The sequence below is a fragment of the Amphibalanus amphitrite genome, unplaced genomic scaffold, assembly GCF_019059575.1.
Source record: "Amphibalanus amphitrite isolate SeventyFive unplaced genomic scaffold, NRLGWU_Aamphi_draft 000232F_arrow, whole genome shotgun sequence".
NCBI lineage: Eukaryota > Metazoa > Arthropoda > Thecostraca > Balanomorpha > Balanidae > Amphibalanus > Amphibalanus amphitrite.
Window position 1 is genome coordinate 121,077 of NW_024881727.1, and position 65,206 is coordinate 186,282.

Genomic DNA, 65,206 nt, shown 5'->3' on the forward strand with positions numbered 1-65,206 from the left:
GGCCCTTGGGACCAAAATTTTTGCCATTTTTATTTCTTCAAAATAAACTTCGGGCCATTTAAAAAATCGACATGCAAAAAATTAGAAAGGTGTTCTTTCTATAAGTTCCTCATTTAAATGTATACAAAATGGGTTTCCGGGGGGTCGGTACGACCCCAGCTCGCCGTTTCGCCTCTAATGGAGCTAGAACTTTGCGGAAAAAAACGAGCATGTGCGCCGTTACAAGATGCATCGAATGATACCACATTTTAAGGTCTCGGGTTCATTGGTGACCCCTGAGGTCATTTCAAGTGACCCAAATTACGGGTCCGGTTTTTGATAAATAACTTCGCAACTAATGGTCGCAGAGCCGCGATTTTAGCATCTTTGTATTTGCCTAGCTCCGGCGCGTCGAATGGTATACTGTTTGTTCTGGTGAGGTCAGCTTAAGTCGCTGACCTCGGGTCAGCACAATGCCGTGTATCCGGCTGCGCTCCCCGACCGGGCGGCCCAGCCGGCAGCCAGCCCCCGGCCCCCGGGCATCACGTGACCGCCCCGAGTCCGGGGCAAAGCCAACCACCGCGGCGCTGGACAAAAAGCGCCGCCACAGAGATGGTTAACAGTCGGGTCAGGCCACGAAGCTGGGTGAATGAGATCATATTGCACATCATTCGATTCGCAAGGTCTTCCCGAGTCCATTGGTAGCTTTCCCGTCACTCTAGCTCAATTTGATCGAGAGTTATTGACGAAAAACTCTTATGACCCTAGTGACGTACGAATGACGTCACTCAAGGTCAACAATGCAAACGTGAGGCAAAAATGACTTCAATTGAACTTTCAGTAATCAGTGATGTCACTAGGCAGCTTTACCACGCCATTTGTAGGCTCTCTTCCGAAATCACAATTCGAGACCATTACGGTGACGTAAAATAAGTACATTTATAGAAAGAACACCTTCCTAATTTTTTGCATACTACTTAATAATGATCCAAAAATGTTTTTAAGCAAATAAAAATTCAAAAAAATTTGGTCCCAAAGGCATAAAAATGCAAATGAAAGGGAACTCGAGGTGTTATATATCAAAAATAGTTTATATTTCAAAATTTAAAAAATGCATATTATTCTTTGTTTCAATGCAAGTTCAATGCCGTATAGCATATGGCATTTGGATTATCCGTCTTAGAGTTACAGCCCGCCAAACTTGGCGCTGCAACGCAAGATCCAAAACATGTTTTACACTATAACTCAAAAACTACTCATCTGATAAGCCTGAAATTGTTACAGGAGGATTCAGAGCCCCTGATTACCCCTTAGACCAATTATCGTTAAAATCCGAGAGATGAGGGTGTCAAATTGGAAAAAAGTGGCACGATCTATCGTGGAATGCCCCAGGAATTACTCACAAGACTAGGTACTAGAAATGGGTGATTTGGGGATAGGGGCACGGCCCTATGCCACCCCCCCCCCCCTCCCTCCCCCAGATCCACTAGTGCACGTAATAATACAACAGGATTGCAAACAAGGATTGCGGATTTGATCACAATCCAAGTGAAAAAAGGGGATTGCGGGTAGGAATGCAATCCACTTCGGTACTAGGAATGTGGATTGTGAATGCAGTCCTTTCAAAAAGGATTTTACCGATGCCTGCTCGAGACACATTCCAACTGCATAGGTACCGCAGTAACCCATTAGGGGCGAAAGGAAACACATGACTTGTGTACGACCAGCGTTCTGTCAGCGTACGACGCATAAAGCAAACTGCTCAAAGAACTGTGATCCCGAACAACACAACAAAGAGCTCCGAAACGAATGGTTTACAAAAGTCTACGACTGACGACATCGAAACAGTACGTTCATCGGGACTAGTCACATGACTCGCTCAACCCAGCTGGGTTATGGGTACTAATTGCGCTTCAAATTGACCTCTGGCAGCCATTTACTTACGCTAGTTTGATGCATAAAACTGTACATTGAAACTCAAGCGGCAGCACATAGGTCTCCATCAAGGTGGTTATATACAACAGAGCACCTCGCTAAAACGAGCGCGAGCCGCACTGTCACAATGACAGTTAACACTGAGCCGCGAGTCGTGACAGTCGCACTGCGTCATATGCACGCAGATGTCGCACTCACGGCACCGTTGCTGACACTGCGTTGCGGGTGGACACGCGCGGTGCAGTAGCTCCACGGTGTGCGGCTCACCGGAGGGATTACTAGTCTCCGACCGGACAGTCCAGGCGGGAAATGCGGTGTCTTCAATCATGACCGCCGTCCCCGTCTCCGCGGAGTGCCGCACGGCGGCGACGCGGCGGCGTCGGATCTTGAGCTGGTGGACACTGGACTCCTGCCAGAGCTACCAGCTTCAGCCCTTCAGCATCCTGTCATCAGCAAACTCCAGCAGAGCTCCAATGCAACTGGGAAAATAAAATTTATGCTGTTAAAGGGACCCTCCCACCTTCAAAAAAGTTAATGAATTGGCATGAAAGTGATGTCGCTCGGTTCAGAAAGAGCAAAAACGAATATCTACCAAATTTCATCGAAAAATATTCACCGGTTTTCAAGATATTAGACTTTTACTTTTGTTTACTTTTTGGGATCTCCGCTGTTCCTAACAACTTTATTTGAAAGTGCGGCATTTGTTGCGCGCAAAGCAGCATATACCACCGCGTGCTACAAAACGTTTTAGTCAAACATTTAACGGACGTTTGAAAGCCTGATGACGTCATCAGATTCCCGTAATGGTTAAGAGATAGGGACCACGCTGGTCCCACCCTGCAAGTAAAGGGAAGAAATTTCTTGAACACCATAAAGCTGCGGGGGTTGCGACCAGGATAAATGGTGGTTTCTGAGCCTGGCCGCAAACTTGGCTATCTCAACTCAAAACTAATGTTAAGGTGGGAGGGTCCCTTTAAGCTAAATCATGCAAAACATTTCCTTGCACAGGATTCTTTTGCGCAGTTCAGCAAAATCTTCTGTGATATCCATGGCAGTGACAAGAGGACTTGATGCCATTGTAAAAAATATAGGTTCATTGGTTCTCATTTACCCACATCGAGCCTCTATAGGTACCATTCATTTGTATATCATGAAGTATGTTAACTACACAATATTTATGCAATAGACTAACATGAAATATGTAGGAATGGCAAGAGAGATGGGTAAATAAGCCAAATAGGTTGCAGGATTTATTGGCACCAAATAGGTCAGAAAGTAGGAGTTCAAACAATCTTACAAACTACACCAGAGAAAGTCTTTGAATTAGGTACAAAATTATGCCACAGAAATAAAAACAATGCAGTTTTGTAGAGCATTTCCCAAAAGATAATTGTGATTCAGCCTTGCTCCCATTCTGAGATTGAATAAATCCAAATTATGAGGTGAAAGTCACTAGAAAGCAGTTTTTTTTAGAAAACAGCTTCAATCCATGTTTGCCTGATTTCAAACTCAAGGCAACATCTCGGATCATAGGGCCTGTTCCAGCGCCTCCAGAAACCTCCAGAAAGCTCCAGAAAGCTCTAGAAACCTCCAGAGAGCGTTCCAGCGCCTCCAGAAAGCTCCAGAAAGCTCTCGCCAAAGCTCCAGAAACCTCCAGTAGCCTCCAGAGAGTTGGGAGGTCCAAATTTCTCTGGAGGCTCTGGTCTACAATTATGGCACACATGTGACAATCACGAATGTAAACAAAGGACTTTTGACTGATTATTTTACAACTTGAATGTAAAGAAAATTACATTGCTATAATTTTGTTAATCTTTCTTCATAAAATTGAAAAAAAAATTGCGTTTCAAGAGAGAACAATCGTCATTCTTTTGGTATATGTGATGCCAATCTCCAGAAATCTCCAGATTGCGTTCCAGCGCCTCCAGTAAAACCTCTGGTAGAGCCTCCAGTCAAGAATTTCTACTGGAGGCGCTGGAACAGGCCCATAGCTTTGACAGCATGAAATTTCATTATTGAGGTTACAATTTCCATAATCTTGTCACAAACAGTGCACTTAAATATGGATAACTAAAACCAAATCAGCCAACCTTGTATCTTTATCTGGTGAAAATCAAGAAACCAATAGAGCAAACAATTTCTGAGCAAAACATTTAGGTATTTGACAAGCTCAAACACCAGCCACTGTGACTGGAGCGGTATGATGGGGTCTCGTAACTTAAACGTTCAGTCTGTAACACCATGCCTGACTTGACTTAACTGCTTTGAGGCATCACAAAGACCTTTGCAGCAGCTCCTCCTATTCTTTTTTAACATAAAATTAACCTATTATCATTACCATGCTATGATGATGAGGTGGCTGGTTATGGTTTCGGGCGCATGAAAAGTAGCAGCCCTTTTCATTCTATTTCCTTGTTTTCACATGCTGCACAAAATGTTTTCTCTTCCACGTCACTTCTGTCATTATAAAAAATAATAGGTATCATAATTGCTTCACTTCTTCTTTATATTCCAAGTATTGCTGCTGCAATTCATCACATCTCCCGTTAGTAAACCCAAGATAGTAAACCATTGCCCTATGGCTGCTAAAGTAAATAAGTGGAATGCGCCAGAAATTGTCGAAATCGCGCCAAAATAGCAAACTAAGATGAGAAAAAATAACCGCACCCATCTGCTCGTGCTTTTGTTACTGGAGCGCCTCACTGGAGCGAATTTCTCTAGAGTTCTCGTAGATAATTTCTCTAGTTTCTGAAGAATTTTCGGGACCCATGCTCGTTTCATACTGGATGCGAATATATGCAAGGCACACATCCTCAACGCAAGACACATTTTTCGGGACGAGAAATAGAATATCTTTGCCTAGCGTGATCGTTGGGCTGTAAAAGCTCCTGATTTATGCTCGTCTCAGCCCAAGCTACGGAACTGCTATTCCAGTTCAAAACCCATGTTAAAATGTGAACTATTTCCTTTAACATTTTGGAAACTGCCAACGGCTATCTTGGGAACCGATAGAGCTACAGCGCCGCGAAAAAGCGCATTCGATAGCCCTTTTACAGACCTTTCTGAGTGATGTTCTCAGATTTGACCTCAGGTCAACGGTTTAGCCTCCAGAGGGCAAAAACTCCAAAAATAGCCGTTTTTACGAAAAGCGCTTTTTCGGCAATAACTTCTGATTCAAAAGAGCCATGACATTACTTTTGCCAGCGTCGTGTTCCTCTCGTCGAGACGCGTCGAATGAACTATAATTTGACCTTGAAAGGTCAACTTGACAATTTGACCTCAGTTCAAGGTCATGACCTGACCGGAAAAGGTCATGTTGCGTATTAGTCGATCTGCAACGTCGAGCCGAACACATCTAAGGCGTTTTCAGCGCTCTAGCACGCCTCTATCAGAAGTTATTAGCGAAAAACTGTTAGATTCTGTTCGTGACCTGAGATGACCTCGGGAACATAACGAGGGGTCACAGTTGCCATTTTCCGGTTCAGTGTGTCAATTTTACCTACATCTCGATGTTTGAGGGTGTCTAGAATGACGTTCGTGCAAAACAGACGCTTTTCAATTTTCTCCCATTGACTTAAAATGGAGAGGCCGCAAAATTGACCTGACCTTAGGTCACCGATATCAAAATTCCGAGATATACATTTTGTAGATATCGTTGCTCTAATCAATCGCTGAAAGTTTCAAGGCAATCGATCAAACGGTGTAGCTATGACGAGCATTCTTATTTTTTCTGAGGTGAGGTCACTTGGCGTGACCTGGACCTGGTGACCTGACCTAAGGCGACCTGGGTCTGAAATTTTCACAACATGTGTGGAAAAGATGCACAAACAGGTGTGCCAAAAAAGGCGGCGCGGAGCGCCGCCGTTTTGAGATATCTGCGTTTGTGAGATATCTGCGAGATATCTCACATATCACATATCTATATCTATCGTTTGTGAGATTCTGCGAAAAACCGCAGGGGGGGTGTTCAAACACCCCCCGGCCCGGCGCGGGTTAATTTACATGCTTTAAACTTTATCTTAGCGATGGTTTGACATCATAAAACGAGCCTGGTTCAAATTTATCACGAATTTTCTGTATGTACCGTATTTTACTCGAAGAGGGCAAAAACGCTTTATCACCGCTCAATGCTCATTGCCAAAGAAGACTGAGGAAGATTTTGAAAATCACGTGGGATGTATAGCGGAATGGCTGATACCAGTTAACGCCGTCAAATGTGTAAAAATACCCAACACTTCTTCAAAACCGCGATGGCCCATCCATACCTCCAGAGGGCCCATACCTCCCGGGTCTCCCCTACTCCATGTTGAGAAAGTTCAAGCTGGGGTGTTGAACTCGGGTCAAGATCAGGTCAGAGCATGGCTCAGATCGATGGCACATTGCACACAAGTATATTAGGCAGGTCTTTTCATGGTTTCATAGGTGGGTTTCTCGACTCGTGAGCTCGCTTTCATCGGGAGACGGAAGCTGTCGTCGAAAAAGTCCTATAAAGTTATAACCTCAACAAAACTCTTAACCCTCGCCCTGGCAGGGCATTTTTCATAACACGGCCTGGCAGGGGGGGGGGGGTCGATGCGACCCCCCCCTCGCGATTGGCTCCTATAGCACCTAGAAACACCAAATTTGGTAGGTAGGTGGGCCCCCTGGAGTTCTCGCCCCTGTGCAAATTTGGTTGCTCTAGGTCAATATTTAGGGGGGTTTTGGGGGGTATAAATGTAAAAATTTCGCTAAAAACAGGTCAAAAGTTTTTCGCTTATAACTTTTTATCTAATTAAGATAGAGCAAAAAGAAAAACACCAGTGAACTCAGCACGTCAAGGCGCGTCGAATGATATACTTTTTAGCTTCTTGCTTAAGTGTACCTAAAGTTTTTCTTAAATTTTAAGTAAACTTAAATTAATAAGTTAAGTTCAAGTTAACCAAATTGCATCATATCGCATATCATTCGATTCGGCTGATCACCAGGAACACAATGATACTATTTTTTAAGCTCTAGCGTCATTATGTGCCAAGTTATTGGCAAAAACGTCATTTGACCTCAGTTGACCTCATTTGACCTGACCCATGGATAAGTACACCAAACAAAGAAGCACCAAGTGACCTGCTATTAAGTACTGTGGTTTCAAAGCACAAAAGTGATAGAACGAAGCGGATATCTCCAGTATTTTCCGAATTTAGTATTTTCCCATAGGCTTAGCATTACGACGTAATGACCTCTAACTGACCTCAGGTCAGTGACCTCAAAAAACCCGAACTATATGTTATACAACTCGGTGAACTTAGCACATCCTGAAAGTTTGAAGGAAATCAGTCCAAAACTGTGAGTTGGGCAGGTGCAAAAAGAAAATTGAAATTTGACCATGACCTTGTACCGGTTTTTCTGACCTGGTGACCTGACCCAAGGTCACCCGGACCTGAAATTTTCAGGTCATATGTAAAAAGGTTGTCCCATAGGCTGTGCCAAATTTGGCGGCGCTGCGCGCCGCTGTTTTTACGCTATCTTCGAAAAACCTTAGGGGGGGGGGTCGCATCGACCCCCCCTGCCAGGGCGAGGGTTAATTAGTGACGCGATACATGCCGTCACGCAGGCTCTACAGTGCAAATACCAAGTACCTTGCAAGAAGGCTCTGAAATAATAGTTGACAGATGCTTGTCATCACTTGCAGATCCAAGGGGGACCAACTGGACTTAAGTCAGGACTAGGCGCGGCCAAAACGTCATTTGCCCCCCCCCCCCTTCCATATAGAATTTGTCCTTTTAAAATCTCCTCTGGACCGCAATTCAGAAAAGATTACAGACATGCATGGAAGATAAGTAAATAAAACCTCATTCCCAATCCCAATTAATCCAAGTAGGCATATCAAGGGGATGGGGGCGATTTTAACAATGACAACCTTCGGAAACCTGAAAAGAGTAATTTGCTCATGATTTTTTTTTTTCGTTCTTTCGAATGCTGAATGTCGAATGTCTTTGGAATGTTATGATCGGGCAATTGCCCCGGCATGATTTAACTTGCATCGGGGGTTTTGTTAACGAGAAGGGGGGAGGTAATCAGTACCTTCATCCCAGAAACAATTATAGAGCACCCAAAAAGTGGTCGGTTTTGGCCCCTCCCTTTGAAAATGGCTCGACCCGCCAGTGCCTAGCATGCTTGTGTGTATAATTATAGGACATCCGACATTGCATGACATCCAATTATGCACCTCTACTGCTAAGTAAATTGCCTTCATTTCATAAAATACTGAGGTCATTGTTCCTTTCCCATTGCCCACAAAGGTCAAGTGTGGGAAGTACCTAACAATCGCATAACGGCCAAGCTATTCATTCATTTTGCCGCATATTCGGAAATACTCGTTCACAACTCACAAGTATTATATAATCGCTCCAGTTGGAACACTTTCACTTACTGACCTAGCGCTAGAAAGTGCAGGCTGAGATCACACTCTTCCAGGACATAAACATCTTTCCGAAGATCTGGAGCCGCTCGCTCCCTGCAATTTCGTGAACAGAAGTCGAGAAAATCATGCTAGCTCATCCACACGAAAACACACCTTTTCTGGCCTATGACTCACGGAAACAGGACCATTTTTTTTTTAAACAATCACCAGCGCCGTGACCTGTCCAGTAGCGATGCAGCCGCAATTTCATGGTCGCCAGCGGTGACGGAGCGGGGCGGCGGCCCGACGTTTCCCGTCTGCCGCGCGCGGTAGAGACAGCACGCAGCAGCGCTCGCTGCGGGCCGGGCCGGCTGGTGGGGTGCCGTGCGGGCCACGCGGTCAGTTTGGCGCGCGGCGTGGAGGCGGCAGCAGCTCGCGTGCACGTTGCACACAGGTGCACGGAGCCGGTGCGGGCACTGCGGCCGCCCAGGACAGTGCTCGGGAGGGCTGGTGGTGACGCGGTGGGGGTCGATTGCTGGACGATCTATGGAGCTCTACTGGCCTGGAGGTGTGGTGCTGGTGAGTGAGAGATAGACGGTCCGTGCTTTAAAGATCATCGAGAGTGGGAGGGGCGAGGGGTTGCTGCAAATTGTTATCGTGGTGTCTTATTGCATTTTTGAAAAGGTAATAGCTGTAGACGAAATGCATCAGTGCCAAGTAGACATATCTTCTCTCACTAGGATCGGTGCACTTCAATAATTTCATTAAACGGCTCTTTTAAAAGCTTTAATTAAGCTACCTTTTTAAGTTGCAGTGCCTTCCTTAGCATGATATTTATTATTGATGTCTAAGTCTATGTTTTCCTACCTATCTGTGATGGTAAAAGTTCCGTTCCACGTGTAAGTCCTGTCCAGCTCGTGTCCTGTGTTGGTACCCTGCTGTCCCCGCAGCTTTTAAGTGACTGTCCACTGTCTTCTGTTGTTGTTACCTATTGTTGTTGTTGTTGTTGTTATTGTTATTGTTGTTGTTGTTGTTGTTGTTGTTGTTGTTATTGTTTTGTTGTTGTTATTGTTGTTGTTTTTGTCGTCGGATTAGGGCGCGTAGCCGATCGTCCACTGTCAAGTGCGTGTCGAATGTATCATATATACCTACACTATTCAGTAGGTACTGTCCAAGCGTCCAATGCCTTGACTGTGACTTGTGAGTGTCGTCTCACGGATAAACACTTCGCGCCGACCTAAACGCTTTCCCCCCATCAGCCGGGGTTCAATAATTAACAAATAAATATCATATATTCACTATTCAGTACCTACTGTCCAAGCGTCCAATGCCTTGACTGTGACTTGTGAGTGTCGTCTCACGGATAAACACTTCTGCTGCCGACCTAAACGCTTTCCCCCCATCAGCCGGGGTTAAATAGTTGACAAATAATTCACGGGTTCAAGCCATGCGAGCCATGAGTCAGCATTTTTATCGGAGATCACGTGACCGATAAACGGTACCAAGAGCACGAAAGGAACGAAACCTTCCTATCAACTTTCCAAGGTCACCGTTACTTCTCAAGGGCAGTAGGTACTTTAGAATCGGTCGATAGAAATTGCAATGTATGCAACATTACCAGTGGCGGATCCAGGGGAGGGCAAATAGGGCATTTGCCCCTCCCAAACGGCAAAATTTTAACATTACGCCTATATACAGTGCATGGAAAGAAACGCTAAATTGTTACGGTTTGCCCCTCCCAAAACTGTGAGCTGGATCCGCCAGTGAACATTACTTGCCATGCCCGGTAATCACTTGGTTCGTTGACGTCTGGTTTCCGACCTGTTTTAATCTAATTAACAATAACAACAGAAGAAGGAACAAATGACTTACGTTTATTTGTTACCTATTGCTGTGCTGAAAAGGGATCGCACGTCATCGCATGAGTGACATATCAATATCACATCGAATTCGAATTTTGAGGTCATTGGGACCACTCACAAACCGGAAGATGAACCGGTCAAGATGACATTATGGTTTGTGGGCAGGCGCTTGCGACCCCAGCCTAGAAACGTTTTTTTTTTTTTTCGCACAGAAAAGCTGACAGGTGGCCCGAATCCCCCTCCCCCCCCCGGCCACCCCACCATCAATAAAAAGATCAACGCACACCCTACTGCGGGGTGGTTTTTAAACATCATCCCATTCTCTTGCGTCGCTATGCGAATAAAGCCCCGCGATTTTTGACACACAGGTATCATCTTGCAGCTTGTCTGCAAAAGTCTGTTAAATTTCAGACCCAGGTCTTTTAAGGTCCGGACACCCGGTTCTAGGTGATGTCAAGTGACCGGAAAAATATGATTCTCAGTTCTCACCAAGCTGCAGTGCCCTGTGCCAGGACGATGGCTATGATGGCTGATGCGCCCCACTGCACTGGAGGGGCGGGGGTGGCAGAATCTGCCACCCTTCCGTGATTTACCTAGCTAGTAGCTTCTATAACTTAAAGCCAGCTTACGTCAAACTTTCAGTACCTACTTTATCATGCATCAATTAGACGTTATCGTTGAAAGCATGGTTGTCTCGGGCATGAACCCTCGCCGAACCTATTGGTTTTCTACATACGCGCCAACCGAGGGGGCCGGGGGGGGGGGGGCTCGCTGTTTCGCCAGTGATGGAGTTAGAGCGTCGCGGAAAAACGAGCGTGTGTGCCCTTACGAGACGCAGTGACTGGTACCCGATTTTAAAGTCTCAGGCCAGCCGGTGACCTCTGAGGTCAGGTCAACTGACCCAAGGCACGGGTTTAGTTTTTCATAAATAATTTCGCAAAAAACTGCCGCAGAGTCGCGATTGTAGCATCATCGTGATCATTTCGCTCAGGCACGTCGAATGGTAGGTATATTATTTCCGGTAATGGCAGAGCTTATATCTAGATTTGATAGCGCCACCATTTAGCAGCGATATAAACACCTAATTTCCTCAGCTATTTAGACGTAAGATGTGCGCCAGGCGTAACAGCCGCGTCGCGTTCGCTGTAAAAGAACCCTTTCAACGAGTCGTGTTCGATTAGTATGTCAGCGGCTCGGAGAACTGACCCACTCAATTTTTTATCTCAGTTTTTAAAGTAAAATTTTAGGAATTCTGCCAAAAAAATACTCAAATTAACGTTTAATATCTCATCCATCAGAAGAATGGAAAATACAGGGATCTCAATGCATAAATACATAAAGAATCCCAATTTTACGTAAGGATCGATAACAGAAAGCGTGCACATTCCATGCATTCGCTGGAAATTGAGCACGTAGTATTAAAACCGGCGAGGGAGGCGCGAGAGAGATAGGTGCCTGCGTGAGGCGAGGGCAAATTACTATTTATTGACGAAAATTTCAAGAAAATTTTATGAACTCGCTTGCTTTGGTGTCCTGAAGGAGGTCCGTCCACACTCATAGAATTCAAGGTGGGTGCTTGCTTATGATCTTTTTTCTGTACCTATCACTGATAAGTGCTATTCGCCCACTTCAGTTGGGGAAACTACGAGGAGCCAAACAAAAATTGGATCAGCCAATCAACGGCTGGAGTGGGCGGGGCGATGACTATATATGGTCATAAAATCAGACAACTTCGTCTTTTCAATGCATCCTAGCATTCAAATGAAAAAATAAGGCATAAGAATGTTTTCTAACCACACAAGGCCTACACTTACTCGGTGCACAATTAACTGGCGGCTCTAAATCGCAGAGTTACAACACAAGGTCAAACAGCGATTGGCAAATATGGCGGATTGAAACAGACTCGCCAAAAAATGTAACCAGTACCATGGTTTGAAAATGTCATTATTTTTATTATTTCGTTTATGGTTTTTCTAATTGTGGTTAAGTTATTATTTCAAAATTAAATTTCTTTGTTTATTGCAATTAAATTAAACCTTTTAAAAATTTTCTCTCAAAACACCATTCCACTTATTGAATGGCCAGCTGATTGTGACACCCAGAACCTGCAGAAAAGCCGTTTTCATATCACCATTTTCGAGTCAATTCAGTTGGGCAAACTAGACCTTTGGAATCAAACTATGGAGGCATCAAAAGATTGATTCCTTATGACCATATTTGGGCATAAATGCAGACCATTTCTAACTTACCAATCACGTAAAAATAAGGGAGTGTTTCAAGACAGAGCATGCCTGATCTTGAACAGAAATGCTGGAACTATCTCCTAAGCAAAATGATATTGCTCCTATCATAACAATTTGAATTCTATAGGTAGTGAAATGCAATCAAGGAATTGATTCACTTTAAACAGATAATCATAATATTGATTCCCCATCAGCTGGCTAATCATTATTTTGATTCACAGGTAATGTTAAGAGATAGGCAACAATGACTTGCAGGAATACATCATTTATCTTGCTACTATTCTAATTTAGTGGTATCCTCAGCACCACAACAGATACCTATAGCATTGTTGTAGTTAACCTTAACTACATTTGATAACAATTTACAATTTTTAAATGTCAAGAATACAAAAACTGAAGCAACAGGTAAAAACCATATAATAAATATAAAAGCACTACAACAATGATAATAAGGGGTTTGAAAATTTCATTTTGCTATTTCACACAATTACTGATTGTTTAGTATGCCATTCATGATACAAAAATAACATACAGTGTGATTTCCTCAAAACAGCTTTTACGTGATGCCCGACTGGAAAAAATGCCTCCACTACGCTGAAGTTATTGGCGGAGGTGATGCGCCGAAATTTCGGCGCAAGGGTTTATGCGCCGAAATTATTTTACCAAGCCATGCTTCATGCGCCGAAAATTTTCAAGGCTTACTGATGGCTGCAGGCTGTAGCCACACACTTTTCGTCGAGGGGGGGGGGGGGCTGGCGTGTGTGTGTGGCTGTCTTCCAGTGACTACTGTCTACAGACGGTTGTTGGCACGGTCGACGGGATCGGGCAGACAATAGACATCAGCAGGCCATGCAGGACCGAGCAACAGCGTTCGCTATCACAAAATCTCCTGACTCACAAACTCACTGGCATGTTCCATAACGTAACCTTTATTTTGTTGCCCGGCTCTGATCAGCAGTATGTGCCCAGCCGGTGACTGACGCCTGACGGGGCCTTCAACAGGCGTGGTGCAAGCACGGCCGATGGGATCGGGCAGATACCAGGCCACGCGGGACCGATTGCCAGCGTCCGCTCGCAAACCACACGCCGGAAATACAGGAATCACAACGGTCAATACGCAAACGATAGCATACGTTATCTGAACTAGGGGATCCGACAATCCATAACCTCACTCTCGATCGGTGAACTGTTCCTGCCGTGGGAGAGTCAAAATCAGGTTCACTGAACATGACTTAAATACCCTGAGACGAACACGACACAAGATAAGTGATATTTAAGATGTTTAACTCCCGAAGACATTTAACCCTCGCCGGCCGAGGGGGGTTGGTGCCACCCCCTGACGGGTTTTTCGCGACTGCTCCGGAGCCGTTTGCGATAGAGAGATAGAGAAAACCGTCGATTTACGCCGAAGTACGCCGAAAATTTCGGCGCAAGCCGTCGATTTACGCCGAAGTACGCCGAAAAATTTCGGCGCAAACGCCCAACTACGCTCGAGTTCTCGACGAAAGCGTGCATTTTTTCCAGTCGGGACGTGATGGACAGTGGCTCTGTCTTTTTCCCATTCACAAGGCCAAAGGGACAATTTCTTAGTTTTGAGGTAACACTTTTTGGAAAGCTACCACATTTTTCTACCTTTTTAAAGAAAAATCTCACCGTCATGGGCCTTTTTTCAACCGTAACGATACATTTGAAGTCAAAAGTGTACCCAAATGAATCAAAAAATTGATTCCATGCCCATATTTGGTCATGGCTCCTCCCACCAGAATCAAATTATTGATGCCTCCATATTTTGATTCCAAAAGCCTAGTTTGCCCAACTGAATTCGCCGAATCTAATCAAATCATGCTAATTCCTAGTCGAAAATGGAAGCCTTTTCTCTCCGATAAGTGGACGCGATGCCACAAGTATACCGGTTTGGTATACCGTTTTTCACCCTTAGAAGCGGGGGCTGCATTTATGCCCATATATGGTCATCAAAAGTCCATTTTTTAACCAATCAATTTTTGGTTATTCGCCTCGTAGTTTCCCCAACTGACTAATGACTTTCTCAGTCTCTGCCTCAATCCCCTTGGCCTCAATATAAAACAAAGCTGAAAGCCTAGGTTCAAATCATTGCAGCACTTATATAGAGCAATAGTAGGTAGGTAGGTAGTGAATAGTGATCATCTACAATTACAGTTGGAATGATAGCTACTTCTTGTTCTTGTCTAATTTTGATGAAAAATTTCTTGGTAAGAAATAAAAAAAAGGCTTAACACGGAGCCTATGCCTACTAGGTAACCTAGGTCTTGCACTTTTCTGTGCAATACTCCGGGCAGTGATTTCCACTGCTTTGTGTTGAATCTGCCCCATTCTGCATACGGGCTGAGTCCCCACTCCCAGCACTAGCAAAGGGCAAATGGATGTCACCATGTTAAGCATTTTGTTGTAAAGTAGGGTGAATAGGTCAAAAACGCCCCCAGTAAGCGCGAAACCTTCTGACACTCAACCCAACACAGATTACTCAAACCTTTGGGCACCATCATGTAGCTCATTCTTTTTACTACGCTTTGAGACCAAGAAAAGACACCTGCGTGTGGTATTTAACCCCCCAAAATGGTTTTCGCATACCCTTACAAAAGGGCGTTTTGCCCCATACCCTGGGTAATACGCCCACACCCATGTGCAAAGCGCCCCCACCCCATCCATCAACAGAACATGATGAACATGGCAGAACTTGACGTCATTCTGACGTCATTTGTGGTCAACATATCATAGCCTTTGTAATAAAGTTTTGTTGCAATGTGTAAAATGGATGCCCGGAGGAGTCCTGAAAGTTTGGTGACGATATCTGCAGTCGTTTAGGATATATCAGCAAAAAAGGACAGGGAGAGGCCTTTTCGGCCCCGACCTACAGGGCGCTACCCTGCACTCTCACCACCGTGCAAAACGCCCCCTTTAAGAAAACTGGGGGCGTCTTGCCCCATGCATCGAGTAGGCGTCTTTCCCCATCCACTCCATTTCCGGTCAACAAAATATTGACAAAAAACGCGCCACTAACGCCGCAGCATAATAAATTCAACAGAATGACAATAAAACGCAGTTTTGAGTGATATGCACAATAGCAAGTTTTGTGATATAAAGAGGGCATAAAAATATTAGGAATCTTCTGTAAAAACAACAAAAACAACACCCAAAACCAACATCAGCACCTACCCACGCTGCTCCTCAAGACGCAGAACCGGAAATAGAGACCTACGTAAACAAGCAGCTGACTGTTCTGAAAGACAGGATAAAACACCTATCCGTCGATAAGAAATACGATTTTTTTAGGGGAGGCGTTTAACCCAGGGGTGCGTTTTCCCCACAGTTACCCTATTCAACTTATTTTTGTCAATAGTATTGCTAGCTATTTTTTTGTCCTGAAATGCCAACCTATAGTCCTATAAAGTAGGTATATTGTTTGTGTCAGTGGTGGGTGAATAATGACCATTGCATTTGGCAATCAACACTCTTTAAAGCTCCAAAAACAAATAAGGACAATCATAGTAGGTACCAGTAACAACATAAGACATGACAAGAAAACAAACATTTAACTCAATGACTTTTCAAAAATCCTTTTTAGCTTTCTATTTTACCAATTCCACTGATGTCCTTACATAAAACATATTTATGTTATGCTGAAGTTTGAATCATAAACATTTGTGTGGTGCTGGGGTCGGTGTAGTCGGATCAGAATTTGACGTACCAGAACCATTGAAGCATGTTTATGCATCTATAATAGTTACACATTAAACAAATGGAGCAACTTAAAAGCAATGTAAACTACTCTGCTGCATATATGCTCTGACCCAGACTGCTGTAGCTGATTAAAAAGTAAAGAGTGCAACATTTTTGTCAGATGACTAATGCTGCTACATTCTGTGGACTATTATAAGGCAGCATTTCAAAGTTGGCATTGGTATGACAAGCTGGAGTGATATATTATCATCAAACATTTGGAATACATTAATCATATGCTTACGTGAGCATATCACACCACTTGTCCATTTAATTATGCATAGAAAGCTCAGAGCATGCGATCAGTGATAGATACCTTGTGATTTGCTACCAGACAATTCTGTCATCATATCAGCATCACTTGTCCATCTTGATGTAAATATTTAATCTGCCAAAAATGATAGCAATTAGTTGCTCATTTTTCGTCCAATGAGCGAAGCCAGGTGCATCTCGTTTGGTTCTTCTTTCCGCGAAGAGGACATCCGGAGCTGAGCCGCGGTTCTTCTGCCGCGCAGGTGGACGTATCTCCAGCATGTCGGTCCCAGTGCGAGCGACGGTGGCCGCGCGACTCGCAGACGCCCTCTCCGGACTGGGTTCTCCGGCTCCGGGCGCTGCTGAGCTGCTGCGACAGCTGACTGTGACCCGCGGACCGCACGCCAGCCTAACTCTGGCCACCGCGGCACTGCCGGCCGGCGCGGCACAACACCTGCGCGCGGCGCTCCCCTCCTCCACCGGGCTGGTACGGGCGGTCGAGGAGGGCCGACGCGGCCAGCTGCTGCTCGAACTGGAACCAGTGCAGTTCCGACGAGATGTCCTGGGTGGCATAGCTCGACAGCCGGACGCGTTCTGGCGCGGCGCGCTCACGGAAGTGGCCGCCGGCGAGCCAGCGCTAGTCGAGTTCAGCTCACCTAACATCGCTAAGCCCTTTCACGTCGGTCACCTGCGCTCCACTGTGGTCGGAAACTTTGTGTGTAACGTGCTGGCGGCGGTGGGGCCGGCTCCTGTGCGGTTGAACTATCTGGGTGACTGGGGCGCTCAGTTCGGTCTGCTCTCCGCCGGCTGTGAGGCGGCTGGCCTGGACGCGGAGACTCTCGGTGATGATGGTATCTCACGTCTGCTTGAGGTTTATATTGACACGTGTCGACGAGCGGAGACGGAGCCGGCGGTACGCGAGGCGTCGCGCAGAGCGTTCCACCGGCTGGAGATGGGAGATGCAACGGAACGCCGCCGCTGGGCCGCCTGCCGCCGACTCAGCCTCGACAGTCTCCGAGCCGCCTACCAGCGCCTCGCTGTCACATTCGACGCGTTCGACGGAGAATCCATGTACCCGGCGTCCAAGTGTGAGTCAGTCATGACGCGGTTAGACGAGAGCGGCGCGCTGGTGCAGCGCGGCGGAGCCACAGTGGCGGTGCTGGAGGGCGGTGGCGAGGCGACTCTAGCGCGTGCCGATGGATCCACCGTGTATCTAACGCGTGATCTGGCGGCTGCCGAGGACCGATACCGCCGATTCGGCCGCCGTCGGCTGCTCTATGTGGTCGACGCCGGCCAGGCGGTGCACTTTGCCAACCTGCGCGCGCTGCTGTCACAGCTCGGTCACGACTGGGCGGGTGGCGTGCAGCACGTGCCCTTCGGTCTAATACGCGGCATGAGCACACGCCGCGGGGAAGCCGTCTTTATGCACGACCTGTTGGATGAAGCCCGTGAGCGAATGCTGGAACGTCAGCGCGCCTCCCCCAACACCGCTCACCTGGAGAACCCTGAGGGCACCGCCGACGTGGTTGGCATATCTGCTGTGATCATTCACGACCTGCGACAGCGCCGGCAGCGCAGCTACGATTTCAGCTGGGAGGCGGCTCTGCGGCCGAGCGGTGACGGCGGGGTGCGGCTCCAGTATCTCCACGCGCGCCTCTGTAGCCTGGAGCGGCGTTGCGGCGTGGCACTGAACCCAGAAGCGGACGCGGCGCTGCTAGTGGAACCAGAGGCTACCGCGCTGGTCGCCGAGCTGGCCCGATACGAGGAGGCGCTAGTGGCCAGCCACGATCAACTAGAGCCATGTAAAATTGTCACCTACCTATTCGGACTGGCTAACACGCTGGGCCGTGCGCTGACGCGTCTGCCCGTGAAGGGTGCTCCGAGGGCAGAGGCTGAGGCACGTCTGCTAGTATTTCACGCCGGTCGTCTCACACTGGCACAGGGGATGAAGGTGTTGGGGCTCAGGCCGCTGGAAAGGATGTGATGTAACTTATATCACTTTCACTGTCGCGTGAGATGAGAGCTGCCCAATAGGGGTACCCATTTTTCCCGATTTTGGAAATTTGTGGGTGGGGGTGGTTTTTCCCATTATTTCGCGGCTTGTGATTCCAATGATGCCAAAAATATTGAAATCAAAGGTGGTTTAGGGGTCGCGAATTGAGATTGAAGTTTGCGTATTTACCTAGAAATATGCCTATTTTACGCTGATAATAAATCACACTAAAGGCAAAGTTTTTGTTTTGAAAGTCGGGTTGAGGGGTCATTGAGCGCTCCGTTTTCATCCAGATCGATGTGCTCCATCACGTGGTTCCGGTTAAATGCTTTACTAGCGATCATTACGATGTCGATATTGTATTATTTGGTGAAACCGGGAATCCCGGCGACCAACAACAGGAGCAAACATCCCGGCCCGGGATGTTTTGCTCCTGTTGTTGGTATCATTCTGGTCAGCGTGTAATCATTTTTGATATCTTCTGCCTCTTGAAGGCCATGAGTTGTAATGGTGACCTTTGATGACCTGTGACGTCAAATTAAAATGTGACCTACCTTTCAGTTGCCACTCTCAGTTCATGACAGGCTCTTTGTGTCCGTGCAAATAAGCTCAGGATACATCTCACAGATCATGGCTTCGAATGGACTTCAAATCATGTAATTAAAAAACGATCAAACCATTTTGACCGTATGCTTCCACAAGAAACGCAGTCCTGATCGCTCACGGCTACGATGTAATAGACCTCTGAGACAGAGTAGAATAAATCTGGGTGTTCTACCCAAAAATATCAACTTCTAATCCGAAAATATAAACTTCAAAACGTCGATTCTTTCCACGCCCACCAACCATGTATGTACGTACTATTCCATTTCTTCAGTGGGGACAGATACACACCGTTCTTGTGGAAGAGTTTCCGATACAACTGCAGATCATTTACGAGTTCATATTTGACCACACGCGACTAGCCATGCGCTGATACGTGCATGGTTGACATGTGACGAAGACCTTTCACAGCTTCTTGCACAGATCACTTGTGATCTCAGGTACCTATTTGGCGTCTGAGTCTGAAGAACCTAATGTAGCAGGATATTTTCATCCTGCATGGGCCGTATGGTGGTACATACCAGGACGCATCATATAAGGGAGTGTGCGTGCCAATGCCAGGAGTCAGTAAACGGTTCTGCCTCGGAGTTGGCTGAGCCGTCTAGACTTTGGCACCTTCCTAATTTTCAGCTTTAAGCAATGACATTCGTCGACTTCAGTTCAACATCAGCTACGGGTTTGGACTGAGCCTGTAGAGTGCGGTGTGCAGTGTAAGGTCCGTTATCTTGAAAGGATACTGCTGGCAGCGGCCGTCACCAGCCACTGGTTCCATGACATCGATAGGTATATCTGCACCCGTCTCAAGGCATCAGCTGGTATAGGAGCGGCACATGCCCAGAACTGGAGTCACGAGCAGTCGTGCGCGCGTTCGGCCAGGCCAGTGCTGTCCGTCATCAGCAAAATTGCAAACATATTTCTTTCATAATGGGGTGAGGATGGAGTTTCGGTGTTACCGTCCTTGGTGTGCTTGGCCAGCTTCCTTTCCATATGCACAAACGCACATGCTGTGTGCGGGTTTGGGTGTTTGTGGGGCAGGGGCAAAGCTACACTCATACAGCAGCCACCCGACGGTGGTGTAAAGCTTGCGCCCCTCCCTCAGCCGTCTCTGCAACTCCGGGACTCGGGGAGGTCGGCTAGCGAATTGGCAAAGGTCATCAGTCGTGCATACCGGCATAGCTTAGTGATGCTTTTATGTCGGTATAGATATACAGAAGCAATTGATAACTTGTTTATCTACTTCATGCCATATTTCCGTTAAAATACGGCATGCGAGTTATATCGCCACATACCGTAACGGTTTTTAATGCCACTCAAACCCAGATTGTATCGATAGGTCAATGTTCATGTCCTTGGGATCGGTCATTGCCTTTGCTGAATGAGACGACTTATTGAAAATTAGGTGGTTCCAATGAGAAAGCTTCGATCGCTGATTTTCGCCCTCCTGACTACATAGCCATTCGTTCTAAGAGTTGCGGTCTTTAGCTACTAATGACGGTCTAAGCGAGAGTGAGTGTAAATGAGCATATGCTGTTCATTGACCAAAATGATATTTTTGGTGCTCTCTTTTACCGCTGCACGTCGAATATACAACTAAAGCAATGTTGCACGGTGTCTAACAGTCATTAATACCACTGCAACACATTGGCTTTGCATATTTATAGTCGTTCAAATTAAATCATTTTTCCACTAAAATTAAAACTCCAATGCAAGCTCGCGACGCATACAAGTGGTCTAATATCATTATTTCTGTCACTGCTATAGATCCAGAACAGAGCAAATAATGATGAAATCGATCCCAACCTGTTGGCATGGTAACCTTGTCCCAACATAAAACAATGTTAATTTGGTCGATTTTCTGCTAAAATTAACATGTTCATTTTGAATTCGTGACCCCCAAAAATCGTTTGGCTTCGTTATTTTTGGCACAGATGGAATCAGAATAGGCCAAATAATGGGAAAATTGACCCCAACCTGTTGGCATGGTAATCTTGTTTCAAAATTAAATAGCATTATTTTGTCTATTTTTCGCTAAAATTGGCATTTTTATTTTGAATTCGCGACCCCTAGAAATCGTTTGATTTAGGTATTTTTGGCACAGGTGGAATCAGAATAGACCAAATAATGGGAAAATCCACCCCCACCTAAAATTTGGAAAATTGACCCAAAAATGGGTACCCCTACTGCCCAAGTTACGATAGTGTGCGAATTCGGAGCGAGAAATGGCATGTCTGGAGAGGTGTCAGAGACGTGAAGTGGTGCGTGCTGCAGTTCTGCCTGCGCCGATTACGCGATTGGGTGCAAGAGCGCAGTGTCACGCCATTCTTCACGAGAGTTGTTTTCTGTGAGCAGTGAGATATTCCTAGCTGGTTTTGTAATGTGTGAACGGTATGGATTTTCGATGGTCATGTTGAAATGTATAGTGAATGAATAAAATACCAAAACAATGAGTAGTGCTGTCCGTTACCGTTTATGATGAAAAGTCCAGAAGCGACTTGAATGCTTGCAACGCCCGAATGCTTTGTGATATTTCGAGTACTTTAAACAGGAGGTACTTATACCTAATGCTTAGCACATTGCATAGTTGATGGATTTAACCACGGCAATTCCCTCATTTTGTAGGCTACCGTTTTTCTTCTCTGTGAACTCGAGCCTGGCGGCTGGCTGATCGTTTTAGTCCCGACCCGGACATCGCGTGTAGGTACTCAGATTTGGACGACAGATAAAGCCCTGACCGCTTCCGTCTGAAGGACCAAATGCGTCTCAGTCTCGGCTAACCGGATCCAAACTTTCCTGCTAGTTCCAGGACAACTAATGCATGGCTGTCAAGGAAAACTGCCAACCATCAGCTGACGGCACCTTCCAATGACTTTCAATGGCGCTATTGGAGAATCCGGCATCCCTGTGCTTGACATTCAAACGATTTCCATCGTCGATAGTGATCTGCTGATTATAGCCATGATCGATAATGACCCATAGTACTCGACTACTGTCTAGATTATTGTGATGTGGAGCCCAATTTAAAGAGCTTCGGTCATTGTTCGCACCACTCTTTTGTGTTCAATTGGTTACATTTCGATAACAACCATTTGGAAAGATCCAGTGCACTGAATGAACCCAGAGTTTTTTTAGGTGTCTTGCAAGCTGTTAAATATTTAGTCGTTCATTGGTCACGACCGGTCAACAATCGCACTTATCTTGCGGTTGAATGTCTTCATTGTCGGATTTCGTAGATTCTGAGTCGATAGAAAGATGATCGATGGTGCTCGGCATTAGGTATGCAAAATCCGTCTCAAACATCACTCCAACTCTGGACATAGATTGAGAAGATATTCCGTACCTGAAAGTTTTATTTGATCATATGGTTCTTCCGACATCATATCTTGGGCATTACTGACAAGTCAAGGCTAAGCTACGGTGCCTGTGTTGTGGGCATGAGTCGGTCTTGTGTTTCGTCTCCAAGGTGTTTGTGTGTGTTGTGAGTTCCTTCATTCCCTCCTGATTCGGTTGCTGTCGTTGGACTAAATCGCCTCTTTTCTCTGGAAAATATACGCTTGTCATATTGATGCAATCGTTGCAACCTTATTTGAATAGAAGAATGGCTCAATATCTCAGTTTTGATTAGCATATCGGCATATGATATCAGTGCACTGCACCTGTGTGACCTGATTTCTTGTCGATCCTCTGTGCGGTGGCTGTGACGTTCGGGTCGATGTCTCCCTCCCTTCCGTCGCGCGCGGTGTGGCCGGCCAGCCGGGCAGCAGGCACGTCCCACAGCGCGGTGCCACCTGTTGCAGAAATCGGTGCTGATGGGGCTGTACACCCTGATCACGGACCACCCGGTGCTGGCGGCCACGGCCGGCTTCTTCGTCTGCCTGGAGGGCCACTACCTCTGGCGGCTGCTGGGCAGAGCCGTCACCGACCAGTTCTTTCTGAGACGTGTGGCGCCGCTGGACACCATCCGCAACTACAGCATCTGCACCACGACAGACCTGGACGCCTTCTTCCACATGAACAACGCCCGCTACGCCCGCGAGATGGACTTTGGCCGCTGGGGCTACCACGTCCGCACCGGCCTCTACAGCCACTGGCGAAACACGGACGTCCGTGTGCTGCAGGCCTCCATGCTGATCCGCTACCGCAAGGAGGTGTCGCTGCTGATGCCGTTCGTGGTGGAGACGCGGCTCGTCTACTGGGACGACGCGAGCCTCTACTTCGAGCAGAAGCTGGTGACGCTGCACGACCGGCGCGCGCGCTGCGTCAGCCTCTCTCAGCAGCGCGTGGTGGGCTCGCTGACGCCGCAGCAGCTGATGACGATGGCGTTTGGCGCCGACACTCCGCCACCGCCGCCATCCGACAGCGTACGGGCCTTCATTGACGCCAACAGCGCGTACCAGCGAGACCTGGCCATAATAGAGAAACGGGAGCTACAGTGACACTGTGGCTCTTAGTGGGTGTAACGCAGTGGCTCGTAGTCACTGCTGGTGGAGTGGGCTGTGAGAGCCGAGTGAGAGGCGGCTTAGGACAGATGTTTGAATTGTGCGACAGTGCGGCAGTGGAGTGTTTCAGTGTATTATTGTGATTTGCTTGTAGCTGTGTGCCAGATCTAGGTTTTTGGTGTAAAGCTTCTGGTCTTTGCCTCTCGATGTTAATTCGAGATGTCGCGTGATAGATCCGACTTTACGTTAACCTAGGTACGCCTGTCACTGATGTGGCCCGGAAAGATAGAATCATGCTCCCAGCAGTATAGACTGATTTTAACGGGTTATTTAATCAGCAATGACGGATGTAATGTTGCTAGTATTTTGGACTACGATACCGATCTCCATGTTAGCTCACCCCTTCCATGTGTTGAACAACACACATATAATACGATGTGTGCCGCTTTTAGATCAAGCATGCTTTCTCTTATACTATTTCCTTGCATGTTGCTCTGTTTTAGCTGCTTTTGCTCATCCCTTTCGTGCAATATGTGTCCGTCGTGTAGCTAAGCTTGTTTCTGTTTTGTTAGTTTTTGTTTTGCTTTGAGTTTTCTATTTATTGCGCATCTTTTAATCATAATTTCCACCGTTCCACGCAATTGGCGACATGACTTGCCATGGATTATTTGTTTGTCAACCCAGCGTGCGATGTTGTTTTGCTATGATTATTTATTGAATTCTAACAACGGATGAGAACTAGTTTATGACAAAACTCTTTATCCAGCTTATTTCCTTGCTTCGTACCATTTGACCCCGCGATTTATCCATGCTAAACGTGATGTGGGTGTTTGGTGTAAAACTGCCTAATCTAGTCGCAAGTTCACAACAGCGGACAAAGGGCATTACCCCCTCTGCCGAAGGTCAGCAGTGGGATTGGGGCGGTACATCCTCCATCAATTAATGTTAGCATCGCTTGTCGCTCTATGTGATGTCAGGCTGCCATTATGTGTCGTCTTGTCGAGCATATGCGTGACTGCCAACTATCGAGCGGCGAACTACGGAAGAGTGGGCTGGCATCGACTGCTTTCCTGTACGATTCGGCATTGAGGACCAAATGGCAGGCGCCTACATCTGATTTCATCACTGGCTCCACTGCAACAGTGCGCTCTGCTGAGGGGCGGCGCACTTCCGCCTAGTTAGTTGCCGGTCCGGACCAGAACCGTGACAGGTCTGCCATCCTTCCTTGTTTCCGAGGCCCGGCTGGCGAATAGGGGAGGACGGTGCAGCATTGTCAGTGTAGCGGCGGTGGACTGTGAAATGACAGACGGAATTTTCCTGCATCGTGTCTTTGCCCCGTTAGCAGATCAATACAGTCATTAGAAAGAACTGATGTCTTTTAGCCAAAACTTTAACAGTCTCGAATAAATAATGCGAAAACACATCCCAGAAACTTATGCAACATCTTCAACATAACTTACGTAATGCAACAATGCCAGTTTCTATTTTGTTACGGTAAACTAGCTGTCGAATTCACCTGAAAGATGCTTGCCAGTGGGTAGCGTTTATTTTAGACCCACCAGTTGCTTGAATGATGTTACTCTACGCCGTGTGTGAACAGGACCCGATCGCCGATTGACGCTTTCTTAGCGTATTTTTTAGTAATAATTCGTCCTATCTGTTCTGCACAAGATGTGCCTGGCGCACCCACCCGCCCGCACGTCGCCCATCCGTCCGTGCTCCAGCCACCTACAGCCCGGTCCCTGTTCCAGAAGACTCGCACCCGCCATGGGTCTGTTGGACATCATCTGGGAGCACCCGGCGCTGGCTGCCGGCGCCGGCTTCTTCATCTGCTTCGACGGCTTCTACGTGCTGCGTCTGGGCGTGACGCTGGTGGCGAACCGGCTCCTCCTGCGGCGCGTCTCACCGCTCACCACAGTGCGAGACTACGGCTACTGTGCGCCCACAGACATCGACGTGCTCTTCCACATGAACAACGCCCGATACGTGCGCGAGATGGATTTTGGACGCTGGGGATACTACATGCGCATCGGGGCGCCGATGTTTAGTGATATGAAAGTCCTTCAAGCGGCTATGCTAGTCCGCTTCCGTAAAGAGATCTCCATGTTCACGCCATTCGTGGTGGAGACGCGTCTCGTGCACTGGGACGAGCAGAGTCTGTTCTTCGAGCAGAAGCTGATTACACTGCACGACCGGCGCGCGCGATTCGTCAGCTACTCTCAGCAGCGCGTGATGGGCTCCGTGGGTCCTCTGCAGCTGCTGGCGGCCGCATTCGGTACGGAGACGGCGCCTCCGCCCCCGCCGGCCCCTGAGAGTCTCAGAGCGTTCATCGAGGCCAACAGCGCATACAAGCGCGACCTGGCGGCCGTGGAGCGACGGGCGTGACGTGGGAGCGGTGGTTGATGGGTAGGGCGACTTTTACAGCCAGCAGCGGGTCAGGGTGAGAGGATGGTCGGATAACTGGAGCATCTGCAACTTCGTGACCGACTCGGTGTCATCAGTCCGTTATCTACCAGATGGCCGTTAGATAGTTGTTGTAGCAATGTGACATACCTCCAGTTAGCCTTATTTTGCTGAGATATGGCGTGTATTACAACAGTATGCACGTTTCCGCTCAGCACGGGGGTTGCATACGGGTAGATGATCAAATAAAGAAGTGTCGTGAACATATCCCGTAGTAACAAATCCCTCAACTGGGAGTGGGCTCGTAGAACACCGCCATCGCTTACATCTGGTCTCACTGACGGTCACTGGACAGCGATAGCTTCTCATTGAAGTCCGTTGGCTAACCACCAGACATTGCATGACTGAGTGCAATGGGAAACATTGCAGATACGGTATGAACGTTGCGTCTCAAGGTCTCAATAGGCGCTTTCTAACCAAGTTTCCTCTAATAGATAGAGTGATGGTGTTTCACAGGGAGGTGTGACGGTCCTTTCCGTAGAAACTTTAAACTCTTGTATCTTCTTCTGGGAACTGACCGTTTGAGTCCGCCGTCTCGGTTCGATGCCCTTGACTGGAAGAAGACACAAGGAGGAAAATGGAACTGGCCCTGACATAGCATGACTCGTGAAAGTCGGGTTACAGATGTCCGTAAATATTTCTGGTCCATTTTTGTCGAGCGGTATCACATGAACAAGCGCGAGGCGGCAACGGTGCAGCCTCCAGGAAATGGATGCCAGTGCCCTTAATGCCTACTGGCACTGGCATTGCGGACTAAAATAACCGAAGCTGCTACTAGCTTTCACTCTCGCACACTGACGTTTTAATCACTGCGTAGGCAGTCCCGGTCAATGCGGTCATGCCGATATGGAGGCGTTCACGTTATCTATTCTAATCGACTGAATAGTGATTCTAATTGACTGAATAGTGATGCAATACTGGCATTGTCATACACACCAGCTGCGTATTGGCAGGTTTCCGCTCTGCATCCCGTCAAACGAGTGACCGTATGAGTGACTGGGCGTGGTGGGAAATCGTGATCGTGAGCTATGTTTGCGAAATTGAACTCGAACTCGAAGGGTGTGTGACTGTGCTACGGCACCGCCTAAAAATACTTGAATGCAATGCTAAATTATCCATGGTTTCCTAAGCTAAGGAACTATCGTACACCGGCGATAATCCTGTCTGGACCGAGTAAATCCGCTCGAGCCTCAATGGCATTCCATGAGCCGGTGTAGCCGGTAGCCTCCACCGGCATATGCTCACTCGTAGGTCGGCTCGACGAGCGGGTCTGCGGCTCGCCGACATCCCCGTAGCGGGCGTGTCGTCTGCAGACGCGGCCGCCGACCGGTGTCGGTTGCGGAACGGGCCTGCAGACGGGTTACGCCGGTTCCGACGCAATCGTCGGGCGCGCTCCGTTGTTGATGGGCGGGGAGGCGCGGCGGCACGCGGAAACTGGCGGGCCCGGCGCGCCCAGACGACGGAACTTGAGGGGAGGGGCCAGGGGGGGGGGGGGGCAGAGTCACGCAGCGGAGAGGAGGGGCATCACGACATATCGCGACACATCACACCACACATGGTGCTGAGGACATCGCTGTACCCCGCTCAAGGACACTGCATTAGGCATGAGTAGGCTGGAATCCGTATTCAGCGTCCATTCTACTGATGGGTTACTGTTCCAGCCACATGGGTCCGTGGTCTGAACGATGCACAGCTCTGTGCCACCTTTGCATGCTGGTTGCTAATGAACTAAGAAGGAATGGGGAGGGGCATAGGCGCTGAGTGCTTGCGTGATATGCACTAGGGCACTGGGCTGGAGGCGGACGTCTATAACGGTTGTTTGCAAGGATAAGAATGAGCGCGATTTTCCTGCTTCGTAGGTCGGAAAGAAGCGTGTCATCCTTCAGAAATGCAGCCGTTTCAAAATGATTTATGTCCTCTAGAACCTGTGATCGATAGCCCCTCTTCATTTTATTGCTGGTATGGTTGAATTTCACATGCGAAAAAATCGACTGAAGTGTGTCACATTCTCTGCAGAGCGTTTCAGACCCGCCAAACCTGCCGGCAAAATGTTGACTGAAGACGCCAGGCAAGATGTGGAGACCTTCTTCAAGCTCCACGAGGAGAGAGTCCGGATCTACAAGAAGCTCGAGAGGTAAGGTGACTAGAGAGCGGCCATATCAGATAACCATGCATGACTTTTATCGACATGGTTGGCTATTATCAGTATTTGATCATGCATTTAGGAATGCTATGCTCATGTCAAATGATGGTATAAATTGATTTTTTTCACTGAACTTTTTGCCCTAATAGGTATTAGCATGGCCACCGATGGCCTACGATTGTGCGTGTTTGATCTTCCTCGTCGTGAACTTCCAGCCATATCTGACAAGCCAGCTTGTCGCTTCCCTTTAGCTGGTTGGCCGAGCAAATTTACCGGGTTCACCCGGCAGTGAGCCACCTGAAGGCCGCACTCACACGCCCAGTGCGTGTGTAACCAGGGCTTCCCTGTGTATTCGTCACGCACGCATTCTTTTCAGTCCTGAACAGTGAACAACCGCTTACTGGCGATTACTTACATAACTTAAGTGTGGAGCTGTCAGCACAAGCGGCGGAACGAGATCACATCAGGTTGTCGCCCCTTGAATTCGCAAGGCCGTGTAAGGATCGCTAGCAACAGTCCGTGCGGAAGTTTCTATTTTGCTGTCAGTTGTTCCGCTGTTTATATGTGGAGGGTAGAGGGAAGAGAGCAGAGGGTAGAGAGCTCAGCACGGGCATCGTCTGACCTCTGACCTGACCTTTGACCTGACCTCTGTCGGCAGCGGGCACCGTGACCTGCTGGCGGCCCCGGCTGACCAGGGAGAGACCTCTGACGGCACGACGCCGGCCACCACCGACCCGTTCCCGGCGTACCGTGCTGCCGTCGCTGAGGCCACAGATGGCTTCTCTTCAGTCAGTCAGCGCGTCCTGGCGCTCCTGGCGCGCATGCGCAACCAGCCGACGGCCCAAGAATGTACGGACGCTGTGGAACGGATCCAAGAGCTGGAACGACGCAAACTGCAGATGGTGAGCTTAAAGTATGTGTTGAGCCGCTGAAAAGTCATACGCAACCAAGAAGCCGATAATTGTGCTTCATTACCTTTTGTTCTTGGCAATATGCAGGTTTGAGGCTTAACCCGCGACCTGGTGGGGGGGGGCTATTTTTTGCCCCCCCTCCAGATTTTTCGATATATCTCCAGAACCGCTGCGCCGATCGTCACCAAACTTTCAGTACCCTCCCGGACACCAATTTTACACATTGTGACCAAAAATTTTTCCAAAGGCTATGATAGGTTGGCCGGAAATGACGTCAGAGTGACGTCATGTTCTGCCGTTTTCGACCCAAAAAAGGGTTTCGCGGGAAGAGCTGTCAGGCCTAGAGCTTTGCAAATACAGAAAAATGACAGAGACATAAAAGCTGTAGAATTGACAGGGCTACAAAACTGCTATCTCGGATTTTTGAAATTTTTGGATTTTGAACCCCAAAAATCAAAAAATAGATTTTTTGAATATAATAGCCAAAAAATCCAAAAAGTTTTTTGAATTTCGCAAAAACCGGAATATATGTGATAGTCCATACCGCCTTCTATCCACATACCGAATTTGAGATTGATACCTCTTTTTTTGGCGAAGTTATAGCGAAAAAACTGTTCAAAATTGATGACGTCAAATTTTCAAACTCAATTTTTAGCAATTCTAGACCTCGTAGCGCAAAACAAAGACCACCATTAGACTCCCCGTGACGAGCTGCATCGAATCGATACCCATTTTATGCAAAACTATCAACTTTAAAATTTGACCTTTTTTGGCCTGACCTTGACCTGACCTTGACCTGAACTTCACCAGAAAGTGACCTAAGCCGTACCTGATAGTCTTATAACCAACACCATTGAGTTGGAAATGAAAAATTGGCCATAAAACATGCATCACACAACCTTAGTAAAGTTAGGCTCATGTGACCTGACCTGTGACCCTTGGTGACCTGACCTGTGACCTGACCTGGTATTGTCAGTGACCTCTAATAGCAACATATCTACTAGGCAACTGACGCCGTATCGCTGATTATCGACAAAATGCGTTTTCCTCGGTGTTATAGCGCATTCCCTAGCAGACCCGTGAACGGTGAAACATTTCATCTTTGACCTGACCTGTGACGTCATCGGTGACCCCGAGGTCAATGAAATTTGGTTTCTCTCGACAAATTTGACAGGCCTTTCGAACGCCGTTTGAATTTTCCGGATCCGTCCAGTAGTTTCGGAGATACGAGGGGGGGCAAAAAATAGCCCCCCCCCCCACCAGGTCGCGTTATAAACAGACCCCACCAGGGCGCGGGTTAAGGCTGCCCCACACTGAAACTCGCATGCGGGTTGCGGGTTTGCGGGTTTTGAGTTTGCGGGCATAAAACTTATTCATAGAGTGATTAGACCGTTCCCATATGGTAACTTTATGAATGCAGTGAAGCCGGTACACCTTCAAAAACTTACATATAGTCGCAATACCAGGCAACGAATCAAAATTCGACTCCAACGAAAAACCCGCAAACCTCGCAGAACTCGCAGACCTCGCAGCGAGGAAAATCCAAAGTTGACTCAAAATCAACTTTTGGAATGCGATGCAAGGTCGCTCGCAAGCTAAAAACACGCAGACTCGATTGTTAGATGGTAGTGTGGGTCACTCAGCTTAGATTGTATTATGTGATTTTGAAGAAACCGCAAAACCCAAAAACTCGCAACCCGCAACCTGCATGCGAGGTCCAGTGTGGGGCGGCCTTTAGTTTGGCTTGATACAGCTCCACCTAACGTGCCTCGACCGTAGCCTCACCCTCATTACTGATCTGACCACCCACTCCCCTACCCCTTCAGACCTGCGAGATGCAGCTGCTGGCCTTCCAGCAGCGTCAGGAGCCGGAGGACGCTGTTCGAGAGCGGACACTGCGTCACCTGCGACAGCAGCACGCTACTCTTATAGAGGACATCACAGACTGTCTGAGGACTCTGCGCTCGGAACTATATGACTGACGTGGGAGCGGGGAGAGACTATGGCTGAGGTCGTTAGAGCAGTGGGGATGGTCTGAGCTGACCTTTATAACTGAGAGTTGTGAGAGCAACGGTGAACAGTCTGAGCTGGCATCTGTATTACTGAGGACGTGAATTTGTGAGAGCAGTGGAGGTTATGTCTGAACAGCTTACAGCTTGGTGGCGACTGGCGAGAGCTTAGTCGAGACATATGCTGTGGGTCATACGGGCAACGAATAAGACAAGGAGTGCGTTTGAACGGTTGTAGCTACTGGGTTGTGCTCTAAATGTTTGTCACCGAATAGGCTGTTCGATGAATTGCTGTTTTTTCCCTCGAAGCCCACAGCAGCGGTTTTGTTTTGTTTGTTTTGTTGGGTTAGGCCCTTTTGGTCGACAAGACCATTGCAGAGCCGGAAGGATGATAGGAATTAGGGGGAGACATTGGTCTGGGCAGGCACCCTAGTGAGTCGCCGGGGCTGAGCCCGTCCAGAGGACAGGCCACCCAGCCCCAAGGCACTCACTGCACCCGGCTACGGGGTGCGCTCCCTCAGGAGCAGCGGTGCCGCTCCAAGGGAGCAGCCCGCATGAGATAAAGTTGCCTGTCCAGCCCGGAAGGGGGTTGCGGCTTGGAGGAGAAGGATTTCAGTATCCTGAGGATAGAAGCACGGATGGGTGTGTGGCAGCGGTTTCCTGTCTGTAACTTTCAAGTCTCAGGCCTATGACTGGGTAGGCACTAGGCAGCAGAATCAGTGGGACCACCTGTCCAAACAGGACAGCTGGCTGCACTGACCAGGGTATATTGAGTGAAGCACTGACAAGTGCCACCTGCATGCGGTCCAAAAGCTGCGCTTCTGCCACCTAGCGGTGTGTTATTGAATCTTCGTAAAAGTGTGGTGCCGAGTGCCCTGCCTTGTGCTGGGTGCGTAGTTCTCGTCGATAGACGTTTCAGTTTCAGATGTAACATCGTTTTACCTGTGAAACGCGCAGATCTCGATTAAAGGTCTTGTTTTTTTTTTTTCGATGTCGAGTCCCCAGTCACGTGAAGGACGTGGGATCCTGTGCATTTATCTACGGCACCCCTGTGTCCGGTCGGAGAGTAAAATAAATCGTTGCTGCCTTTGGTAAATCCAGCTAGCTAAGCAGCATTGTATCTTATCACGACTGGCAAATGGCACTGACCCAGTTTCGTGACACCCGAGGACTAAACGGGCCACGATCGACTCGTGAGAAAATTTGTTGATGTGGCGTGGCAGTCATGTCAGATTTGAGTTATACTGCACCACCTTCCGTTAATTCGTCTGATCCGTTTGACACGCACACCACGACCGATGTGGCATTGTTCGTCCAGACAGCAGGCGAAGCCCTCGCGCTACCGCCCTCCCACGGCCTCTAACTGAAGCTTTGGTGTATAAACCAACCCACAGACGGCTCTGTAGACGTCAAGGTCAATTGGGTCGCCCCCTAGTGTTTCTCATGGACGCTACTGCGCACGCTATTGTGACTCAAATACTGATGCGCCATCAGGAACGCAAATGCCAAACGACCCATTCCACCTTATACCTACATTGCAACGCAATATTAGCGTTTTGAGGTTTTGACCACAAATCCCGTCGGCGGAACACGAGTGATGAATCCGCATATTAGCGTTTTGAGGTTTTGACCACAAATCCCGTCGGCGGAACACGAGTGATGAATCCGCGTGTTTCTGGTATGCTGGTCGGGACAAAGTTCGCACTGTATCGACCAAGGACTCGTGACTCCTCACAACGGAGCTGTGCTTTATCTCGCCTGGATGACTAGACAATCAGCACAAGATTGATGTCACCTAACGACAGACTGCTCTCCAGCGATCGGCAAATATGTTAGGAACCGGAACCGTAGGAACGGTCTCTGCACTCGCAGACCACTTCAACTTAACCGGTCCAAGTAGTAAACAATATCCGATCGAATTCGGCACCTTCTCACCAAAGCTGTCATATAAACGCGTCAGCTTGTATTATGCCCGTTCGGTGGTTTCCCCGCGTGCCGAAGACCAGCCGCGGCGCACGGCGTAAACGAGACCAGCTCGGGAATCGGCGATGATATTTATTCGGTCGACCCATGACAAACTGTACAAAATGTTTGTTTGGACTGTAAAGATTCCACTGCATCCCTGGCGGGACATCATAAAAAAGAACAGCGCAGGGGTACGACCGTCGGCAATGAACCTCTTCTCAAAGCGGCTGGCCGGCCGGCCGGCCGGCGGTCGGGCAGCACGACTCGGGCGGCGGCGGGGGCGGCCGTTCGCGCGGGCCGCCGCGCCGCGCACCACACGCGGTTAGTCTTCGGCACGCACACAGTAGTCTCTCTCGGCACGGCACGGCACGGCACGGCACGGCACGGCACGGCACGGCACGGCACGCGGAGTTTATTTACAGCCGTCGCGGCGGTCGGCGCACTAGTCGTCCTTCTTGCTGTCGGCGGCGGGGGTGGCGTCTGACGCGGCGGCGGCCGGCGCGTCGGCCGCCTGGTCGCCGGCGGGGGTCGGGGCGGCGGGCTCGTCGGCGGCCGGCGCCGTCGGACCCTCGGCTTTGCTCGCCTCGTCGAAGTTCTCCACAAGGTCGGGCACCTCCTCGTCATCGTCGCCGGCGCCCTCGCCGCCAGCGCCACCTGCCGAGAATGGGCAGAGTTAGACACTCGCAACTCACGAACTATTCACAAGTATCACCAATTCGCTAGGTGCAGAGTAAACAACCCACATGTCTGCAAACAGTGAATGTGGTTAATGGGTTCCTTCCTTGTACGGAACAATGTTTCGAATCATTCCAATCGCAACCAATGAAAGCTATTTCAGTAAAGATGACGCAGGAGGTAATCCCGCGCGTGAGCACACGATGAACAGTAGACCACAAACTGTACGAAACATGGATCATTCAAAATAAGCAAGCGGCACATTTATGCCTACTAATGCTTAGTTACCCATTTTACAAGCCCCCCACCCCCCTTAAAAAACGCGACCTTTCGCCGGAAGCGGACCATTTCTAACGATCACTCACCGGTCGCCTGAACGGAGGATGCCAACCGCTTCAGGTGGGTAATGCTCTCGGAGCCGAGCTGGTTCAGGATCGTCGGCAGCATGTCCGTGATCTGCTTGTGCTCGGCGTGACCCGAGATGGCGAACGTGTTGGACTGCAGCGACGCCTGCACCTTCGGGTTGTTGAAGTGGATCACCGAGCTGTCGTCCTTGATCATGTTCACCTGAAGGACATAATTACATATTTAACGCATGCTTAATTCGGCCAGGCTGCCGGTACTCGACGGAAATAATGGTACCGTAAAGTGGGGCTATTTGAAACGGATTTTACAGTTTTTAGCCTCTCTCTTTAAGGCGGTTCATATTTCGTATAGCATGTAAATTGCAAAAATGTAGTTCCCTGTGAGCTCTTTCATATAGGTGCATTTTGCTTCAGCTAATGATAATAATTAAGGATATTTTGTTAGTTAACCCGCGCCCTGCTGGGGGGGGGGTGTTTGAACACCCCCCCCTTGTGGTTTTTCGCGAATATCTCAAAAACGGCGGCGCGGAGCGCCGCCGTTTTTGGTACACCTTATCATACATCAATTCTACACATGTTGTGAAAATTTCAGACCAAGGTCATTCAAGGTCAGGTCACCAGGTCACTTGAAGTGACCTCACCTCATAAAAAGTTTCAATGTCTGTCATAGCTACACCGAGTGACCGATCGCTTTGAAACTTTCAGCGATTGCTAAGAGCAATAGCATGTACAAAATGTATATCTCAGAATTTTGATATCGATGACCTAAGGTCAGGTCAATTTTGCGACCTCCCCATTATAAGTCAATGGGAGAAAATTGAAATGCGCCTCTTTTGGACGAAAGACATTATAAACACTCCCAAACACCGAATTACAAGTGGTTTAGACACACTGACCATGAAAATGGGGTCCGTGACCCTTGTTTATGCCCTGAGGTCATCTTAGGTCACGAATGGTATCTAGCAGTTTTTCGCAAATAACTTTTGATAGAGGCATGCTAGAGCGATGAAAACGCCTTAGATGTGTTCAGCTCGACGATACGGATCGACTGATATGCAACATGACCCTTTCCGGTCAGGTCATGACCTTGACCTGAGGTCAAATTTTCAAGTTGACCTTTCAAGGTCAAATTATAGTTCATTCGATGCGTCTTGACGAGAGGAACACGATGCCGGTAAAAGTAAGCTCGTACAAGGCTTGGGTCAAAAGTTATTGCAGAATAACTGTTTCCGAAAAAATCGGCTATTTTTGCAGTTTTTGCCCCCTGCAGGCAAAACCGTTGACGTTAGGTCAAATCTGAGAGAATTACTCAGAAAGGGCGTTAATAGGGCTATCGAATGCGCTTTTCCGCGGCGCTGTAGCTCTATTGGTTCCCGAGTTATGCGTTGGCTTCTTGGAAATTTTCGACATTTTACCTGGAAATCGGCGAAATTTTGCCTTCAATGACCTCTGGTGACCTGACCTTTGACCTGAACAAAAAATTGACCGAAGTGATTTCGTCATTATTTTTGACGCTCTTTCGAACGCCGCTTTCCGCGTATCGCTACGTGGCCCAGGAGCCGAGTTACAAGGGGGGGGGGGGTGTTCAAACACCCCCCCCCCCCCAGCAGGGCGTGGAAATCCAGGACCCCCAGCCGGGCGCGGGTTAAAGCCTGTCTCAAATAGCCCCATAGGGTGGGGCTATTTGAGACAGTTTTAGTTACGAAGAAATTGAAGAAAATTGGTCACGCTAGAAATAATTTTTTAAACGCCATGCGATTGGAAATTAAATTTTGATCGTTCTGGCAAAAATTATTTTTGCAAAGACAGTTATATTTCCTTTGTATTCGATCTTTTCCTTTTTCGTAGGATGCTTCATTTCGGTAGGTTATAAAATTGCATCACTATATGCTAAGGCTATCATAATATGATGTGACCCTAAACTTTCAAAATGACAGGATGATCATTAAGGACCATTTCAAAGTCAACGACAGTAAAATTTTGAAAGAAAGTTTTCGTATATAACCCTGGTGGCGTGAAAATAGATATACTGAGAGTCGGTGGGGCTATTTGAGACAGGCTCGCTACCTTATGAAGCACACTGCAATGAATCAAACGAGCTAAAATCTTTCCCAAAACATTTAAGTGAATGGTCTGCATGATTCCTTGTTCAATTGCACATCTTCGTGCGAAGAAATAACAGAAAAATGTTAAGCGGTTTTGATTTTATGCCGATTTTCCTCGATCGCTGCACGCTGTATCAATTGGCCGGTTACCCTACCACATCAAGTACCTACTTGCATAGGCTCACCTAACAGGACGTTTTTGTGTTAAGTAATCTTCATTGGTGTTTCTGGTCAACCAAGGCAGACATGTGTTGATTGTCACTAAGTCAGTGACTGATGAAGCACATTTTAAGCACATATTCATCAGAATAACTAGTTTGGTCACCAGCTAAAGGGTCATTATGTTATACTACGAACATGTAAATATTGCTTGCTGCTAAAAGTACCCAACATGAACCCACTGCACGTTTATGACCACGACCGATTCAGCGGTGTTGCTCATGTCGAACGTTCGATGCACTTCAAGTAGATGGTGATAAGTCTTCTCGGGTGCAATGGCATCACCATTATCAGTAGTTATTAGGCATATCAGTTGAGGTTTGACCAGGTGGGCATCATCGGGATTCTGAGACAATGAGTTACGCAAGCGGCAGTAACGTTAACAATGCATAATATTTTCATGAAAAATGTGCTTAGCCTATAAGTAAAACGCTAGTAACGATAGATCCAGTAGCGAAGCTGTCAAAACTTCAACCATGTTAAGCTGCAGGTAGGGGTCCTTTTCGAGCAACTTAAATTGTGCGTTTTTCTGTATTTCGTATTCTATGTCAAATTTCTTTCAAAACTTTTCGAAATTTTCAAAAATGTTATTCAGGTCATTCACTGTTCAATTCCACATCAGCCTAAGCAAAAATGACGAAAAAATATCAAACGGTTTTCATTTTACAGCGGTTTTACTAAACCACTACCTTACTGTCTCAAATAGCCCCACTGTCTCAAATAGCCCCACTTTACGGTACGTCAGCACCGTACCAAATACACACGATACGCAAATTTACCGGCAAATGTGTCACCAAACAGAGTCATTTACGCTATGTACCATAACTAAAAACGCTCACAAACATATGCATCATTGATAAAATAATGACGGTCCCACTGCACTCACCTCCTCAATGCCGGGGATGTTGCTGACAGGCAGCTTCTTCAACGAGTTTTGCAACTTCCTGTCATCAGTGTTGGCAGTCTTGTGGACGACCTTGCGCTTCCTGCGTGGCACTCCCTTCCCACCGACACGCACCTGCTCCGACAGCTTGGCGAGCTTGTCACGGTTCATGATGCCAGCTGCCGGTGAGATAAACAGATGGTTTAGCATCACACCATTCAGTCAGTACGTGTGGTTGCATGTGGGCGAGGGAGAATACAGTGGGGGATAGGATTTCACATGCCATTAATTTATTGAGTAACGAGTCTATTATTTTTAAATAGCTTGGACAGATGAAAAGCTGGCTACAGTTAACTATTTGAGTGCATATTTAATTTTGCAAAGATAAGTATGTGATTAATATTATAATTAAATGAAAGTACTAAAACAGAAGCAGTGAAATGACTCAATGCATTAAACTGACTCAAGTGAAACCAAGCAACAGAAAGGCTTTGTTCCAGCAGCAGGTGGCAGGCAGAGCACCTGGTCCACACAATCATCTACTGCCCACCTGGCCCTGGTTAGCCCCCCCCCCCTCCTCCCCCACTCCCAGCCCTTCCGTTCCCCTCCCACACCTGGCTAAGCCCAAACAACTTCACTTGGCTACCATGAAGTGGCAGCCAGTTTATTGTTGTTTCAGTGGAATCTTCAATGGCACTGGTTCAGTGGAAATGCAGAACTAAATCCTGAGGAGATAAATTCACACCAGCACACACCATTTCAAGTAGAAGTCTGTGCCAGCCAACACTTAATAAGGACTAGTTTTAACTAGAAAAGTAGTATGTGCACTTTTTATGCCTAACAAAACTACAATAAAAAAACTGTTCCCTGGATAACTCTGTTGTGTCCTTTTCTTGGACAATGATACCTAATACCTATGCCTGCAAAGTAGGTAATTCACCATGGTACCATGTTAGGGCCCACAGAACACCAAATGAAATAAGCAGCACACTACACTAACAAGATCTTCTCATGCTTGCCATTGTTTAGTCTGGCCAAATTGAAATTTTAGTAGTCATAAGGACACACAGCAATTTAAATCCTCAAAAAGGCTCACACCTACACTTCACTCAGCATTTGACCCCAGTCAGGGATGGTCTTCGGTTGGTGGGAGCAGCTGCAGCCAACTGAATTCAGTTGAGCCATGCCCGTCTTCTAAGGGCATATTTAACTTTGGCATATAAATGCTCCTGTTACCCAGCATATTGTGATCAGATGGTAGGGGTCAGGGTCTACACAACAAACTCTGCTTTACATGGGGGTCTCGCTGTGTAAGTCCACCCATCCATTAAAACATTGCAGTTAGCAGCTATTTTTTAATGCACATAGATACTGAAATTTGTTTAATTCGAACAATGGTTCCCCGTCATCTGGCAAACGTTATACAACATGCAAGCTTACAAATATCGGTATTTGCACCACGTGGAAAGGATCGAATGAATAAACTCCGAGGTTGAGTGAAAACATTACGCTATTCGATTTTGTTACGAAAGTGACGTCATAATAATACTCGTGGCGGAGCAGTGCAGTGCCGAAGGCGATGCCTTAGGAGAGATTACAGGCAAGAGTAAATCAAATATTTTTAGGTTAAGTGGTTATGTATCTGGCTTCAGGCCGAAGGCCTGAAGCCTGATGCATGACCACTTAACCTAAAAATATTTGATTTACTCTTGCCTGCAATCTATTCCTGCAAGTAACTTTTTCCCTATCCCCAGTAGGCAAAAATCAGTAGGTTAGGTTAGGTTAGGTTAGGTTAGGTTAGGTTAGGTTAATTTATGATTTTTACCATTTTTTTCGTCTTTTGTTATTTTGACGTCACTTTCATTGATTATCGTATTTGATTCCCTCCCCACCCATAAACCCCGGTTCCCAACATTTCCCCGAAAATGGCAGCAAAAAGCTTCATATGGCAGCGCTGAAACGGCGGCGTTTTTCCCTCGTCGCATTCATTCGCGTCGTCGGTGCGTGCACGTGGGTATGTATCGTGTTATGAAGGGGTGTAACAGGTTGTTATTTTTGTGTTTTTTTATTTTTCCGCCGCACGTAAGCATGATATCTGGATTCAGAATGTCAAATAATGTAAGAATATGCAAAATTTATGCTTGAACAGTCAATCGGACCTTATGTAAATATTTACCCAAATATCTCTAATTACATTATGGACAAAAACAGGGCGCCTGGGGCAATTTGATCAAGGTTCGTGAAATTTACACGTGAAGTTTGGAATGTAGAAGGCCCAGAGGGGGAGCAGTTCCAAATAACATGTGACTAATATGCCCTGCGGCGCCCTGTTTTCACCGGCGTCCTACATTATTAGCAGACATGCGATGATGATGATGATGAATTGGGGTTTTTGGGCGCCCGGACTACAGTCGTCATCGGTGCCCATTAGCAGACATTCCCTAGGCCGTGACTCATGCTTGGCGATGGGTGTCGGCTGCATGGCATTAGAGTACTATTGCAAAAGCAAAGCGAGGCACACCTGCCGGCAACCGCCTCAACGTGGTTGGTGCGCCAGAAACGTCGACCCGACATCAAACGTTTAATAACGTTGAACAGTTCTTCAGCACGTAAGAAATAATAGCAAAAGACAATTCCATTCGTACTGCTTGATCAAATGGAATGCCTGCAAAGATCACCTACCTCTTTTTTCGCCGGGAAAGCACCCTAACCCTCACGGCGGCGCGGATGCACGGGAGGCGCGTTCAAAAGAGATGGTCAGTCCTTCAGTCACCAAATTTACCGAATATTTGATGAGTGATCCTGCTCTCAAATATTTTTCTCATATAGCATTTGAATGCCTTTTAAAGGCTTCTCTTTTCTGTTTATTCTACACAAAATATACTTTGATTATCTTGGCGTTTTGTTTGTTCTTTTCGTTGCTTTATCTCCTCCAGTACTCTGTACTCGTAGGAAAGCATTTCAGTCGGTATTCGCCCATCTCTATATTTGTTCTTTTCCAAAAAATATTTGTTCTTATTCTGACGTCATTAAACTACTAATAGTAAAGAACTGGCAGTTTTACCTTTTACTTTTCGACTCCTTACATTAACTTCGTGGTTTTTAGCGTGAATTTTCAAAAAAACTTAAGTTTCATTTATATCAGTTTCAATTGACTGAAAGTCTTAGCTCATCCCTTGAGTATTACTTATGACGTCAGTTTACTATTTTTCAAGCTTTATACTGCCTGTGATGTTTTGCTTAGAGTACTTAGCCCTCATCCTTGATGCGCGGATTATTTTGAAATTGAAATTGTTATTGATATTTCAACAAATTGAACTACGAATTCAGCCAACAAATACGGCGTGACGATGCGGTATTACGTTTGATACGGTATGGTATTTCCTTCGGATATTTTTTTTTGCATTTTCCTTGTTTATCCATCTTAATGAATCACTGATTGTATAAGTGATTCAAACAAGTCGAGATGATACGAATAAAAACTATCATTTGCTTTGTAAAGCAAATTTAGCTACAGCCCGGGCTATCCCCAAGGCTATATATAAACCGGCCGTCTCAAATCTCGGTAGGTATCTCTGTTCCGTTCCAGTCGGGGAAACTATGGTAAAATCTGCTATTTTTAGCAGTCTGCTATTTTTAGCAGAAATCTGCTAAAAATGGGTACGCATGTGACGTCATCGTACCCAAATATAGCAGATTTGGGTACGGCCCCATACAAAAGCAGATCTGCATCCTAATAGAAGCAAATGCGCATCAAATGCCTGGCAGATTCATGATGAGAATAGTGCTGAGAGTGATCTCTGCTATTTTTGTTCAGATCCGTCTATTTTCAAATTCATTATTTGAAAATAGTCGGATCTGAACAAAAATATCAGAGGACATTCTCAGCACTATTCTAATCATGAATCTGCCATGCATTGGATGCGCATTTGCTTCAATTAGGGTGCAGATCTGCTTTTGTATGGGGCCGTACCCAAATCTGCTATATTTGGGTACGATGACGTCACATGCGTACCCATGTTTAGCAGATTTCTGCTAAAAATAGCAGACTGCTAAAAATAGCAGATTTTACCATAGTTTCCCCGACTGGTTCCTTCCATCCATTCAATCGTCGCTTCCATTGCTTCCATCCTAGGATTAAGGATAGGTACTGAAATCCTTCTCCACTCTGCTGCTCCGCAACCCCCACTCTGTGCTGGACACTGGACAGGCACCCTTATCTCGTGCTGGCTGCTCCCTTGGAGCGGCACCACTGCTCCTGAGGGAGCGCACCCTGTAGGCTGTAGCCAGGTGCAGAGCAGTCGGGGAAACTATGGCAAAATCTGCTATTTTTGACAGAAATCTGCCAAAAATGGGTATGCATGTGACGTCATCGTACCCAAATATAGCAGGTTTGGTTACAGCCCCATACGAAAGCAGATCTACACCCTAATTGAAGCAAATGCGCATCAAATGCCTGGCAGATTCATGATGAGAATAGTGCTGAGAGTGATCTCTGCTATTTTTGTTCAGATCCGACTATTTTCAAATTCATTATTTGAAAATAGTCTGATCTGAATGAAAATATCAGAGGACATTCTCAGCACTATTCTAGTCATGAATCTGCCAGGCATTTGATGCGCATTTGCTTCAATTAGGGTGCAGATCTGCTTTTGTATGGGGCCGTACCCAAATCTGCTATATTTGGGTACGATGACGTCACATGCGTACTCATTTTTGGCAGATTTCTGTTAAAAATAGCAGACTGCTAAAAATAGCAGATTTTACCATAGTTTCCCCGACTGAGAGAGTGCTTGGATGGCTGGTCGGTCGGCCTGTCCATTGACCATTCGGACGAGCTCAGCCCCTGCAACTCTCTAGGGTATCTGCCTAGACTGTTTTTTCCTAATTCCTATCATCCTTACAGCTCTGAAATGGTCTCATCAGACCGAAAGGGCCTTACCCCCAAAAAAAGCTTGGTAGAGCATTTGACTCCCGGTGGTAGTTGAGAGCCTTGGTTCAGGGTTCGAGTTGCTCAGATGCTTGATATTTGAAACTCCTAATGGGGATGGTCTGTAGTTGCCAGTTGGTGGGAGCAGCCACAGCCATTTGAAGTCAGTTAAATAGGACAGGCCATCTCAAGTGTCATTACTCGTAATTATATATTACTAAAGGTTAACTTTTTTCTGTAATATATTAGCATTTACTATTTTTTACCTTGTAGCCAGAAACTGAAAACTTTTTTTACATTTTCACATTTTTTAGCTCAGTGTAGCCAGCAACAGAAAGATTATTTGCTTTCTTTTGAAACAATTAATGTTGATAGGTCCTTGCAGGTGCCATATTATGGATGATGAAGCTCACATAGTTGCACAGTTCAGGTACCAATGCCAATTTTGTATTTTTTGACAGCATTGACCTGCAGGTGTTCAATAAAGGTTTGCATGGCTTCAGACACAGTCAGTAAGATTACTGGTGCTCAGCCTTGCCTCTTGCCTTTTTAGGTGTTTTTTTTTCTATAGGACATGGATGCTCCATGTTACATTAAATTTCCCATGCCAAGTTTCTGTGATGAGAATGAGGGGCTGAATCATATCCCAATCCTATCCTATCCTATGTAATTCATGCTGCATGAAGAGTGAAGATGCATTTTCTGAGATGATCTGTATTTTCACAGGTTATTTAGAGTAACGAGCCACTGCCACCCCATTCAGTCACAAATAATGTCTCGTCGCCGGGGTCCGACCCCGCGCCATCGCCATTGCTCGCTGAGTCCTCTGCCGGCCGAGGCGGGCGCTGCGCTGTCCCTGGCGCAGGGGGACGTCCAGAAGCTGATCCAGCAGCTGCCGCCCTCCGACGACCTGCTGGAGTACTACCGTGCCAAGACGGATCAGTTTCAGCGCCGGCTGGAGGGGCTGACCGACCGCCTGGACCAGTGAGTGGTGCCGGATCGCGGGAGTCGCCGCTGATTGGGAGAGGTCTAAACTCTGACCCAGGGGTGGGAAGAATGCTAGTGGTGAAAGAAAGACCGATATGGATTATTACGCTTGACCGATATCGATAGATTCGACACAAAAAAAAAGAACGTCTGCCTGCAGCATATCCGATGCTTTTTGGCGATGAAATGAACTCGAAACTTACTTGATGTGAAAAACAACAACGCCTACTTTCTAAAAACATACAATACTCACTATCTAGTATCTACAAACAGCAAAACAAATGTTTCAAACATGCCTTAATTTTGGACAAACCATGCTCTAACACCTGATCGCCATGTCTGCCACTCACCCGCGTCTCTCGCCCCGCTCTGCCCCCGTCACACAGGTACCGCGCGGCAGTGGAGGACGCCCACGAGCTGCAGGAGCAGCTGACAGCTCGTGACACCGAGCTCTCGCAGCTGCAGCAGGCCATCAGCGATATGCAGGTGTACGTCTTCCAGGAGAGAGATCAGGTGCTCCGACTGCACTCGGAGAATGACAGACTCAAGGTGGGTGGCTGTTCCGCCCGCCGGGTTATGCGTGAGACTCATACCACGCGGTTATGTCGGTATGGTAGGTTCAAGAATGGTGTGGCTGATATGGGACGTTATAAAGGATGCTTTGGTGATTGTGCATCGTAGGTAGCGGCATAGCCCCGATGAGATGTGTACTGGCTGGCTGATACCTACTCGCCGTAAGATGTGGCTCGTCTTCATAGCAGAGCCGTTCGGCACCTACCTGTCTACACTGCCTGTTCCAGTATTTAGTTTGACTTATCTACCACTTACCAGTAACTATCTCTATCGTTCCTGTCTGCACTCAGATCCAGGAGGTGGAGGACCGGCGGAAGATCGACGTGCTGCTCTCGCTCTCCGGTACCACCGAGTCCAGTCTCACCTACTTCATCAAGGAGCTGGACGAGGGGAAGCTGGTGAGGCAGCACCTGCCGCCGCAGCTGAAGGAATTCGCCAAGGAGCTCAACCGCAAAAACAGGCTGGAGGGTGAGTGAACAAGTGATTGGTTGCCAATGCCGCTAGTTTGTGATTCTGATTGTCCCATGAATACAGCTGTTATACCTACCTACTCAATAGCATAATGAAAATCGTGAATTTATGAGCTGCCTCCCGAAATGTGAATAAAAGCAGACGTTTACATTTGAGCTTGAAGGAGATTGAGTGACATTTCATTATTCAACAAAGTACGAACGGTTTTTATGTGAAGTCCTCAAAGTTTAATCCAGGTCAGCTAAGAGCTTTCCTTATTCCGCAACCCGCCTATATGCATGATATATCACCAACGTTGTTGGTTGGTAGTGATGACGGTGTGCAGAGAATTGCCTGTTGTATCCATAATTTACATCAGCTTTACAACAGCTTTATTTGTACCTGCTTAGGTCACATCGCTTGCCTGCAGACCCACTAACTAACGGTTCTCAGTCCCCAATGCCTGACGGTCCATACCGTTCTCCGTTTATAAACACAGCCGGGGACGGAGATTTGGACGCGAAGCCGGTACCGGACGCGGCCACCCTGCAGCTGGAGCTAGGCTGTGTGCGCGCCCAGCTGGAGGAGCGGACCCGGCTGGCACGCGAGGAGCGCCAGGCACTGCTGGACGATCGCCGAGTCAGCGCTGAGGAGAGACAGGCCGAGCGGGCCAAACGCGACCAGCGGCTGGCCGCCTACAATGCAAAGTACGTGCAATGGAGATGACGGGGTAGCTGTACTGAAGGCTACATTGTACTACATCTTGAGTGGTGCATGGCATATATCAATATGCGTTTGTGGTATGATCGCGTATTGCCATGCGGGGGGGGGGGGGTCGATTGATGTGAAATATTTGATCACCTCTGATGGTCGAGTCCGCGACGGGCAGTCTGTATGGTAGTCTATGACAGGATCGGCGAACCCATCACAGGCAATCACTGACCTCTGCCCACCTTCTACTTCCCCACACTCCCCCAGACTGCACGAGACGCAGAAGCTGCTGTACAGCGCCAGCCGCGACCTGCTGCGGATGCACAGCGAGCACCAGCAGCGCGAGCGCTCCTGGATGGCCGAGAAAGACCAGCTGCTGCGCGAGCGAGAGATGCTCTGTCAGAACCTCAGCGTGCGGCTGCCGGCGCGCTGCGAGCGCGGCTCGCAGGCGGAGCCGGCACCGGGACGGAGCGCCGCGAGCGGACCGGACCGGGCCGACCGGCCGGCCACCGCCAATGTGGCTGTCATGGCGCGGGCCAACTTCCAGACGGCCTACCAGAAGCTGCGACAGCGCGCCACCGAACTCATGGTGAGAGGGGGACGTGATGCGATAGACCTAACAGTCACAGGGCAACTCACTCTGGGATACCGGGTCTGTCGGTGTAAAATGAACGGCTTTGTTTGCCTCTACGGTGGCTTGTTATCGTGAGTAGACTGCAGTTCAGTTCAGTAGACAGTGTCTTGAAAAGTTCTTACATTGCGAATTGCGATGTTAGCTCTATTTTTATAAGTTTTTTTTTTGCGGGTACCGACTTAGTTTGCTGTTCAATCTGCTTTCGATAATTGCTCGTTGTTTCTGTACGATTATCCACTTACCACGGCCCACGTAAAGCATTCATTATTCTTCCCTTACCACTACCACTGACCGACCGTCTCATGTGTTTGTCCCTCTGCTCACAGCATCAGCTGGAGGACGCCAACACGCGCTGTGCCCAGTACCGTGAGCAGTGCACGCGACTGGAAAAGTTTGTTTCGGAGGTGCGCGACGCGCGCGAGACGGACCGTGAGGAGTTCAAGGTAGGTGTCCGGCGGTCACACTACCAGGCTGGGTGGGCTGTCGGTTTGTATGCTCATATTCATTGTTTAGGAATTTTTTATGCTTTAGTGCTTTTGTCTGAGGTGGTCTCAGTGGGTAGTTTTATGCGGCCTGATTCAGAGCAGGACTGTCGCGCCGGACACAGACACAGCGCTCCGTTCGAACTGTATTCGCCGCCTGACCCTCGGCTCGGCCGACCCCAAACCAACCACGTGACCTAGCCGACCGGGTCAAGGTCAGCTGAATATCCGACAACTGCGGAGTCATAGTCGGAGTCGGAGTCGCAGTCGACAGTTCTGTCTGATGTCGGAGTCGGAGTTGGTTTTTGAAAGCCGGAGTCGAAGTCACCGAAATTCCGTCGACTCTGCAGCCCTGGTACAGAGAAGCATTTCTCTATTCATGTTTCCCAATGGCCATCGAGCCTCGCGAACGACCGGTTGAATAGACAATACTTAATTTGTTATATTTGATACATTTCCATCTATTTTCCTAGCGCCTGCACGCTATGTTTCACTTGTACTCTTTAAATTTCTCTCCTAAAGATAACTTGTAGCATGAGTGTAGATGTTCATTATTCATAGTTAAATGTTTTATGTCTCCCTTGGTTTGTGGCCCCTTGAAATGCGCTGTAGGTACTCAGCTTGCACTGCTTTGTTTTTTATATTTACTGAATAGGACGTTATTTGGGTGTCTCCCAAGTCATTACCGCTAATAATCGTACCACTTGCGGTATTTCATTTTCACCGTAGACTCAAAACAACAACAGATTGTAATAAATGTAGATACCTCATGCAGAAGCCGCTGACTTCTAGATGAATACTAGGTGGAAGGCAAAATAAAAAGCACTTAGTTGCTTCACCGCGTCACAATTATCAAACTAGGATTGTTTATTTTCACGTTAGCTTTTACTGGGGTCATAATGCTCTGAAGCTCCATACTAGTCATATCACATATGGGCTCTTGCCGCTCACAACGTGATGAGCAAAGTGCGAATATGCAATATGCATTGTTTGCGTCGAAAAAGCCATTAGTTTCGTCATAAACACCGTTAAAGTGTCATAACCTGATGATGAAGAGCAAAGACGATAGTGAAGTCAGTTCGGTGTTGTGCATTTCGCTTTGACGTGCGAAAAGTTATTGTGTATTGGGTCTGGACTCTGGATGCAGGCCATCGAAGGCGGTAAACGGTTGCAGCCTAATGCACCTGGCGAAAGAGCACCATTATAAACGCCTCGTATTTCCTGCCGCCAGCAATCGGCGTTACCAAGGCGCTGCCCCCAACCAACGCTGGCTGGCCGCTGCTGAAAGTCTCTATTCGCTCTACTTTTAGTAGCGTTAGCCAGTCAGCACTATGCATGTGCCCGTGCATTGTAAAAGTCTAGATAAAATGAATGTGCGGTGCTTTCAGATTCAACTTATTTATGCATTGTCTCATGCCAAAATCTTCGTAGAGACATCTGAAGTTATGGCTTTGAAACGACTGTCCTAATGGACATATGCTCCTTGCCTCGATAAAGGTTTTACATGCCTGACAGCCTTACCATGTCTACATCGGTGGCTGATCACGTGCTCAGGCATCATGATTGCGAGCGAATCGACAAAGCTATCAGCATAGGAAGAACAACCGCGTAATGCTTCGATTCATATCCTCCCAAAGCACGTTCTATTTTACGAGCGAACCGACAGAGCAATGAGCATGGATAGAACTACCGCGTAATGCTTCGGTTCAGCACCTCCCAAAGCACATGCTATCTGTTTACCTTAGTTGGCTGCTGCCGTAAGTTTCGATCAAATATGGGCTATGGCCTTCGCATCGCGTTTAGAGCCCGGCCCCTAACTAGTTATCTGTATTTGAGTGATTGTTTTGATGACGCTGCAAATGAGTTGTGTGTTCCCTTCATACATGCAAAGCGGTTCCACACACTCCTCACTACGGAAAACACCGCGAAGCGCCACAACATTGCAGAATTTAACATCGCTACACAAGCAGCCGCACATAGGCCATTGCCCTGAGTGGATTAGCACGATGCACTTGCCTGTTCCCTCCCACTCATGCCTCTAATTTCCTGAAGCCTCCAAATAATTAACTGTGTTCACTGCCCTACCGTTACATGAACGTAGTGCGGAAGTGTCAGCATTCCTGGTCATTTCCCGGATTTACACTGGCACGATCATAGTTACCTACCGCACCCGTTGACCCAGACATTTGATGCGCGCCCCCAGCGCTAACACAGCCCTGGAGGGCCGTTCGGACGGAAACCGCCGACAGCATTACGTGATGTATAGGCGGCTCATGCCATGGATGTACTCGGAGCATGAACCAGCTGGGGGAAACTGCCTGGTGCCATTATGGATTATAGGGGAGAGTGGGGCGCTTTCGTTCATGGGGCACATTCGTTCATGGCAGTTTATGGGAACACGAATGGCTGTCCATGCTCAAGGTAAATTATAAGAACATTCCTAGCATTGTATCCCCTCGTTCACTGTAGAAAACAACATTGTATCTGCGATCATGCTTGATAAAAACGAAAAGTTGTATTATTCGCGCACTTTCCAAACTTTTTCCATAGCATCCATTTTCGTGATCCTGACTCGGAAATGTGGTTCAGCTTTTTGAAATTGGCGGCGAAGAAGCTCACTCTTTTCACGGAACTGCTGCAAACTTGTTTTGTTACAAAAGTGTTATTTTTCAACAAAATTGTTTGAAATACATTAAAAATACCGTTGTGGGGCAGGTTCGTGCACGCACTGGCTAGGGACACATTCGTACATATTTTTTTCGTTTTGCGATTTACGACTTTATCTGTAGTAGGTTTCACTTATGACGCTCGCCTGACTCAGTCTCGGCTGCTTGCGACGTCGTGACAAGTAATTCACGCGTCCTTGACGAGGTCAAGGAGGCAGGTCGATGGCCGGCAGTTGGCACATTCTCGTTGTCCAGCCTTTTCTTTCTACATTTGTTGTGCAATGCATTCCTGGCGTAGGGAATCGAGTGGAATGGCCCCCTGCCAATTTCTTTTGGTAAATTTCTGGTAATGCCCGGTAATTCCTCGAACTTTGCAGGGTGCACGGAAGTGCCCCACCCTTGCACGAAAGTGCCCCATACCTGGGGCTGTTTCGTGCAAACGTTCAGAATTATTAACCCTATTAGTGGCAGGCTCCTGGCTACCCCATATTAGTGGCAGGGGGGGGGGGGCTGTTTACGACCCCCCTTGATATCTCGAGATCTAACCGGCCGATTTTCAAAATTCAAACGGCATTCGATTTGGCTCAACGAGATCTACATTTCTAAAAAAAATAAAAAATGTCAATAGGGGGGTAGAGGGGGTAAAAACGGGCAAATTGCAGATACATTTTAGACTGTTTATCACGGCCAGGTTTCTGAACCAATCTTAACGCAACTTTTGCCGATCGAAAGAGAATGAACCAGGAATTCACATGGATCCTAAAAATATGCATTTTCAAAAATCATAGGCGGATACAGATCATTGAGATTGGGGGTACACAAAAAGTATAGTAAATAAGGTTTTTGTTGGTACTGTTTCTAAAAAGGGTGGCAATGGTCTTGTTATGTTACAATTTTCTTATGAGAGAACGACTAAAATTGTATTGGTCATGCATAGGCGGTGTCAGGGCACCTATGTTGGGAGGTAAAAAATAACCCCCCTTTTTGGACGCCTGGATCCGCCTATTATAGCAAAAACGTGTCAAAAGAGGATGCACAATAACTTTGTATATGTTATCACATGATACCTTTCATTCACTGTTCGTAAAACTGGTGCAGCATCGTGATCTTCGCCCAAATGACTCGCTTCACGAATAGGACCCCCAATTCCCAGTGCTCTGGAGCCGCCCCTGGTAAAGTTATGAACTTGAAATTTTCAGGGAATGTGCCCAATTTAGTTTTAGGAAAAGTCAGAAAATTTCAGCATCGTAGCTTCAGCGGTTTCGGAGATATTCCCGAAAAACCTGAGGGGTGAATAAAAACAACCCCCCCCCCCCTGCCACTAATAGGGTTAAAAGCCATTTTTTAAAGTTGCGATAACTTTAGAGGAAAACTTTTAGAGAGGAAAAATATCTGCAATAGTTCCTTTCCATGCTACAATCAACAATTCTACCCTTGCACCAACCAAATAACAGATATATGGATTTATCCATTTTTTTGCACGAATGTGCGCCACTTTCCTCTACATTACTGCCGATAGTTTGGGAACTGGGCCGACAGTGACAACGAGCGCTGTTCTCGTAAAACTGATTGGAAAGGGATTGATCGCGCACTGATGTGTTTAATACTGACCTGCTTACGGTGATCTATTTATGTGCGCTGGCTTATGCTTCTGTAGCTTGAAAGGGTTTGAAGTTGTGGGTAAACATAACTGGTAAGCGGCATCACATTCTGTTTATTTACGGTCCACGCCCCGTGGCCGTATCCAACTCGCCTTTCATGTGCAGCAGTCTCCTTATCTAAAGTTCCGGCCCTTGTGTCGGACTAGCTTCGGCTGTATGATATCAGTCTCTAACACTGTATTCTGTCCCAGTGTCTAACCCCCTGCCCCTTCCCTTTCAGGAGCGCCTCTCGCGTATGCGCGACTCTGTACTCACCATGAAGAACCGGTACGACGAGCTGGAGCGTCGGCGTCGGCTCGAGGCCGAGGGGTTCCGCAGTGACGTGCGCCTCTTGCGCGGCGACGTGCGCGCCCTCGAGAGGAAGCTGGGCAAGCTCACCGGACAGTTCTTCGGAGATGTGGATCAGCATGCCAGCAGAGAGGTGAGGGACGTCGTGGTCGCTTGGGCAAGGCGGGTTTTAGGGGCTGTGCCAGGGGGTACGCTCCGGTCTTTCAACATTACGAAAGTGGGAACATTTGCGCTAGCGTTGCCAGCACCGTGAGCATTCTAAACAACAAATGCAGTAATCCCAACAATCAGCGTGAGTCAATACTTGACTCTCATTGGCTGATGAGCCAGTGACGATTTTGGGGCCAGAGCGTTAGAGGCGTAACCTATGGCAGCACGGGCCGTTCAGTTTAGGACTTGATTTTGATATTATTTAGGCCAGTTTCATACAACTCGGATCGTTTATGAAACTGCAATTCATTCTTGTACTGGTCCAAGAAGTCTTTTTGCTTTTTTCTGAAATAATTCGTTGAAAAATGAGTTACTAGAAGATGCTTACTCATGCCAAATTTGTCCCTTTACCATGGCAACCTGAGTTTGTTTGGCCCCCCAAAGTTGCGGTTACCAAATTCATTTTTGTCCCCACTTTTTCGTCTGGAGCGTTCTACCTGGTCTACCTGGCCTTGGGTTGTGCGAAGTAGTCGTGTTGCATGGTGAAATGAAACGCTTCCAATATATTTTAACCCGCGCCCCAGTGGCGGTCTCAGCCAACTTCGCCCTAGTGGGGGGCATATGTTACCACCCACCTCTAACTCAAAAACTAAGAGGGGTAGAAAGACGCGGTAAAAAGCAGTCGATAGCTCTCAATGCGTACGTTTGAAAGTATTTCGGTCATTTTTCACCTTTGAGCAATATTGGGGTCACCAGAGGTCATCAAAGGTCAAAATTTGCCAATTGTCATTATATTTTTCAGAAAACATGCCGCTATCTCAGGAACTATGGTAGCTAGAAAAACGCATGGAACAGCAAACGATAGCTTTTGAGCTCTTCTTTTGAAAAGGCCATTATCAATATTGACCTCAGGTCAACGGTTTAGCCTCCAGAGGGCAAAAACTCCAAAAATAGCTGTTTTTACGAAAAGTGTTTTTCAACAATAACTTTTGACTACAAAAAGCCACGGCATTTCTATTGCCAGAATCGTGTTCCCCTCGCCGAGACGCGTCGAATGAACTATAATTTGACCTTGAAAGGTCAACCTGAAAATTTGACCTCAGGTCAAGGTCATGACCTGACCGGAAAAGGTAATGTTGCATATCAGTCGATGCGTCTCAACAAGACAAACACAATGAGACCATCCCCAGCGTTCTATCTCTTTCCAATCGCGAGTTATTGGCAAAAAAACTGTTTGTAGCCTCAAGTGACCTCAGATGACCTGTCTAGAGGCTATCAGCAAAAATGACACCTTGGTCATCACGAGTGGACTAAATCATTGTGATTCTGAAATATTTGGACTGTTCCCATGCGTACACACGGATCTAGAGGCATTTTCATTTTTCTCCATTGCCTTATAATGGTAAGGTCACGCCACTGACCTGACCTTAGGTCACGGATATGAAAAATCCGAGATATACAAATTGTAGGCGCCCATAACATCATGCAATCCACCAAGTTTGAAACCTTTCTGACAAGCAATGCAGGCTGGACATGATTGCAAACTTTTTTTAGGCTTGGTCAGTTAACTTGACCTGGTGACCTGACCTGACATGACCTGGGGTCAAAAATTTCACACATTGTCCAAAATTGAGGTACAAAAAGCTTCCCCTAAGCGGCGCGGCGCTACGCGCCGCGCTTTTTTATTTACACGCGAAAAACGCGACAGGGTGGTAACATATGCCCCCCCCCCCCCACTGGGGCGAAGGTTAAACCTAAGGTAGCACTGTATTTTCATCACATTGAATGGCTTGGCCAAAGAGCACATGTCAACTGTATTACATGATTGGTAGAAAATTGTGTATGCCATCATATGACAAATGGAGAATGTAATTCCTAGGATTCCCCGAGCTGAATGCCCGCTGCTTCATCGACCCATAAGAAACTACAACGTTGCATTGAGAATGAGGACGTCCTGCACATTAGAATACAAGCGTCCGTTTCCGTATTGCATGATCGTGCGCGTCAAACGCTTTGCAATGTTTGTCATGTACATATAATATTGGTAACGCTGGAGTACAGATACCTAGCAAACGAGGCCCTAGTGCAATATGGATGACGACTAAAAGGATGAAGTCCCCATGGGAGCCTGAAATTTGCATTCATCAGCTCGTTACTTTTTCGCAATGCTGTATGATTCAACCGTGCAATAAAGCTATGAGTATATGAAGTCTTAATAGTAATGTAATGTTTTCACTGATATCGGTAACCATAGGCGGCGGAACGGGGAGGGCACCGGGGCACCGTGCCCCCCTTTGATTTTGGCATTTAAACATTAGCCCTATGGGCGTTGCATGGAAAGAATGGGACCAAAAGTCGGCGGTGCCACCCCCCTTAATTGAAGGTGTTCCGCCGCTACTGTCGGTAACCGCAAGCAATGTATTGGAATGTAGTTTCTATGGCCTTGATTGGAATATGCTCGGTTTGTATTGCAATAATTGCGATGATTGTAATAGCATTTCAATTATGTACCTGAGTAACTATACTTTTCCTAATCAGTTTTTTTTTTTACCACCCATACCCACTGCTGTCCACATTTTTTTTAGGGTTTAAGTCACCTGCTGCTTAGTTGTGGTAGCTATTTTCATTTTGTGACGTCGTAAGTGACGTCGGAAACTTCCAAGTTCGTTGTAAAAATTGCTACTGCTATCAGGCCGCATCGGAACCCTTGTGGAGCCGTCTCAACGAGTTCCTCCCAGCCGTTGCCGGGATTCGAGCTGCTTACCGGATCCACCAATGACACCCTCACCCGTGACTGGTGCGACCAGGCGCCATCAAATCCTGACCGTCACCAGTTTCTGGTCCAACGTGGTTGGCATCGACATAGGTATCCTAAACTTGTGCCCATACCTTGCTGTTTATGCAGGGTCAATGGCTCCCTTTTACCTCGCTCGTTTTATTGTATACATATCGCAACCATACGGGCTGTAGCCATTTACGACCGGAGTTATAAGGCTGGTCACTCTCTGGGGCATTATCGTCTTCGATACTGTGCTTTGTTGGGACAGTAATTCCTCCGGACCGCAGACTGACCTCAGTTCTATTTTTCATGACGGCGGATAATCGCACTCAAAAGTGCGACAAGGCCCTTCTATCTCCCTCACTGTCTTTCTTGTAAACTCTTCAAATATTACATTGGTTTTCTCGAGTGCTGTAAGTAAGCGTTAGATTTATTTGTATTGTTCGATTTTGTTCCATCATTTAGATTTTTTTATGTGAAAATCAACCATGAAATCATCATCAACATCAAAGCATCATCATTAACCACCAAATCAACCAGTCCACGGATCACATTTTTTTTTGCAAACTGTCTCAAAGGATGATGTTTTTTGACGCCGGTCTTGGATTTATTCGCCTAGGTATCGTTTTAGAGCACTACTAGCCCATGAATCATTACAACCCATGTCACAACTGACATTGGGAAGTAGAGACCATAGTGGGGAAATCCCGCTCCAGATATGTAGCTTGGGGCAGTTGCAACTAGTCCATTTACAAATTGATCGCAATGATGTGTTATCTTCCGCCACCCGCTCTTCCCTTTCTGTCGACAAATAGAATAGTTCAATGGAGTACACCAGCTCTTTATTGTGCCACCGTAACCACTTAGTCGTGAAGCCACGATCCAACATTAATTGTGTTTGGTGAAAGTTGTGCACTCACTGTGCCATAGACAACGGCCTAGCTTACCATTGGTGTACGTTTGTCTGGACGCAACGGTGTGCGGCGGCTATTGGTCATTATAGTGAGTGGGGACATGCTACAGAATAGTTACGATACTTCTATTTTGTAGTCAGCTGATGTGCAGTCTGGCGGGCGGTGTTCAGGCCCGGGAACGGTGATAATGTCGCTTCCTTGTGGATCAGCGGTTAATTGGCTATGTGTTTGATTTGACTCTTCCGGGACGATAGGATTGGTAAACAATACCCGACTCAGTTGACTGATTTGACGCGCCATTGAAGAGTAATTCACCATATCCTCCCCAACCCTTCACTTGATTTACAAATAATATTGTGTGCTGTGCTTGTTGTCCCTCTGCTCACTATAGGGACTGAAGCGACCCGTTCGATTTTTTTTTCCACGAAGCTGCCCGTCTCACAGACCGAAGCAGGACGATGTCACGGCTGTATGTCTGTGTGTCACGGCTGTGTATCTGTGTGTCTGCATGCAGACGTGTTTAATGCGAGCCTGGACGGGCGACAGACAGTTTGATTGCCTGTTTGTCCGGACACAGTGGCTCCCCACTTTGTGAAGTGCCGCTATGCAGCCGTCACTGTCACTGTCGCGCTAGGTCATCAGTATCTGTCTACTGATATATTCGAATATATACGACATCAATTGTTTTGGTTTCACAACACAAGCTAGAGCAGAAGCTAGGAATCGCCAGACTGCTTTGGTTCTCCGTTCGCTTCTTGCTTTTGTACAGTTAACGCCGTGTTTCTACATTTTCTCATGGTGTTTCTACACTCAGTTTAATTACGTTTAGGTTTTATTATCAGTCTGTCTGCTCTTCTACAGCCCTTGAAATGTCAATGTTGGTGGAGTATCGTTACTTGTCTCGTATAGTTAGCTCAGTTCCTGTCCGATTTCCTGGCCTGTGAACAGTTATCAGCCTGCAAATGTAATCAGTGGAAGTGGCTCCACGTAATTGAGGCTCTACCGTCGACCGGTCTGCGTGAAACACCACTGCGGGTTTGGCCATAGACCAGTATATACCGTACGGCCGCTGGTCGGTGAAGTACCTGCTACAGTAGGTACCCCTACTGCACCGCTCGCTGCAATCGACCACAGTAGAGACCGCTCTACCGAAGTTGTAAACAGACTAATTGATGAGGCTGCGGACATGTCACAATTTGCAACGTAGAGAGAGAATTGGTCTGTCTGAATGTTGAGTTATGTATGCATCCATGTTTGCTTTCAGGCCATTGTGTTATTCAAAACAGATGTAGTCGTCTCTTTTCTTCATTTCCGTCTTTAACCTTCTGCTTTGACGAGTAGAACAATTACAATACCGTGTGCACAATTATACAATACCGATGTTTTCTTCTCCGCAGGTCTGGTCTCAGATGTCGCGAAATCTGGGCAACACGGCCAAAATTCTGGAGGAGATTCGTCGCTCCAAGACTCAGATCTACCAGCTGGAGAGGGAGCTGGCGGGTCTGTGGGGCACTGGTCAGCAGGCCGGTAGGTGATGACCGATCCTACACGACCGAAGTAGGTCTCACTACTTCGTTCTCACTACTCTCTCGGTCTACGAGTGCGAACACTGAGCACTGCAGTGACTCGCGCCGACATCAGTTGAAAAAAACGCCCCATATCATACAGTGGTGTCACGAATGACGAGTTTCGTTGTCTTGAGGCATCCGTGAGGTTTGACCACAGTACCTGAAACTTTGGACGTTCAGATGGCTGGACATTGTGCAGTGACATATTGGACGCTGTGTTACGCCGAAAACGGCTTGTGGTGCATGATGCGAACACAGCGAAACAGCGGCCGACAGACTTTGCGGTGTGGCTGTGAACGGGCGCTGCGCGGTGCTCACGACGTGTCCTGTGCTCTGTGATACCATGCTCGTGTGAACGTTCGGGTAGATGCGGCGCCCTCAGTGGTGATCACTGGGGAGACTTTCTGTAGTTGCCTGTCCATAGCTCGTACACAGTTCGGAGCTGCTCGGGCAGAGATAGGGGCAGAAACGAGAGCTGTGCTGTGCGTGCCTTAGTGTGTTTGTATGTTTGGGGGAGGGAGGGCATGCGCACGAATCGACCTTATCGAGCACGCTCCACAGCGGTCGTTTTAGCCACTTTGTGGTCCGAAAATCTCGTCACTCTGCTCAGTCGTTGTATATTTTGCACAAGATCGAATTTGGAGATATAAAATCATAATGGCACTTTTTTACGTGTGATTAAATTTCATTGTGAGTTTTCGCTCTTCAAAAATAATATTTTGCTGTTAGAAAGCAAAACTTTTTGGTGTAGGAAATCATTCCGCCGGGTGTCATTCCATGGTGGTACATCTTCAGGTATTCGAGTTTGCAAATGTGCTAAAATCAAGAGCTCTACACTCACTCGTCGTTACTCAATCTCGGGGAAGCATGGAGCCGTTTAATGCTATATCGGGAATAACACTGATGACAATGGTATTATGTGTTTTAACGAGCGCACCACTTATACATTTCAGTAATAAACTTATGTATCGAAGTTTTTCGTGGGGTCCATAAGATTATATTTCATTTGAACATGTCAACGTTTTTCATTACACACTACACTTGCATAGCCTACTTCAAGTCCTTACATTGCTATGTTTGTGTCGTTTACATAGTATGCAGACGTGGAGTCTCGTGTATTTGTCCATTATTATTATCGATTCGACGCCGAAATTATTCGTGCTATAAGACTTCAGTAAATGGTATCACCGATCGCTGGCACTCTATCGGATCGGTTAGGTAGGGGGTGTGCCACTCTCAGCCACTCTATTTAATTTGGACCGCCAGTGATAACGCCTGGATGTCGTAGTTGACCTTTCCTTTTCCGCCTTAACTTCCTTCCGTCTGGATGCCTGACATACGTTCCGTCGCTTCCACCACTGGATATTTCCTCTGCATTCATGTATTCGACATTCGGCAATCACATCAAGGCAGCATGGGGACACCGACAGTCGTGCTGATTGCCGAAGGCCAAAAGCTGTTCGGGGAATCCTTCATAAAAGTGAAAGTCACATGCATGTCTCTGAAATCCTAGCAAACTCTGTAGGTATAAAGCGTTGTTATATGATATAGAGGGTAATGAATTCATGCGCTTACCAATGCTCCTGTTTTACTCGATGGCTTCGCGATCTCGAGGTCAAAGCGTCTCTTTGTATCTCCCATCAAGTCCACAGTTCTACACTCGTGGCCGTTCACCCTGATCGGGTCTGCCGCGGGCGCCGATTCGTTCAGGATGGCCGACAGTCCGCGACCATCGTTATCATCTCTCCAGATGACGCCGTGAAGGAGGCACGTCCGCCGCGATATCTCGTGCATCTCATACACGTGCAAAACCGTCATCCCACCGGATCAGCGGCATCTGACCGGCTACTGGTCTCTGGAGGAGGTTGCAAACGGTCTACCATTATTGCGGTCCTTCCGTGGTATCTCCCGTTAGGTGGCCCGGGTGCCATCTGCTGCCGGGGTCGCCGCACTCCGCTGGTTCTTTTTAGATGGTGTTATGGGATGAATGGATAGCGATGTCCCGCGAGAAGTGTTATTGAAAGGGTCATTTAACCCTCGCCGGACCTATTGGTTTTCTACATACGCGCCGGCCGAGGGGGGGAGGCGGGTACCCAGCCAGCAATTCGTCCGGGATGCGGTTGGGGACGGTCGGGATAGGCTCCGGATGTCCCGACTTGTCCCCACCGGGTTGGGTAGGCTTGGGTTGTCCCAATCGATACCGGACCTCGATGGCCGGCGGTAGGGGCGACTCGGGATTTCCGGACGGCATGCTTAACGGTTGGGACGCGGTACGGATAGCCCAATCGAATCCCATGTTTAGACAGGCTTGTGATTTACGTTGTTATCCCAACCGATCTGAGAAGGCGCTTCGGGCACCATATCCGGTGGCCCAGAAAGCCTGGAAAAGCAATCAGATGGGCCGCGTGCAGGCAGACGCGTCCTCTGAGCGCAGCGGCCAGTCTAGCTGCCGCGTCGGTCAAGTGTCGATCCCTCCTTTGAGCTGCTGCCTTAGGATATTGCTTTTGAACTGGCTCTAGCAAGCGGTCGGTTCAACTGTTGTCGTTGCAGGAAAATCAGTCCGTCTTTGAGAACAGGGTGAGTATAGTGCACACTTCATCCGTGATGTAGGGAGCGGGAAAGCTATAGGTAATATAAATTTTTATGTTCGTTGTGGATTACACTCGTGCTGGCGCATGTTTGATCAGTTATCATGGACAGAAAATGTTTGGTCTCATTGTCAAGTGTCGTTGGTTACGGAGCGAGCGAAGCGAGCGTAGTCTTTCCTTAGATTAACGGAAATTTCTGAGTATGAGCGGCCGGCCGGCCGGCCGGCCGGCCGGCCGTGGTCACGCTTTTGCGAGGCTTATATCTCAGCAACCACTTGACCGATTTACATGCGGTAATTTTTATAGGGTAGCTTCATTCCTTCTACCAAGTATTGGACTATTCCCGATGCATGTGAGTGACCCCTTATGCACGTGCCACGTGCAAAACGAAGAGGTGTCAGTTTTGCAATTGTTGCAATATTTCGGTAACTACTTGGCCGATTGCGCTGAAAGTTGGCATGTAGGTAGGCACCCACTAGGCACTGCATATCCATGTGCCAGAGTTGGGGTGCTGCTGCACGTGCGCACGTGCAGGGGTCGTTTCCAGATCTCGAGAACGGCTGGACCGATTGCGCTCAAATTTGGTACACAGTTAGGGACCGGTTAGTAGGGTGCCGTGCAAAAGCCAGTCGGGACCCATTTTGCACGTGCGCACGTGCAGGGTGCCGCTCCCAGATCTCGAGAACGGCTGGGCCGATTGTGCTCAAATTTGGCAAATCGCTAGAGACCGGTTAGTAGGGTGCCGTACACAAGTCAGTTGGAGGTACCCCCTCGAAATTTCGCACGTGCAAGGCTCACCCTCTCGCTCGCTCCGTTAGTCGCCCCAAAAGGCGCTATACTGGTTGCATTGTAGGCTTGAAACCTGAATTACCAGGCATACCATGTGAAATGTCAGATGTGGGTTATTTCTTAGTGATTTTTAGTGTGTCCCAGACTTTGATTAATTACCTCTTGGTCATTTTCAGATGCTCTCTTCGCACAGTGGTGAACCGCCCGACCAGATGCCAGCCGTCTACATAATTTCGCGGCGGCTCTCTGAAGCCCGTGACGGCACATGGACACACTGTCCGCAGAGGAGCCGACACGAACAAGGCGCAGGCCTGCTATAATGACTGTGAACACCGGAAGTGAGTCCGCTGTGCCAGCGCCTTGCAGCGGCGCTAAGATGTTGGCCGACGCCACGAATGTGCTGGCCAGGCTGTGAATTTGTAAAAATTTGACCTGTGTGCAACCAGTAAATTTGTGAATATATTTCAGTGTCCAATGTAATTCATTTTGTCGTGCATGCATTATAAATGTTGAATTGGAGAATAATGAAGAGGCGAGGGGGTTGCGGTGGCGCAAGCAAAGTGGTCGCATCTGCATAACAGCAATCTGCGGTTATAAGACTGCGGTTAGTATGTCAGATACCTACGGTATTCCCGAACCGGCCGTGCGGGCCGAGTTGGGACATCCCGATCGGGATCGGAGTTCATCGCTTGTTAAAATGCCATAAGGCGGTTCGGATGCGTGCGGGATTTCCGAACCGGTTGTGCGGAGAGATTTGGGGAATCCCGATCGGGATCGGAGTTAAGCGCTTGTTAAAACGTTATAAGGCGGTCCGGATACGTGCGGGATCTCCCAACCGACCGTGCGGGGTATGTTGGGATATCCGGACCGTTCCAGCCCGTACAAAGTGTCTCATTTCCCAATCCTGTCCCACTCCGGTCCCGATCGGGGTGGTGCGGGCTGAGTCCGAAAATCCCGATCGGGAACGGAGTGGGATTGCTGGCTGGGTACGACCCCCCTCGCCGTTTCGCCCCTGGTGGAGCTAGCGCGTCGCGGAAAAAACGAGCGTGTGCGCCGTTACGAGACGCAGAGATTGGTACCCGATTTTAAGGTCCTAGGTCAACCGGTGACCTCTGAGGTCAGGTCAAGTGCCCCAAGGTACGGTTCAGTTTTTGGTGAATAACTTCGCAAAAAATGGCCGCAGAGCCGCGATTTTGGCAGCATCGTGTTTGCCTCGCTCAGGGCGTCGAATGATATACTTTTTGTTCGGGTCAGGTCAACTTTGGATGTTGACCTCAGTTCAAGGTCAGGTCAGCACCCTAAGGTGACGAAGTTGGTCGAAAGGGGTCATGTCGCATATCATTCGATTCGGCAGGTCTTCCTGAGTCCATTGGTGGCTTCCCCGACTCGCTAGCTCAATTTGATCAAGAGTTATTGACGAAAAACTAATATGACCTTGATGACGTCATAAATGACGTCACGCAAGGTCAACATTGCAAAAGTGACGCATCTGACCTTGCAAGGAGTGCATCAAATCACGATTCTGTGCGCTTGAGATAGTGGGAGATCGTTCCCGGCGCCAGAATAGCAGTTCGAATTTTTCCCCATTGACTTATAATGGTGAGGTCACGAAAATGACCTGACCTCATATGACCTTTAGGAAAAATCCGAGATATACAAGTTGTGAGACTCATAATGGATACTAGATCCTGCAAGTTTCATTTTCCTGTGACATCTCCTCTGGCAGTGAGGGCGTTGCGAAGTTGCGACATCTGAAGACCGTGCAGAGGTTCACTTATGACGTCATAGGTCAGTGACCTGACCTGACCCAAAAATGCGGTTGGTGTCAAAAGATCCGGCTTGAATCAAAGGTCAGGTATGCCAAGTTTCAGCTCTCTATCGCCAGCGTGTTCGGAGCTATCGCGAAAAAAACCTATGGGGGGGCGGCACCCGCCCCCCCCCCCCTCGGCCGGCGAGGGTTAAGGCTACTAAGATGTGTGTAAGTTAAACACATTATAAGTGAATAAATGAAATGGATTATAAAACGCTTATCAACTTTCGTTGAAATTTCCCAACTGGTAGGTTCACTGATATCGCGGTTATTGATTACGACTACGAGCCAGTACGGAACACATTCATTAGTGATGCGCAAAATACTGGTCTCTGTGGCAGGGACCAAGTTTTTTATCCAATTTAAATGTTTGGCTGGCGAATTGTTGCCAACTTCATTCGTTCTTACATCGAACTCGGTAAAATGAGAAACGAGTGATCGTTCGATTAAAATCATTGAAAACAAATCATAGCCGTTCATCATGCACCGATAGCAATGGCTTCATGTTGGATGGATTGTGGATTCATGTTATCTATGCATATGGCATTATTCTGTTCGTTTGTGATCAATCATTATCTCTGCTTCCCACGTTGACATGGATGGTATATGCGATGGTGTTTCTCATCATGACTTTGGGGATTTCCTTGTATGTCATGGAGCCGCGATTAATAACCCTTCTCAGGCTATTGCACGGAGCGTTTATAACGGCACGAAATGGGCCGGTTACACATGACCTGGCCCGCCTCAACTGGCGATCAGCAGTCACTGAACTGAGAAGGTTCACCGAGACAGATATGGCTTGAGAATAGTTATGTAATATGCAAAGCAGACATGTGCATGGATCCGAGTGATGGATCAATGATCTCAGTGGATCTCGAAGCAAAGTACAGGCTGGGATCTATGATCCCACCGGATCCGGCGTGAAAAATACATCTTGGATCTATGATCTCATATGATCTGACGATAAATTAAGAACATGGATCTATGATCTGAGTGGATCCCACCATGCACCACATTTGAAACCATGTTTTAAAGGGTTTTAATGCCAATAAGTGACACAAAACTATGGATTATGACGTGCGATCACATAAAACCATTAAAACAGAATGTTTGTGAGTTGAAACAAGTGCTTTTTTGGGATATATGTGTTGACAAAAAATAAGTGAGGATCTATGATCTCACTGAATCTCAAGCAAAAAATGAGACTCGGATCTGTGATCCCTTCGGATCTCTCGATAAATTACAGAGCTGGATCTATGATCCCGTCGGATCCGAGATTAGGATCCGTGGGATCAGATCTCAGATCCATTTTCTCGGATCTATGCACATGTCTGATGCAAAGCATTGTGCCAAGCAATGCGCCAAGCATTGTGCCTAGCCAATCTTGATTAGACCATCTCTCCTCCCGCCGGTAGCTAAGATAAATCTCGTCCAGTGTCAGTCTCATCCAAGGCCTTTCGTTTAATTCATAACCGACAATTCAATCACGTCTGTGAAGACAGTAGCAAGGCCCTGTATACCGGCAGTAGTAGTGCGCGATTGTTACCGCTGTCTGACTAATGTCTCGCATCCTCTCAGCTGTTACACTTATGGCTGGCCTAACAGCATCACTCGGGTCTCGTGTGACCGATGATACCTAGAAGGCTAGAACTTCGTTAGGCTTACATAGCCACTCGATGCCATACAATCTAACTGCTAAGGAGTTCCGCGTAGTCGGCAGCCTCCTTTCCGGTTATTATGAGGCTGTTATTGTTCGCCCAAGATAAGTTTTGGTAGTTTCTCACTTTGTTCACCATATTTTGGTAGTTTTTCACTTAAAGCTGTAGGCTCATGGGACTTCATCATATGTGCTGTACTTTATAGGTTTCGAGGCATTCCTATTCGCACCATTTTCGTGTTGAATATGTTTTTATCCAATATGGCACGACTACCCGCACCATGGGTGTAGTTTTCCAAAAATCATTGGGGGTGCTCAATAGCTTTCAGAAAGGCATTCCATAGTTTTTGTAGTTTTTTTTTAGCTGTTCTTTTTTACTGTAGCCATCAGGCATCATGCAAGAAATGATGTTAAATCGGTTCGAGAGCTTGTTTTAATAGCGCCACTGTAAAACAATTTTGGCTCACCCAATGCATTAACCCGCGCGGGGCTGGGGTCTCCACTCTCCAGCCGAACGCGCGGGGCTGGGGGGGATAAATTTTACCCCCCTGTTATCTCCCGAACTATTGGTCCGATTTGGAAAATTCAAACGCCAATCGAAAGATCTCATCACGAATAACTAAAAACATGCACTTAATTTAAAGTTTGAGGTCAAGGTCAAGGTCAGGTCAAGGGTACAAATTGCAAGTTTCTACAGTATCGGCCTTGCACCGTAGTTGCCGAAGAATGGAGTCATGGACTGAGACTGATTGCCCAAAACGTGTTTGGGCCTGACCTTGGCGATAAGTTTGGCACGCCAGATTTTGTACTGGACCATTTTGAGTCAACTTTGAGAAATACATAACGTACAACGGTGGTAAAATCGTTGCTATAGGTACGAGGTGCTATCAAAAAGTTCCGGGACTCTGCTGTTTTCGTTCGAACGGGGTGACGGGTGGCTACCTGCACATAGGGATATGGACTAGCATTCATTGGGACGTATTGGTGCAAGTTTCGAAGCGCTACGATGATTCAGTCCTGTGCAACGCGTGTTTGAGTGACACCCTCCGGACGTCGTCCTGCGATGGAGACGATGGACCTGAAAATCGAGCAGAGATCGAACATCAAATTTTGTGTGAAGCTTGGAAAAAACAGCGGCTGAGACACTTATTTTGTGAAGACAGATGTACGGTGACGATGCCCTAAGCAAAACAAGGTGCTATGAGTGGCATGCAAGGTTTAGAAATGGAAGAACCTCACTGGAGGACGATGACAGACAAGGACGACCCTCAACATCTGTAACGTCTGAAAATGTTGAAGAAATCGGACGAATTGTGCGCCAGAATCGTCGGATACCTATCGAAGAAGTGGCTGACATCGCCAAAATCTTATTTGGATCCGCTCAGATCATCTTGACCTCTTATCTGAACATGCGATGCATCGCCGCCAAATTCGTCCGAAGGCTTTTGACTGCGGATCAGAGGCAGGAACGTGTTGAGGTTTGTGAAGATCTGCTTCAACGTGTTCAGGAAGATCCACATGATGTCAAGGCTAATCACAGGTGACGAAAGTTGGATTTTTGTCTCAGCCGCTGTTTTTCCAAGCTTCATACAAAATTTGATGTTCGATCTCTGCTCGATTTTCAGGTCCATCGTCTCCATCGCAGGACGGCGTCCGGAGGGTGTCACTCAAACACGCGTTGCACAGGACTGAATAATCGTAGCGTTTCGAAAGTTGCACCGACACGTCCCAATGAATGCTAGTCCATATCCCTATGTGCAGGTAGCCACCCGTCACCCCGTTCGAACGAAAACAGCAGAGTCCCGGAACTTTTTGATAGCACCTCGTATAACACAGTTTACCCGCTCCGGGTGTGAGGGAGGGGTGTGGGGCAATGAGTGCACTGACGTGGCGCCCTCGGAGGGCCGGTATGGGATTAAAGCTCAGCTACACTAAGGGCTTGTGTGGTGCCTTCAGTTATCGGTGGCACCCTCAGAATCACCGGCGTAGGGCCCTCAGAGCCGCCGGTAAGGGAGGCACCGGTGTGGGGCCGCCATGCAGGTGCCGGTGTGGGCGATCAGAGGTGCTAGTGTGATTCTCTCAGAGGCGCCGATGAGGGTCCTTACAGGCGTTGCTCCGGGCCCTCATAGACGCTGGTGTATAGCCGTTACAGACGGGTGTGGGGCCTTTAGAGCTGCTGACGCGAACTCTCTACAAGCCGGCAGGGGGTCTCAGTGACCGGCAAGGGGTCCTTATTAGGCCGGCAGAAGAAGTCCTGCGGGGTCCTAAGAGACCGGCATGGTACTGTCAGACGCCGGTGGGGCCCTCAGGGTCACCGTTGTGGGGCCCTCAAGTCAGTCCCAAGCCTTTAGATGCGCAGGTGTTGGGTGGGTCCTCAGAGCCGCCGATATAGG

The 65,206-nt window shown here is 47.6% G+C and overlaps 5 protein-coding genes across 13 annotated transcripts; 4 read left to right on the forward strand and 1 right to left on the reverse strand.

The window, feature by feature from the left end:
- Window positions 1-8,697: 8,697 nt before the first annotated feature.
- On the forward strand, window positions 8,698-24,803 carry LOC122385797 (protein THEM6-like). Of its 2 annotated transcripts, none has more exons than XM_043374326.1 (2): window positions 8,698-8,869; window positions 22,797-24,803. In XM_043374326.1, the coding sequence occupies exons 1-2, from the start codon at window positions 8,837-8,839 to the stop codon at window positions 23,433-23,435; spliced, it is 672 nt and encodes a 223-aa protein (XP_043230261.1). In that variant the 5' UTR covers window positions 8,698-8,836; the 3' UTR covers window positions 23,436-24,803. The 2 variants fall into 2 exon arrangements, with proteins under 2 accessions (XP_043230261.1, XP_043230262.1); XM_043374327.1 differs by lacking the exon at window positions 8,698-8,869 and adding an exon at window positions 11,328-11,507.
- On the forward strand, window positions 11,507-26,108 carry LOC122385796 (probable arginine--tRNA ligase, mitochondrial). 3 transcript variants are annotated; one of them, XM_043374322.1, is made up of 3 exons: window positions 11,507-11,720; window positions 16,670-18,429; window positions 21,183-21,446. In XM_043374322.1, the coding sequence occupies exon 2, from the start codon at window positions 16,687-16,689 to the stop codon at window positions 18,388-18,390; it is 1,704 nt and encodes a 567-aa protein (XP_043230257.1). In that variant the 5' UTR covers window positions 11,507-11,720; window positions 16,670-16,686; the 3' UTR covers window positions 18,391-18,429; window positions 21,183-21,446. The 3 variants fall into 3 exon arrangements, with proteins under 3 accessions (XP_043230257.1, XP_043230259.1, XP_043230258.1); XM_043374324.1 differs by lacking the exons at window positions 16,670-18,429; window positions 21,183-21,446 and adding an exon at window positions 25,190-26,108 and having other exon boundaries at window positions 11,568-11,720; XM_043374323.1 differs by lacking the exons at window positions 16,670-18,429; window positions 21,183-21,446 and adding an exon at window positions 25,193-26,108 and having other exon boundaries at window positions 11,609-11,720.
- On the forward strand, window positions 15,918-31,252 carry LOC122385798. Its single transcript, XM_043374328.1, has 4 exons — window positions 15,918-15,922; window positions 27,918-28,035; window positions 28,703-28,946; window positions 30,782-31,252. Exons 2-4 carry the CDS (start codon window positions 27,950-27,952, stop codon window positions 30,935-30,937), a joined length of 486 nt encoding a protein of 161 aa, XP_043230263.1. The 5' UTR covers window positions 15,918-15,922; window positions 27,918-27,949; the 3' UTR covers window positions 30,938-31,252.
- Window positions 31,253-32,912: 1,660 nt separating this feature from the next.
- LOC122385800 (transcription factor BTF3 homolog 4-like) lies at window positions 32,913-40,127 on the reverse strand. 4 transcript variants are annotated; one of them, XM_043374334.1, is made up of 5 exons: window positions 39,859-39,998; window positions 37,180-37,355; window positions 33,970-34,171; window positions 33,336-33,583; window positions 32,913-33,300 (listed from the first exon to the last, which is right to left on the reverse strand). In XM_043374334.1, the coding sequence occupies exons 2-4, from the start codon at window positions 37,345-37,347 to the stop codon at window positions 33,372-33,374; spliced, it is 582 nt and encodes a 193-aa protein (XP_043230269.1). In that variant the 5' UTR covers window positions 37,348-37,355; window positions 39,859-39,998; the 3' UTR covers window positions 32,913-33,300; window positions 33,336-33,371. The 4 variants fall into 4 exon arrangements, with proteins under 4 accessions (XP_043230269.1, XP_043230268.1, XP_043230267.1 ...); XM_043374333.1 differs by having other exon boundaries at window positions 32,913-33,305; XM_043374332.1 differs by having other exon boundaries at window positions 32,913-33,583; window positions 39,855-40,127.
- Window positions 40,128-40,367: 240 nt separating this feature from the next.
- LOC122385799 (coiled-coil domain-containing protein 77-like) lies at window positions 40,368-56,942 on the forward strand. 3 transcript variants are annotated; one of them, XM_043374331.1, is made up of 9 exons: window positions 40,368-40,548; window positions 42,833-43,090; window positions 43,480-43,642; window positions 43,957-44,134; window positions 44,616-44,823; window positions 45,095-45,416; window positions 45,788-45,904; window positions 50,491-50,691; window positions 55,799-56,942. In XM_043374331.1, exons 2-9 carry the CDS (start codon window positions 42,879-42,881, stop codon window positions 55,934-55,936), a joined length of 1,539 nt encoding a protein of 512 aa, XP_043230266.1. In that variant the 5' UTR covers window positions 40,368-40,548; window positions 42,833-42,878; the 3' UTR covers window positions 55,937-56,942. The 3 variants fall into 3 exon arrangements, with proteins under 3 accessions (XP_043230266.1, XP_043230264.1, XP_043230265.1); XM_043374329.1 differs by having other exon boundaries at window positions 40,478-40,741; XM_043374330.1 differs by lacking the exon at window positions 40,368-40,548 and adding an exon at window positions 42,346-42,536.
- Window positions 56,943-65,206: the final 8,264 nt, after the last annotated feature.

Coding starts and splice junctions, on each gene's coding strand:
- LOC122385797 (XM_043374326.1), top strand. CDS start 8,837: ATGGAGCTCTACTGGCCTGGAGGTGTGGTGCTG. Junction 8,870..22,796: donor GGCCTGGAGGTGTGGTGCTG/GTGAGTGAGAGA, acceptor CACCTGTTGCAG/AAATCGGTGCTGATGGGGCT.
- LOC122385796 (XM_043374322.1), top strand. CDS start 16,687: ATGTCGGTCCCAGTGCGAGCGACGGTGGCCGCGCGACTCGCAGACGCC.
- LOC122385798 (XM_043374328.1), top strand. CDS start 27,950: ATGTTGACTGAAGACGCCAGGCAAGATGTGGAGACCTTCTTCAAGCTC. Junction 28,036..28,702: donor ATCTACAAGAAGCTCGAGAG/GTAAGGTGACTA, acceptor CTCTGTCGGCAG/CGGGCACCGTGACCTGCTGG. Junction 28,947..30,781: donor AACGACGCAAACTGCAGATG/GTGAGCTTAAAG, acceptor CTACCCCTTCAG/ACCTGCGAGATGCAGCTGCT.
- LOC122385800 (XM_043374332.1), bottom strand. CDS start 37,347: ATGAACCGTGACAAGCTCGCCAAGCTGTCGGAGCAGGTGCGTGTCGGT. Junction 34,172..37,179: donor ACATCCCCGGCATTGAGGAG/GTGAGTGCAGTG, acceptor TATGTCCTTCAG/GTGAACATGATCAAGGACGA. Junction 33,584..33,969: donor ATCCTCCGTTCAGGCGACCG/GTGAGTGATCGT, acceptor CATTCTCGGCAG/GTGGCGCTGGCGGCGAGGGC.
- LOC122385799 (XM_043374330.1), top strand. CDS start 42,472: ATGTTGATAGGTCCTTGCAGGTGCCATATTATGGATGATGAAGCTCAC. Junction 43,643..43,956: donor CGGAGAATGACAGACTCAAG/GTGGGTGGCTGT, acceptor GTCTGCACTCAG/ATCCAGGAGGTGGAGGACCG. Junction 45,417..45,787: donor AGCGCGCCACCGAACTCATG/GTGAGAGGGGGA, acceptor CTCTGCTCACAG/CATCAGCTGGAGGACGCCAA.